Consider the following 72,089-nt stretch of genomic DNA (forward strand, 5'->3'; position numbering starts at 1 on the left):
CTTGAGGAGGCCCATTGTTGGAATATACAAGCCAAGTTCTATAATGAAAAATTCCCACTAGTATATGAAAGTGACAAAACAAGAGACTCTCTATCATGAAGATTATGGTGTTACTTTGAAGCACAAGTGTGGTAAAAGAATAGTAACATTGTCCCTTCTCTCTTTTTCTCTCATTTTTTTGGGCCTTCTCTTTTTTTATGGCCTTTCTCTCTCTCTTTTTTTATTCCTCACTTGGGACAATGCTCTAGAAAAATGATGATCATCACACTTCTATTTATTTACAACTCAATGATTACAACTCGATACTAGAACAAAGTATGACTCTATATGAATGCCTCCGGCGGTGTACCGGGATATGCAATGAACCAAGAGTGACATGTATGAAAGAATTATGAACGGTGGCTTTGCCACAAATACTATGTCAACTACATGATCATGCAAAGCAATATGACAATGATGAATGTGTCATGATAAACGGAATGGTGGAAAGTTGCATGGCAATATATCTCGGAATGGCTATGGAAATGACATAATAGGTAGGTATGGTGGCTGTTTTGAGGAAGATATAAGGAGGTTTATGTGTGAAAGAGCGTATCATATCACGGGGTTTGGATGCACTGGCGAAGTTTGCACCAACTCTCAATGTGAGTGCACGGTACCGAAGAGGCTAGCAATGATGGAAAGGTGAGGGTGCGTATAATCCATGGACTCAACATTAGTCATAAAGAACTCACATACTTATTGCAAAAATCTACAAGTCATCAAAAACCAAGCACTACGCGCATGCTCCTAGGGGGATAGATTGGTAGGAAAAGACCATCGCTCGTCCCCGACCGCCACTCATAAGGAGGACAATCAAAGAACACCTCATGTTTCAAATTTGTTACATAACGTTTACCATACGTGCATGCTACGGGACTTGCAAACTTCAACACAAGTATTTCTCAAATTCACAACTACTCAACTAGCACAACTTTGATATCACTACCTCCATATCTCAAAACAATCATCAAGCATCAAACTTCTCTTAGTATTCAACACACTCATAAGAAAGTTTTTACTATTCTTGAATACCTAGCATATTAGGATTTTTTAAGCAAATTACCATGCTATTTAAGACTCTCAAAATAATCTAAGTGAAGCATGAGAGATCAATAGTTTCTATAAAACAAATCCACCACCGTGCTCTAAAAGATATAAGTGAACTACTAGAGCAAAAACTATATAACTCAAAAGATATAAGTGAAGCACATAGAGTATTCTAATAATTTCCAAATCATGTGTGTATCTCTCAAAAGGTGTGTACAGCAAAGATGATTGTGGTAAACTAAAAAGCAAATACTCAAGTCATACAAGACGCTCCAAGCAAAACACATATCATGTGGTGAATAAAAATATAGCTCCAAGTAAAGTTACCGATGGAAGTAGACGAAAGAGGGGATGCCTTCCGGGGCATCCCCAAGCTTTGGCTTTTTGGTGCCCTTAGATTATCTTGGGGGTGCCATGGGCATCCCCAAGCTTAGGCTCTTGCCATTCCTTGTTCCATAATCCATCAAATCTTTCACCCAAAACTTGAAAACTTCACAACACAAAACTTAGCAGAAAATCTCGTGAGCTCCGTTAGCGAAAGAAAACAAAAGACCACTTCAAGGTACTGTAATGAACTCATTCTTTATTTATATTGGTGTTAAACCTAATGTATTCCAACTTCTCTATGGTTTATAAACTCTTTTACTAGCCATAGATTCATCAAAATAAGCAAACAACACACGAAAAACAGAATCTGTCAAAAACAGAACAGTCTGTAGTAATCTGTAACTAACGCAAACTTCTGGAACTCCAAAAAATCAGCCAAAATAGGAAGACCTAGAAAATTTGTTTATTGATCAGCAGCAATTGGAATCAGTATTTTATAACGTTCTGGTGATTTTTAACAATTATTTTCGTGAACAGAAAGTTTCTGGAATTTTCTGCAAGATCAAATAACTATCATCCAAGAAGATCATATAGGTTTAACTTGGCACAAACACTAATTAAAACATAAAAACACATCTAACCAGAGGCTAGATCAACGATTTATTCCTAAACAGAAGCAAAAAGCAAAAAACTAAAAATAAAATTGGGTTGCCTCCCAACAAGCGCTATCGTTTAACGCCCCTAGCTAGGCATAGATAATTTTAATGATGCTTGCATGAAAGACAAGAATTGAAGCGCAAAGAGAGCATCATAAAGCACGTGACAAACACATCTAAGTCTAACATACTTCCTATGCATAGGCATCTTATAGGCAAACAAATTATCAAGGCAAGCAAAAACTAGCATATGCAAGGAAGCGGAAAGAAACAATAGCAATCTCAACATAACGAGAGGTAATTTAGTAACATGCAAATTTCTACAACCATATTTTCCTATATCATAATAATTACATGTAGGATCATAAGAAAATTCAACAAAATAGCTATCACATAACATATTCTCAACACGATCCACATGCATGCGAAGTTGACACTCTTCCAAAACAGTGGAATTAACATTAGCTAAAAGTCATGACCTCTCCAAACCCACTTTTATCAAAAATTTCATAAGATTGAACATTCTCCAAATATGTGGGATCTAAAGTTGACACTCCACTTTGAATATTATTGCAAACACTATTATTAATCTCATATTCATCATGGGGCTTAAATAAATTTTCAAGATCATACGAAGAATCACCCCAATCATGATCATTGCAACAAGTAGTAGACATAGCAAAACTAGCATCCCCAAGCTTAGGGTTTTGCCTATTATTAGCACAATTGACATCAATAGAATTTATAGTAAAATCATTGCAATCATGCTTTTTATTCAAAAATCTATCGTGAATCACTTTATAAAGCACTTCATCACAATTTTCAGATTCACGAATTTCAAGCAAAACCTCATAAAGATAATCTAGTGCACTCAACTCACTAGCAATAGGTTCATCATAATTGGATCTCTTAAAGAGATTAGCAAGTGGATGAGGATCCATAAACTTTTAGCAAGTGAAGTTGCAAGCAAAAATAAGACACATGGCAACACAATCAAACGAACGGAAGAGGGCGAATAAAAAGGCAAGGGTGAAGTGGGGGAGAGGAAAACGAGAGGCAAATGGCAAATAATGTAATGCGGGAGATAAGGGTTTGTGATGGGTACTTGGTATGTTGACTTTTGCATAGACCTCCCCGGCAACGGCGCCAGAAATGGCTCGTTGTCGGGAGTCCAAATCTTGACTTGACCTTGCGTAAGCCTCCCCGGCAACGGCGCCAGAAATCCTTCTTGCTACCTCTTGAGCACTGCGTTGGTTTTCCCTTGAAGAGGAAAGGGTGATGCAGCAAAGTAGCATAAGTATTTCCCTCAGTTTTTGAGAACCAAGGTATCAATCCAGTAGGAGGCTACACGCAAGTCCCTCGCACCTACACAAACAAATAAATCCTCGCAACCAACGCGATAAGGGGTTGTCAATCCCTACACGGTCACTTACGAGAGTGAGATCTGATAGATATGATAAGATAATATTTTTGGTATTTTTGTGATAAAGATGCAAAGTAAAATAAAAGCAACAGAAATAACTAAGTGTTGGAAGATTAATATGATGAAAAATAGACCCGGGGGCCATAGGTTTCACTAGTGGCTTCTCTCATGAGCATAAGTATTTTACGGTGGGTGAACAAATTACTGTTGAGCAATTGACAGAATTGAGCATAGTTATGAGAATATCTAGGTATGATCATGTATATAGGCATCACGTCCGAGACAAGTAGACCGACTCCTGCCTGCATCTACTACTATTACTCCACACATCGATCGCTATCCAGCATGCATCTAGAGTATTAAGTTCATAAGAACAGAGTAACGCTTTAAGCAAGATGACATGATGTAGAGCGATAAATTCATGCAATATGATAAAAACCCCATCGTGTTATCATCGATGGCAACAATACAATACGTGCCTTGCTGCCCCTACTGTCACTGGGAAAGGACACCGCAAGATTGAACCCAAAGCTAAGCACTTCTCCCATTGCAAGAAAGATCAATCTAGTAGGCCAAACCAAACTGATAATTCGAAGAGACTTGCAAAGATAACCAATCATACATAAAAGAATTCAGAAGATTCAAATATTGTTCATAGATAAACTTGATCATAAACCCACAATTCATCGGTCTCAACAAACACACCGCAAAAGAAGATTACATCGAATAGATCTCCACAAGAGAGGGGGAGAACATTGTATTGAGATCCAGAAAGAGAGAGGAAGCCATCTAGCTAATAACTATGGACCCGAAGGTCTGAGGTAAACTACTCACACTTCATCGGAGAGGCTATGGTGTTGATGTAAAAGCCATCCGTGATCGATGCCCCCTCCGGCGGAGCTCCGGAACAGGCCCCAAGATGGGATCTCGTGGGTACAGAAGGTTGCGGCGGTGGAATTAGGTTTTTGGCTCCGTATCTGATCGTTTGGGGGTACGTAGGTATATATAGGAGGAAGGAGTACGTCGGTGGAGCAACAGGGGGCCCACGAGGGTGGAGGGCGCGCCCAGGGGGTAGGCGCGCCCCCTACCTCGTGGCTTCCTGTTTGATTTCTTGACGTAGGGTCCAAGTCCTCTGGATCATGTTCGTTCCGAAAATCACGTTCGCGAAGGTTTCATTCCGTTTGGACTCCGTTTGATATTCTTTTTCTACGGAACTCTGAAATAGGCAAAAACAGCAATTCTGGGCTGGGCCTCCGGTTAATAGGTTAGTCCCAAAAATAATATAAAAGTGAATAATAAAGCCCAATAATGTCCAAAACAGAAGATAATATAGCATGGAGCAATCAAAAATTATAGATACGTTGGAGACGTATCACCCCCCACCCTCGTGGGCCCCTCGCAGCTCCACCAACCTACTTCCTTCGCCTATATATACTCTTATACCCTGAAAACATCCAGTGGAGCCACGAAACACTTTTTCCACCGCCGCAACCTTCTGTACCCGTGAGATCCCATCTTGGGGCCTTTTCCGGCGCTCCGTCGGAGGGGGAATCGATCACGGAGGGCTTCTACATCAACACCATAGCCCCTCCGATGATGTGGGAGTAGTTTACCACAGACCTTCGGGTCCATAGTTATTAGCTAGATGGCTTCTTCTGTCTCTCTGGATCTCAATACAAAGTTCTCCTTGATTCTCTTGGAGATCTATTCGATGTAATACTTTTTGCGGTGTGTTTGTCGAGATCCGATGACTTGTTGGTTTATGATCAAGATTATCTATGAACAATATTTGATTCTTCTCTGAATTCTTATATGCATGATTTGATATCTTTGCAAGTCTCTTCGAATTATCAGTTTGGTTTGGCCTACTAGATTGATCTTTCTTGCAATGGCAGAAGTGCTTAGCTTTGGGTTCAACCTTGCGGTGCTCGATCCCAGTGACAGAAAGGGAAACGACATGTATTGTATTGTTGCCATCGAGGATAAAAATATGGGGTTTATATCATATTGCTTGAGTTTATCCCTCTACATCATGTCATCTTGCCTAATGCGTTACTCTGTTCTTATGAACTTAATACTCTAGATGCATGCTGGATAGCGGTCAATGTGTGCAGTATAGTAGTAGATGCAGAATCGTTTCGGTCTACTTGTCACGGACGTGATGCCTATATACATGATCATGCCTAGATATTCTCATAACTATGCACTTTTCTATCAATTGCTCGACAGTAATTTGTTCACCCATCGTAGAATATGCTATCTTGAGAGAAGCCACTAGTGAAACCTATGCCCCCCTGGTCTATTTTCCATCATATAAGTTTCCGATCTACTTTATTTTGCAATCTTGACTTTTCAATCTATACAACAAAAATACCAAAAATATTTATCTTATTATCTTTATCAGATCTCACTTTTGCAAGCGGCTGTGAAGGGATTGACTACCCCTTTATCGCGTTGGTTGAAAGGCTCTTAATTGTTTGTGCAGGTACTAGGGATTTGCGTGTAGTCTCCTACTGGATTGATACCTTGGTTCTCAAAAACTGAGGGAAATACTTATGCTACTTTTCTGCATCACCCTTTCCTCTTCAAGGGAAAACCAACGCATGCTCAAGAGGTAGCAGTGACTAATGAGTTAGTTGTAGGATGATGTATTACAGAACGAGTAAAGAGACTTGCCGGTAACGAGATTGAACTAGGTATGATGATACCGACGATCGAATCTCGGGCAAGTAACATACCGATGGACAAAGGGAATAACGTATGTTGTCATAACGGTTCGACCGATAAAGATCTTCGTAGAATATGTAGGAGCCAATATGAGCATCCAGGTTCCGCTATTGGTTATTGACCGGATAGGTGTCTCGGTCATGTCTACATAGTTCTCGAACCCGTAGGGTCTGCACGCTTAACATTCGATGATGATATTGTATTATATGAGTTATGTGATTTGGTGACCGAATGTTGTTCGGAGTCCCGAATGAGATCACGGATATGATGAGGAGTCTCAAAATGGTCGAGAGGTAAAGATTGATATATAGGATGATAGTATTCGGACACCGGAAGTGTTCCGGAGTGTATCGGGTATTTGTCGGAGTACCGGAGGGGTTACCGGAACCCCCGGGGGTGATATATGGGCCATATGGGCCATGAGAGAGGGGAGCACACCAGCCCACAAGGGGTGGGGCCCCCTGTGGCAGGTGGCCGAATAGGAGAAGGAGAAGAGGGGCTTCGGGCCCCCTTCCTTCTCTTCTTCCCCCTTCCTTTCTTCTCAAGTGAAAAAAAAGGAAAGGGGCGCCACTTGGGGAAACCCCAATTAGGATTCGGATCCTACTTGGGGCGCCCCCTGGCTGCCTCTCCTCCCCTCCCACCTATATATATGTGGGGAGGGGGCGCCTAGAACACACAAAATCAATTGTTAGCCGTGTGCGCCCCCCCCCCCCCCTTCCACAGTTTACACCCCCGGTCATATTCTCGCGGGGCTTAGGCGAATCCCTGCGTGGATCACTTCACCATCACCGTCACCACGCCGTCATGCTGACGGAACTCATCTACTACCTCGACACCTTGCTGGATCAAGAAGGCGAGGGACGTCACCAAGTTGAACGTGTGCAGAACTCGGAGGTGTCGTACGTTCGGTACTCGATCGGTGGAGCGCGAAGAAAGTTCGACTACATCAAACGCATTGTGAAACGCTTCCGCTTACGGTCTACAAGGGTACATAGACACACTCTCCCCCTCATTGCTATGTATCTCCATGGATAGATCATTGCGTGTGACTAGAAATTTTTTGTTTTCCATGCAACATTTCCCAACAGTGGTATCAGAGCCAGGTCTATGCGTAGATGATATGCACGAGTAGAACACAAAGAGTTGTGGGCGGTGATAGTCATACTGCTTACCACCAACGTTTTATTTTGATTCGGCGGTATTGTGGGATGAAGCGGCCCGGACCAACCTTACATGTCCACGTACATGAGACTGGTTCCACCGACAGACATGCAACTAGTTTTGCATAAAGGTGGCTGGCGGGTGTCTGTTTCTCCTACTTTAGTTGAATCGAATTTGACTGCGGCCGTTCCTTGAAGAAGGTTAAAACAACAAACTTGACGAAACACCGTTGTGGTTTTGATGGGTAGGTAAGAATGGTTCTTGCTAGAAGCCCGTAGCAGCCACGTAAAACTTGCAACAACAAAGTAGAGGACGTCTAACTTGTTTTTGCAGGGCATGTTGTGATTTGATATGGTCAAGACATGATGTGATATACGTTATTGTATGAGATGATCATGTTTTGTAAAAGTTATCGGAAACCGACAGGAGCCTTATGGTTGTCTCTTTATTGTATGAAATGCAAACGCCATGTAATTGTTTTACTTTATCACTATGTGTTAGTGATAGTTGTAGAAGCAATAGTTGGCGAGACGACCACGACGCAACAATGGAGATCAAGGTGTCGAGCCGGTGACGATGGAGATCATGACGATGCTTTGGAGATGGAGATCAAAAGCACAATATGATAATGGCCATATCATGTCACACATTTTGATTGCGTGTGATGTTTATCTTTTATGCATCTTATTTTGCTTAGTACGCCGGTAGCTTTATAAGATGATCCCTTAACTAAAATTTCAAGGTATAAGTGTTCTCCCTGAGTATGCACCATTGCGACAGTTCGTCGTGTTGAGACACCACGTGATGATCGGGTGTGATAGACTCTACGTTCACATACAATGGGTGCAAGACAGTTTTGCACATGTGGAATACTCGGGTTAAACTTGACGAGCCTAGCATGTACAGACATGGCCTCGGAACACTGGAGACCGAAAGGTCGAACGTGAATCATATAGTAGATATCATCAACATAGTGATGTACACCATTGATGACTACTCCATCTCACGTGATTATTGGACATGGTTTAGTTGATGATGTCTATCTAAGTGGGAGTTCTTAAGTAATTTGATTAATTAAACTTAATTTATCATGAACTTAGTCCTGATAGTATTTGCATATCTATGTTGTAGATCAATGGCCCGTGCTACCGTTCCCCTGAATTTTAATGCGTTCCTAGAGAAAGCGAAGTTGAAAGATGATGGTAGCAACTACACGGACTGGGTCCGTAACTTGAGGATTATCCTCATTGCTGCACAGAAGAATTATGTCCTTGATGCACCGCTAGGTGAAAGGCCTGCTGGAGGAGCAGATGTTGATGTTGAAAGATTGTGGATGTCGCCTAGAGGGGGGTGAATAGGCGCTTTAAAATAATTACGGTTTAGGCTTGAACAAATGGGGAATAAACCTAGCGGTTAATTTGACAAGCACAAAACCTACAACAACTAGGATCACCTATGTGCACCAACAACTTATGCTAAGCAAGATAAACAACTAAGTGATAGCAAGATATATGACAAGAAACAATATGGCTATCACAAAGTAAAGTGCATAAGTAAAGGGCTCGGGTAAGAGATAACCGAGGCATGCGGAGACGACGATGTATCCCGAAGTTCACACCCTTGCGGATGCTAATCTCTGTTTGGAGCGGTGTGGAGGCACAATGCTCCCCAAGAAGCCACTAGGGCCACCGTAATCTCCTCACGCCCTTGCACAATGCAAGATGCCGTGATTCCACTAAGGGACCCTTGAGGGCGGTCACCGAACCCGTACAAATGGCAACCCTTGGGGGCGGTCACCGAACCCGTACACTTTGGCAACCCTTGGGCGTGGTCACCGGTACCCGTCAAATTGCTCGGGGCGATCTCCACAACCTAATTGGAGACCCCGACGCTTGCCCGGAGCTTTACACCACAATGGTTGAGCTCCGAACACCACCAACCGTCTAGGGCGCCCAAGCACCCAAGAGGAACAAGCTCAAGGGTACCAAGCACCCAAGAGGAACAAGCTCAAGGGTACCAAGCACCCAAGAGTAATAAGCTTCTCAACTTGTAACTTCCACGTATCACGTGGAGAACTCAAACCGATGCACTAAATGCAATGGCAAGGGCACACGAAGTGCCCAAGTCCTTCTCTCTCAAATCCCACCGAAGCAACTAATGCTAGGGAGGAAAATGAGAGGAAGAACAAGAAGGAGAACACCAAGAACTCCAAGATCTAGATCCAAGGGGTTCCCCTCACAAAGAGGAGAAAGTGATTGGTGGAAATGTGGATCTAGATCTCCCCCCTCTTTTCCCTCAAAAACTAGCAAGAATCCATGGAGGGATTGAGAGTTAGCAAGCTCGAAGAAGGTCAACAATGGGGGAAGAACACGAGCTCAAAGGATAAGGTTCAATGGGGAAGAAGACCCCCTTATATAGTGGGGGGAACAATCCAACCGTTACCCCCAAAACAGCCCCGCAGAGGGCGGTACTACCGCTGATAACAGCGATACTACCGCTTCCCCTGGCGGTACTACCATGGAGTTAGGAGGGCAGGAGAGATACGGACTCGAGCGGTACTGCCACGGTGGTAGGGCGGTACTACCGCTGATGAGCGGCACTGCCGCTCTACTGCCGCTGCGAAGTACCGCACAATCCGACACGAAAAATGACCCCTCGAGTCGACGCGGTAGGGGCCTGGTACCGCAGCGGTACTACTGCTGAGGACCCACCGGCGGTACTACCGCTGCGGAGCGGTACTGCTGCCTGTGACTCCTAAGCGGTACTACCGCTGGGTACCGCGGTACTACCGCTGGCGCCATCCTAAAGCCACTTCCACGAAAACAAGTATACTCCACGGGAAACCAAAACTGCCATAACTTCTGCATATGAGCTCCGAATTGAGCAAACTCAAGCTTGTTGGAAACAAGATGATGAGTAGCATCAAATGGAGGAGTGAAACCTCCAACAGAGAAGAACGGACATAACCTCCAACATCGAAAACATCATAGAAGATGCAAGTGAACTCCGTTTTTGATGAACTCGAGCTTGTCAACAAGATGACCAAAAGCTCCAAAACTCACAAAGAGAAGCAAACAAGAACCAATAAAGATGATGCAAGGATGCAATGGTTTGAGATCTCTATGAATGATATGTCAAGCTACTCATCGAGAGCCCCCCTTCATAGTACGGCAATCGATCCTATAACCCGGTCTCCCAACTACCATCACGAGACCGGTAAAATAGAAAACCTATCAAGAGCAAACCTTTGCCTTGCACATGGTCCACTTGAGCTAGATGATGACGATCTTGACTCCCTCAAGATGGACCACCTTTCTTGATTGCGTTGGCTCGATGAAGACTAGTTGATTGCTCCCCATACTCCACTATGGGTGAGCCACCCTTCCGCACATCTTCACAAGTCCATTGTCACCACAATGGCTTCAAGCATTTGATCTCTTCGTGATGCTTTACTTGAACTTGCCCGCTTCACTTGAACTTGCACACCGCAACCTAACCCCACAAAGAACTCTCACGAAGGCCATGGGTTAGTACACAAAGCGTAATTGACAATGCTTACCATACCATGGGATCGCTTGATCCCTCGGTACATCTTGTGCGCTTTGTGTGTTGATCAACTTGATTCACTCTTGACTTAGTCTTGATCAACCTTGACTCTTTCCAACTCTCTTCATTTGGATGATGTCTTGAAGGTAAACATGAATGATCACACAATCTTCTTCTTCAAGACATGCTTGCAATAAGCTCAACTCTCACATGACCAATCTTTGGATAATTCCTTAATAACACCTTGGTCACCACATAAACTCCTTGAAACCAACACATGGACTTCAATAAATGCCTATGGACAAATCCTTCAAATATACCTCAAGGCAACCATTAGTCCATAGAGATTGTCATCAATTACCAAAACCAAACATGGGGGCACCGCATGTTCTTTCAGATGTTTTGATCGTCTGGCAAGCTCGATCTGATGACTACTCGATAGTCAGTGTGACATGCTTTACGGCTTAGAATCGGGACTTCAAAGACGTTTGGAATGTCATGGAGCATATGAGATGTTCCAAGAGTTGAAGTTAATATTCAAGCAAATGCCCGAGTTGAGAGATATGAAGTCTCCAACAAGTTCTATAGCTGCAAGATGGAGGAGAACGGTTCTGTCGGTGAACACATACTCAAAATGTCTGGGTATCATAGTCACTTGACTCAGCTGGCAATTAATCTTCCAGATGATACTGTTATTGACAGAGTTCTCCAATCACTGCCACCAAGCTACAAAGGCTTCGTGATGAACTATAATATGCAAGGCATGGAGAAGACAATTTACGAGCTCTTCGCAATGCTCAAAGTCGTGGAGGTAGTAATCAAGAAGGAGCATCAAGTGTTGATGGTTAACAAGACCACTAGTTTCAAGAAAAAAGGCAAGGGAAAGAAAGGGAACTTCAAGAAGAATGGCAAGCAAGTTGCCACTCCCGGGAAGAAGCCCAAAACTGGACCCAAGCCTGAAATTGAGTGCTTCTACTACAAAGGGGCTGGTCACTGGAAGCGGAACTGCCCCAAGTATTTGGTGGATAAGAAGGATGGCAAAGTGAACAAAGGTATATTTGATATACATGTTATTGATGTGTACCTTACTAATGCTCGTACTAGCGCCTGGGTATTTGATACTCGTTCGGTTGCTCATATTTGTAACTCGAAACAGGGACTACGGATTAAACGAAGATTGGCTAAGGACGAGGTGACGATGCGCGTCGGGAATGGTTCCAAGGTCGATGTGATCGCCGTCGGCACGCTACCTCTACATCTACCTTCGGGATTAGTTTTAGAGCGTAATAATTGTTATTTGGTGCCAGCGTTGAGCATCAACATTATATCTGGATCTTGTTTAGTGTGAGACGGTTATTCATTTAAATCAGAGAATAATGGTTGTTCTATTTATATGAGAAATATCTTTTATGGTCATGCACCCTTGAAGAGTGGTCTATTTCTGTTGAATCTCGATTGTGGTGATACACATATTCATAATATTGATGCCAAAAGATGCAAAGTTGATAATGATATTGCAACATATTTGTGGCACTGTCGTTTAGGTCATATTGGTGTAAAGCGCATGAAGAAACTCCATGCAGATGGACTTTTGGAATCACTTGATTATGAATCATTTGATACTTGCGAACCATGCCTCATGGGCGAGATGACTAAAACTCCGTTCTCCGAAACAATGGAGCGAGCCAATGACTTATTGGAAATAATACATACCGATGTATGCAGTCCGATGAGTATTGAGGCACGCGGCGGGTATCGTTATTTTCTGACCTTCACAAACGATTTGAGCAGATATGGGTATATCTACTTAATGAAACACAAGTCTGAAACATTTGAAAAGTTCAAAGAATTTCAGAGTGAAGTGGAGAATCATCGTAACAAGAAAATAAAGTTTCTACGATCTGATCATGGAGGTGAATATCTGATACGAGTTTGGCCTTCATTTAAAACAATGTGGAATAGTTTCACAACTCACGCCACCTGGAACACCACAGCGTAATGGTGTGTCAGAACATCGTAACCGTACTTTATTAGATATGGTGCGATCTATGATGTCTCTTACCGATTTACCACTATCGTTTTGGGGTTATGCATTAGAGAGCTGCATTCACGTTAAATAGGGCACCGTCTAAATCCGTTGAGACGACACCGTATGAACTGTGGTTTGGCAAGAAACCTAAGCTATCATTTCTTAAAGTTTGGGGTTGCGACACTTATGTTAAGCCTGGTAAGCTCGAACCCAAATCAGAGAAGTGGGGCTTCATAGGATACCCTAAGGAAACAACTGGGTACACCTTCTACCACAGATCCGAAGGCGAAATCTTTGTTGCAAAGAATGGAACCTTTCTAGAGAAGGAGTTTTCTCGAAAGAAGTGAGTGGGAGGAAAGTGGAACTTGATGAGGTAATTGTACCTTCTCTCGAATTGGAAAGTAGCTCAAAACAGAAAACCATTCCCGTGATGCCTGCACCAACTAGAGAGGAAGCTAATGATGATGATCATGAAACTTCAGATCAAGTTACTACCGAACCTCGTAGGTCAAACAGAGCACGATCCGCACCAGAGTGATACGGTAATCCTGTTCTGGAAGTCATGTTACTAGACCATGGCGAACCTACGAACTATGAAGAAGCGATGATGAGCCCAGATTCCGATAAATGGCTTGAGGCCATGAAACCTGAGATAGGATCCATGTATGAGAACAAAGTGTGGACTTTGGTGGACTTGCCCGATGATTGGCCAGCCATAGAGAATGAATGGATCTTCAAGAAGAAGACTGACGCTGATGGTAATGTTACTGTCTATAAAGCTCGACTTTTCGCAAAGGGTTTTCGACAAGTTCAAGGAGTTGACTATGATGAGACTTTCTCACCCTTAGCGATGCTTAAGTCTGTCCGAATCATGTTAGCAATTGCCGCATTTTATGATTATGAAATCTGGCAAATGGATGTCAAAATTGCATTCCTTAATGGATTTCTTAAAGAAGAGTTGTATATGATGCAACCAGAAGGTTTTGTCGATCCTATAGGTGCTAACAGAGTGTGCAAGCTCCAGCGATCCATCTATGGACTGGTGCAAGCATCTCGGAGTTGGAATATACGCTTTGATGAGGTGATCAAAGCATATGGTTTTATACAGACTTATGGTGAAGCATGTATTTACAAGAAAGTGAGTGGGAGCTCTATAGCATTTCTAATATTATATGTGGATGACATATTGTTGATTGGAAATGATGTAGAATTTCTGGATAGCATAAAAGGATACTTGAATAAGAGTTTTTCAATGAAAGACCTTGGTGAAGCTGCTTATATATTGGGCATCAAGATCTATAGAGATAGATCAAGACGCTTAATTGGACTTTCACAAAGCACATACCTTGATAAAGTTTTGAAGAAGTTCAAAATGGATCAGTCAAAGAAAGGGTTCTTGCCTGTGTTACAAGGTGTGAAGTTGATTCGGACTCAATGCCCGACCACTGCAGAAGATAGAGAAAAAATGAAAGTCACTCCCTATGCCTCAGCCATAGGTTCTATCATGTATGATATGCTGTGTACCAGACCTGATGTGTGCCTTGCCATAAGTCTGGCAGGGAGGTACCAAAGTAATCCAGGTGTGGATCACTGGACATCGGTCAAGAACATCCTGATGTACCTGAAAAGGACCAAGGATATGTTTCTCGTTTATGGAGGTGACAAAGAGCTCGTCGTTATGGTTACGTCGATGCTAGCTTTGACACTGATCTGGATTACTCAAAGTCACAAACCGGATACGTATTTATATTAAATGGTGGAGCTGTCAGTTGGTGCAGTTCCAATCAGAGCGTCATGGCGGGATCTACGTGTGAAGCGGAGTAGCTGCTTCGGAAGCAACAAATGAAGGAGTCTGGATGAAGGAGTTCATATCCGATCTAGGTGTAATACCTAGTGCATCGGGTCCAATGAAAATCTTTTGTAACAATACTGGAGCAATTGCCTTAGCGAAGGAATCCAAATTTCACAAAAGAACCAAACACATCAAGAGACACTTCAACTCCATCCGTGATCAAGTCAAGGAGGGAGACATAGATATTTCCAAAATACCCTAAACGTATCGATCGTTCAGTTTTATTGCTATCGCTTTCTTCACGTCAAATACATATTCCTTCGACTATGAGATTATGCAACTCCCGGATACCTGTGCTATCAAACGTCACAACGTAACTGGGTGATTATAAAGATGCTCGACGGGTATCTCTGAAGGTGTTTGTTGAGTTGGCATAGATCAAGATTAGGTTTTGTCACTCCTAGTTTCGGAGAGGTATCTCTGGGCCCTCTCGGTAATACACATCATAAGAAGCCTTGCAAGCAAAGTGACTAATCAGTTAGTTGTAGGATGATGTATTACGGAACGAGTAAAGAGACTTACTGGTAACGAGATTGAACTAGGTATGATGATACCGACGATCGAATCTCGGGCAAGTAACATACCGATGGACAAAGGGAATAACGTATGTTGTCATAACGGTTCGACCGATAAGGATCTTCGTACAATATGTAGGAGCCAATATGAGCATCCAGGTTCCGCTATTGGTTATTGACCGGAGAGGTGTCTCGGTCATGTCTACATAGTTCTCGAACCCGTAGGGTCTGCACGCTTAACGTCCGATGACGATATTGTATTATATGAGTTATGTGATTTGGTGACTGAATGTTGTCCGGAGTCCTGGATGAGATCACGGAGATGACGAGGAGTCTCGAAATGGTCGAGAGGTAAAGATTTATATATAGGATGATAGTATTCGGACACCGGAAGTGTTCCGGAGTGTATCGGGTATTTATCAGAGGGGTTACCGGAACCCCCGGGGGGAATATATGGGCCATATGGGCCATGAGAGGGGAGCACACCAGCCCACAAGGGGTGGCGCCCCCCCCCCTATGGCAGGTGGCCGAATAGGAGAAGGAGAAGAGGGGGTTCGGCCCCCCTTCCTTCTCTTCTTCCCCCTTCCTTTCTTCTCCAGTGAAAAAAAAGGAAAGGGGGCTCCACTTGGGGAAACCCAAAGTAGGATTCGGATCCTACTTGGAGTGCCTCCTGGCTGCCTCTCCTCCCCTCCCACCTATATATATGTCGGGAGGGGCGCCTAGGACACACAACATCAAATGTTAGCCATGTGCGGTGCCCCCCTCCACAGTTTACACCCCCGGTCATATTCTCGCGGGGCTTAGGCGAATCCCTGCGTGGATCACTTCACCATCATCGTCACCACACCGTCGTGCTGACGGAACTCATCTACTACCTCGACACCTTGCTGGATCAAGAAGCCGAGGGACGTCGCCGAGCTGAACGTGTGCAGAACTCGGAGGTGTCGTACGTTCGGTACTCGATCGGTGGAGCGCGAAGAAAGTTCGACTACATCAACCGCGTTGTGAAACGCTTCCGCTTACAGTCTACGAGGGTACGTAGACACACTCTCCCCCTCGTTGCTATGTATCTCCATGGATAGATCATTGCGTGTGCGTAGAAATTTTTTGTTTTCCATGCAACGGTTCCCAACACCAACGGCAACCCTCGCTGCAATTCTGAAATATGTTACCTCTGGGCCGAGGGGGCAGGTGCCTCCGCTTCGGCAGGGGCTTTCCGCTTTGATATCCCATCAAGGGCCAGAGCTGGCGCGGTTCGCGCTCCTCCCGAGACAGTCCTACGCGTAGTACGGCAACCCTTGGGAGCAGAAGTCTGCATGTAGGAGGCAGCGCGAGACGAGTGCCCTGTTCGGGAGAGGGTCTTCTTTTCACTTACTGTGGAAGCGGGAAGAACCCCGGGGTGATCGGCTATTACCGCCACCTTGACACCGTCAAGGCCCTCCTGATAGAACACCCCGTATTCAAATTCGATCGAAGTCTCTGGGTCCTCATGATACCCCGGATCTTCATCACGAGAGTGATCCTCTGGTTAAGGAGGAGGACAACTAATGGACGCAACCTGACGCCTCCATCCCTGTTCAGTTATGGACAGTAAGAATTCAGGTGTAATCTGTGGGCTCAAAATAATGGATTATGGCTTACCCAGTCCGCCGGATTGTATCCGGAGCATCCTTCTCGAATATTTATGCGAGCGAACTCTGCTTCTTCTCCTTTGAAGAGTTTGGCCAGTATTTTAGCCAGGGCCGCCTTGTTGTCTGGCCCTTGTCGTTGGTAACAGGTCATGTCATTGGTCCCGTTATAGCACCATAAAGGGTGACCCCGTTGTTGGACGGTTTGCACGCATCGGGTAATGGCAATGGCCATTACTTCGACTATGGTCAGCTTGCTGCTAGCTAGCAGCCTGATCTTAGCCGACAGCGCACGCACCTCTTCGTTGTCCTATTGGGAAGGGCCTCTCGGTCGCTAGTTGTACCGCTTTATAGGCGGGTCATTTGAGTATTCGGGTAACCCCCGCCGAATTGGATCGGTGAGGGAAACGTCTTCAATATAAAACCACTCTGAAGTCCATCCTTCGGGATCTTTTTGTGGGGTCCCGACTGGGTACCCTGTCCTAGCTATTCTCCATACTTTGGCGCCACCTACCTCAAATATGGATCCCTCCCGGAGGTGAGGGACAAGACAGAAATACTTCCTCCACAAGTCAAAGTGGGGCTCGCAACTCAGAAATATCTCGCACAAGGCTACGAAGCCAGAAATGTGCAATATGGACCCTAGGGTGAGGTTATGGAGCTGGATCCCGTAGAACTCCAACAGACCCCGAAGAAAGGGCTGAATAGGAAAACTCAAACCTCTTAAGAGGAAGGGCACGAGACATACCCTCTTCTCCTTGCTTGGGGTGGCGGAGTTCTCGGCAAGGGCGCAGCCATCAACGGAGATGAGACTGGTGCGGACTGGGACCAAATCAGCCGGAGGGATAAAGCACTGCGTCTGCAAGCGACTCAATTGGAGGTGAGAAACTGAACAGCTCGACCAATCACCTGGGAGCGGGCCGTGAGGGCGCGAGGATGAACCTGGGAGGTCGGCCATGGCGTCGGAGAATTTTTTTTCAGTGTCGTTCTTGGTGAAGGGGGAGAGGCAACTATTCTCAACATCTTTGGATCTATAAATAGTCTTATCATGAAACCGAAAGGACGGGGGCGTGAAAGGACGGCATTGAGCCGCACGCTCTCTGCAAAGGTGTGCGAAGCCCTCGCCCCGAAGAACGTCATTAAACTCTGATGGTCCCACCTCAATCTCGAGATGTCTTCGGATCCCAGAATCTTGAAACTATCCGGACCCGAGTATATTGGAGCGGGTTCTGAATAGTGTTCGGTGAAATTGACACAACTTCAAACGGAATGAAGGAATAAAAGAACTCGTCTCGCAAGCCGATGATGTGAAGATTCCAGGAGACGATCCCCGGCGTTGGAGGCAAGTTCGGGGGCTACTGAGGGAGTCATGGACTAAGGGGTCCTCGGGGCGACGGCCCAATGTACATGGGCCGGACTAGTGGAGTCGTATAGTGATGGGAGGTCTATGAAGCCGTGGTGTGCCCTCCAAGTCAAGAAGGCGCAAGATCTCTGTAAACCCTTATTGTAATCTATCTTCAGTAACCCTAACCCTACCGGTGTCTATATAAACCGTGGGTTGTTAGTCTTTGGGCTAGAGCTACATTCATCACCTCATCGCGTTACGGTTTAGCTCATATGGATCTCGAGGAAGATCAAACCATATCATACATCCAATACAATCAAGCAGGACATAGGGTATTACCTCTTCGAGAGGGCCCGAAGCTGGGTAAACACTATGTTCGTCGTCCCTTGTTCCCCATCGATCCTTGATCCACAGCTCGGGACCCCCTACCCCGAGGTCTGCCGGCTTTGACACCGACAGGTACAATTATGAACCCATTAATATTTTAATCTTGCATAATACCTACTGTATTCTAACTTCTCCATGACTTGTACCCCCCGATATAATCCATAGCATCATCAAAACAAGTGAACCATGCAATAGAAAACAGAATCTGTCTAAAACAGAACAACCTGTAATGATCTGAACAAAACCCATACTTCTGGAACTCTAAAAATTCTGAAAATCAGGAAAACATGGGCAATTTGTATATAAATTCAGTGTAAAAAATTCAGATCAAAATCACATTCCAGTGATTTTGAAAAACTCCCATAATGAGAGCAAAAGTTTCTGTTTTTTGACAGAATCAAGTCAACTATTATCGAAATCATCCCAAAGGCATTACTTGGAACAAACACTAATTAAAACATAAAAACAAAATCATAATAGTAGCAATAATTTGTCAACGAACCAAAAATATATAAATGATAACTATTGGGTTGTCTCCCAACAAGCTCTTCCTTTATAGCCATTAAGACAGGCTTTGAGATTTCAATGATGCTCACATCAAAGACAAGAATTGAAGCACAAAGAGAGCATAAAAAAATGTGACAAGCACATTTAAGTCTAACATACTTCCTATGCATAGGCATTTTATAAGCAAACAAATTATCAAAATAAGAAATATCTAGCATATGCAAGAGAGAAGAATAAAACATTGACAATCTCAACATAACAGGAGGTAATTTAGTAACATGAAAATTTCTACAACCATATTTTCCTCTCTCGAAATAATTACATGTAGGATCATAATCAAATTCAACAATATAGATTTCATATAATATTTTCTCTTCATGATCCACATGCATAAAAGTTTTATAATCTTCCAAGAAAGTGGGATTAACATCAACTAAAGTCATGACCTCTCCAAACCCACTTTTATAAAAAAAAATGACAAGATTGATAATTCTTCAAAGTAGCGGGATCATTATTACCTAAAGTTGACGCTCTTCCAAACCCACTTTTAATAGTATTGCAATTTTTATCATCAATAAGTTCATTATGAGGCTCATAATTCACAAGATCACAAGAAACATCATAATTATCACCCCAATCATGATCATTAGCACAATTGTCATTCATAGAATTTTCACTAACGCAATTGCAATCATGCTTTTCATTCAATAAATGTATCCCAATAGCATTTTTTATCACTTCTTCATTTTTAGCTACCGGTTTACAACATGCAGCAAGTTTTGAAAGATTGGCAAGTGGATGAGGATCCATATGTCTTTACTTTTCCTTTCTGTTTTGGTGTGATGAAAATAAGGATAACATAACTAGACAAATAAAAAGTAGAACAAGTAAATGATAGTTTGTGTGAAGGTACTTGATAGAATTTGATGACGTCTCCCGGTTAACGGCGCCAGAAATTCTTCCTGCTACTTGTGAGTTGCGTTGGGATTTTCCCCAAAGAGGAGAGAAGATGCAGTACGGTAGAGATAAGTACTTCCCCCGGTGAAAATCAAGGTTTATTGAACCAATAGGAGAATCACGCAAATTCCCGTCCTCAGCACCTGCACACAAAAGAGAAAATACTTGCACCCAACATGGGCAAGAGGGTTGTCAATCCCATTGAGCTCGTTACTTGCAAGGATTAAATTTGATAGTGATAATAGATAAAAACAAAAGTAAAATAAAAAGTATAAATTACAACAAGGTATTTTTAGTTTGTATAATATGATAAAGGTAGAACCGGTGGCCATAGTTTTCACTAGGCTTCTCTCTCGAACACATAGCATACAATGGGTAAACAAACTACTGTTGGTCAATTGATAGAAAACGCATAGTTATGATATATTCATGGAAATGATTATGTATATAGGCATCACGTCTGTGACAAGTAAATCGACTCATGCCTGCATCTACTACTATTACTCCACCAATCGACCGCTGTCCAGCATGCATCTATGGTATTAAGTTCATAACAAATAGAGTAACGGTTTAAACAAGATGACATGATGTAGACAAAGTAAACCCAATCAATATGAATAAACCCCGTAGTTTTATCCTGAATGGTGCCTCGCTACACCTTCTGTCACGAGGTGAGGACACCGCAAGATTGAACCCATCACATAGCACCTCTCCCACTGAAGATAAATTAATCTAGTTGGCCAAACCAAACGGATAGTTCAGAGAGAAATACAAAGATGTAACAATCATGCATAATAAAGTTTAGAAAAGACTCAATTACTTTCAATGAGTATTCAGATCATAAACCCACAATTCATCGGATTCCAATAAATAAACACACCGCAAAAGAAGATTACATCGAATAGAACTTCAAGAAGATCGAGGAGAACATTGTATTGAAGATCAAAGAGAGAGAAGAAGCCATCTAGGTACTAGCTATGGACCCGTAGGTCTATGGTAAACTACTCACGCATCATCGGAAGGCAACAAGGATGATGTAGAAGCCCTCTGTGATCATTTCCCCCTCCGGCAGAGTACCGGAAAAAGCCTCCAGATGGGATCACGGAAGAACAGAAGCTTGCGGCGGCGGAAAAAGTGTTTCGGGTGGCTCTCTGGGGTTTTACCAGTATTTGAGAACTTATAGAAGTGGAATTAGGTCAGACGAAGCCACGTGGGGCCCACAAGGTAACCGGGCGCCGCCCCCTAGGGCACGCCCTGTTGCCTTGCCGTCTCCTTGTCCGTCGTCTGGTCTCCTCCCGAAGCTTCTAGGGTCTCTTATGTCTAGAAAATAATCGTCAAAAAGTTTCGTAGCGTTTGGACTCCGTTTGGTACTAATTATCTGGAAATCCAAAAACAAACAGAAAACAGCAACTGGCACTAGGCACTGGGTTAATAGGTTAGTTCCTAAAAATGATATAAAATAGCATAGAAACGCATATAAAATATTCAATATTGATAATATAATAGAATGAAACAATAAAAAGTTATAAATACGTTGGATACGTATCATTGTATCGCCCCACCGGCGCCGAAGCCAATGGCGGTAGAAAAAGGGCCAGTTCCTGATTTTTTTACAAACCAGGGTCAGATCTGGCTGAACTTTTCAAAAGGGTCAAAACAGTGAATTTGGCCCCCCTAGGCACTCCATCCACAAACTCTCAAAATATTGTTGGGTGATTTGAGCATCAAGGCCACTAGTTACCTGTGTTGCTCAGGAGCTTAAGAGAAACTGGGTCACTAACTCTGACTAATGCAGAAGGCCCGACTTCGCGTGCCCCCGCAAGCTATGTATCAATTTTAGTCATGATCTGCATTTCTATTTTTGCATCCCTTATATTAAGGGTCTGCTCCACAATAAACACTCTGAAGAAATACAACATGGTCCATTTTCTCAAGGATAAATCCTATTATGGTCTCAATATAATTAGTATCTTCTGAACCAACACGTGTGTTCTTCAGAAAAAAAGAATGAGTTCCTGTTATGGTTTGAAGAGCAATTTTGGACACTTCCCAACATATATTTTTATTGTTGGTTCTCACTTCCAGCCCGGCACTGACAAGGGGAAGAGGCTTTTGTAATAGGTGGTTACTAATTAGGTGGCCTCGAGACAGAAGATCTTGCTAATTGCAACAAAACACAGGTATATAAGATCCACCAGGACAGAAATGTAAGGTGGCATATCTTGTTTAAACCTTTAGGACACACTTCCAACTCATTGGTTATCTTGCTGAAGAAATATTCGATGCAAATAAACATCATGTCTCTTTACGTATTAATTTTGATACTAAAATGGGCAGAAGTGGAGCGCAGGGCCTGAGAAAACCAAGTTAGCACGATTGGAAGCACCATAGCCCATAAGATGGTTTTGAAGATGTCATCACGATTGGAAGCATGTTTGCACTATGATAATTTATTTATTTATAACCGTTTTGCTAAAGCACATCTAGATGTGCCATAAGTATTGCATATTTAAGTCATATGCCATTGATCTTACATTGAGATTCGTGTGAATATTTTCTTTCTCTTTTTTCTTTTTTCTCTTTATGCTTGATTCACTCACTTAGATGTGCTAACTAGAGCACATCTAGATATGCCCTAGACACACCCTATTTGTAAATATGTAACACGAGAGCAGCAAGATGCAAATTTTTAGTTTTATATGCTATGCAAGGCAGTAAATCCCAAAATTTAAATTTTATAGATTGACAGGGGCCGCGCGAACGCGTACCCCTCTACCACAAATTACGACGTCCACTCTCCCACTTGGGAAGATGGTAGGCCAACGCGCTCACCAGGTGCAATGTGAGCCATTGATCTAGGCCACGACCCTTTTTGATCAGCCGTCGACCCCGTCCAGGTAAGTATGTTGTAACGTTGCCCTGGTGCTAATTATATACTCCTTCTTTCCCAACCTCCCTTGATCGGCTGGCGAGGTGGTACTAATCCAAACCAAAGCGCTGTGGTTCATTAGCCCTTTTTTAGGGACTGAGCTTCATTAGCCAGTTGTTGGGTGCAAGCTCGCAGGCCTGATTATTTGTGTTCGACAGGCCCGTGATTCTGCTTGGGGCCTGATTCCCCCCGTGGGGGCACTTGTGTTCGGCAGGTCTAATTATGTTTGGGGCCTGATTCCCCTAGGGGTTCTTGTGTGCTATTCGTTTGAACTAATTTGCCTCCAAAAAAAATCGATTGAACTATTTTTTTTCTCTCTTGGAGTTGGAGCACTCTTGTGATGGAGTGTATATATACAGAATGGAGAAGAAGAAGAAGAAGAAAAATCCTTTGGCATACCAGAAGGCAAGGGAGTGTATATATACAGAATGACAGTGTTGCAAGTACAGGCGGTGGGGCTGAATACAGCAAGGTCTGAGCTCACGATTGACATGGTGTTTCTCAGCAGGATCCTTCACTATTCACTCTGCTGAGCTGCTGCTTGTGACTGCAGAATCATGCAGTGAAACGTACGCAAGGTGGACAACTGGAATAATCGCTGTTTGTCTTCCTCACTGCCCTGCTGCTACGGCCGAGACCCTCCCATTTACCTGCCTTGCTCAGGAGCTCAAGACAGACTGGGTCATTAACTTTGCACAGAAGAAAAGACTTCTTGTGAGATTATAGTGGGATGCAGAGCAGATGAAGACTACAATGGACCATAAATAGTTACAACCAGTGTTGGTTTCTCCAATGGTGAACAAAAGCTGGATAAAACTTCCATGAACTAAGCAAGTAAATAAATAGCATCACATTAGCAGATACAGTATCAGTTCTGTGATTCAACGCCTAGAGTTTGCAAAACAGTTCATTAAAAGGAGACCACATCACAGCCACTTCCAAATCTGTTCACCGGCCTCCGCCTATCGCAGTGCAGAGAGAAAGCAAAAAAGGAGTACAAAACTGAAGTTCCAAACATTCCAGCACCCTACAATATCTAAACAGAAACTACAGGTTTTAAGCTTCAGGGGAGAAGGTGTCCATAGCCCCAGATCACTCCATGCACTCAATCAAATGAGCGAGACATCTTGGCTTGCTGACAGAGACAAAGTGGATGCAACTAGAAAAAACTAGTTTGTACAACTAGCAGTTTTCTCTAGAGATGATGAGCTTGCAGCTGAACATGCAGATAGCACCTGAAAAAAAGGAGCATCGTCCATTTTCAGATGCACATGCAAGACGAAAGGCCAACAAAAATGATCTGGTTGGATACAAATAAATTTTATGCTCAAGAGAATTTCAACTGTACTGGTTAAGATTTGTGTACCAGAAACATGGGTCTTACTCCTAAAATTATTAGCGAGTCTTGATTACCAAAAAAAATGTCCTTACTGCCATTGGTTCTCTTCATCCAGCAAAGCTGGTATGCTACAGAAGTTTTTGAAAGAATCATCTAAACAAATCAAATGTATAACTATGATTAGAGTTCACACATACCACGGATTTAATTTAGGTACATGGGATGGGACATATACTTGAGAACTATTGCTCAAATATCTTTGGCCTCAGACTGAGTCATGACAGGTTTCTACTTTGATTTCTGTTACTGGCATAGGAAACACACAAGAATCAATATGGGAAGGCTCCCATATACTAGATATAACATCTATTCCACCTTAATCAGGAAGAGCATGGATATTCTAAACCTTTTCTTTCACTGCCCCTACAGAGTAAAATCAATGACTCACGATGTGAATAAAGAAGTACCTCTGGTCTACAGAGTAACATCTATTTTTTGCAGGAAGTAATAATATGCTATAACCATTAAAGAAACACAACAATATACTATCACAGCAGAAAGAACAAAAATTCTTTGGATTATGAACTTCTAGTGAGACAACAAATCTACATGTAGACCAGAAGGTAATGGAGTGTATCTATACAGGATTGACAGTGCTACAAGAACAGGGGGTGGTTAACCCAGAAAACAGGGGCACACGAGGTGGGGGTGAATACAGCAAATGTGTGAGCAGGATCCTTCACTATTCACTCTGCTGACTTGCAGCTTGTGATTGCAGAATCATGCGGTGAAACACATGCGAGGTCAAGAACTGGAATGTTAGCTGTTTGTCTTTGCGTGATGCCAGGCTGAGACTGCTCACAGCCCTGCTGTGCTGTGGCCGTCTGGCCAAGACCCTGGACGTCAAACCCACATCACCCCATGGTTGCAACCATCTTCCAACCCTGACTTTTCGTGCCTGACCCGAGCTTTCGGAGGCAAACATTTGATGACTAACACTGTCAGCAAGCTCCTCCCTGGCTTTCTCAGCACATTCTCTTGTAGTGTAGGTCAAAAAACAATGGAGGCCCGATCCGTCAAATACTACTCAGTTATTCAAGCATCAAGGCAACCAATCAGTCACCTGCCTTGCTCAGGAGCTTAAGAGAAACTGGGTGATTAACTCTGCAGACAAAAAAAAATGCTTCTTGTGAGATTATAGTCAAGTGCAGAGCAGATGAAGACCACCAAATGGACCAGAAATAGTTGCATCTAGTGTTGGTTTCTCCATTGGAAAAAAAAGCTTGCTAAAACTTAATCGAACAAAACACACAAATAAATATCATCAGATTAGCAGATACAATGTCAATTAAGTGATTTAACGCCTAGAGTTTGTAAACCAGTTAGACTAACAATGTGAAAGTATCTATTGTTTCTTTAACTAATGATTTGGCTCGCCCAGTCGTATCACTCGGAAAGGCTACAAAAATAAACCAAAGACCAAACCAGAAATCTTGAAAAAAAAAATACTCACACTTGAAGATCCACACAGGTTCGCATGTGGTATCAAATTCACCAAGTGTCGAACAGCGTGAGAAATATCAAAATCAAACAAATTCTCCAAAACATGTAAAATAAAAAGAGTTCTCCAAACAATAAGCGAGAAAATAAACGAATTGAACTCCTCAGATGTCCCTTCTGTTCCACAAAATGTGCAGCATCCATGGACGTGCTTTCAGGAATTGGAACGATATACAAGGCAAAATAAGTCATCACTGGAGTATGCCACAGCTTAAGGAAGCAGACACGTTGCACCATGTCAAACCAGAAATCTTAAAAGGAACCATTTGAAGTTATACACATGTTCTCCTATGACATCAAATTCAACCAACCATCGGCAGTGTGATAGTTTGGAAATCGAACAACTCAATGAACAGTGAAACAAAAAGAGTTGGCCAAACATTAAGAGAGAAAAGAAACAAATTGAACTCCTCAGATGTCCCTTCTGCTCCACAAAATGTGCAGCATCCCATGGATGTGCTTTCAGGAATTGGAACGATATACAACGCGAGATAAGTCATCACTGGAGTATCCCACACCTAAGGAAGCAGATTTGGTACATTGCACCATTTCAAACCATAAATCAAGGAACCATTTGAAGTTATATACATGTTCACTTATAGCATCAAATTCAACAATTATGAAAACATGAAAATATTTCGGAAACCGAACAAACTCGATGAAGAACACGGAAATAAAAAGAGTTGTTCAAACATTTAGCAAGAGAAAAACAAACTAAACTCCTCAGATGTCCCTTCTGCTCCACAAAATGTGCAGCATCCCGTGGATGTGCTTTCAGGAATTGGAACGATATACAAGGCGAAACAAGTCATCACTGGAGTGTTTGACACCTTGACCAAGCAGAGTCGATATATTGCATCATTTGAAAGCAGAAATCTTGAAAAAAGAACCGTTTGAAGTTATACATGTTTACTTACGGTATGAAAGCCAGCAAAAACAAATAGCATCACATTAGCAGATACAATGTCAGTTCTGTGATTCAACACCTAGAGTTTGTAAACCAGTCAGACTAACAATCTCAAAATATATATTGTTTCTGTAACTCAAAATTTGGTTTGCCAAGTCGTATTGCTCGTGAATGTTTTGATGTTCCACACAAAGTTGCAACAACACCCAAAAGGAAACGGAAGGCCAAACCAGAAATCTCGACAAAAAATACTCATATGTGATGCTCCACACATGTTTGCATGTGGTGTCAGTTTCAACCAAGTGCCAAACAGCATGAAAAAATTAATGAAAACAAATTATCCAACAACACTAAAAATAGAAAGATTTGTCCAAACATTAAACAATAGAAGAAGCAAATTGAACTCCTCAGGTGTCCCTTCTGCTCCACATAATGTGCAGCATCCGGTGGATGTGCTTTCAGGAATTGGAACGATATATGAGGTGAAGTAAGTCATCACTGGAGTATCCCCACACATAAAGGAAGCAGATTTGATACATTGCACCATTTTATACCAGAAACTTAAAAGGAGTCATTTGAAGTTATACACATGGTCACTTATGGTATCAAATTCAACCAACGCTCAGCAGAATGAAAATAGTTTGGCAATCAAACAACTCAATGAAGAACACCGAAATAAAAAAAAGTTCTTTGAGCATTTAACTCCTCAGATGTCCCTTCTGCTCCACATAATGTGCAACATCTCGTGGATGCGCTTTCAGGAATTGGAACGATATATGAGGCGAAACAAGTCATCACAGGAGCATCCTACGCCTTAAGGAAGCAAATTTGTTACAACCTCCGTCCGTGGATACACTCATTCAGCGACAGTTAATTCCGGACGGAGGGAGTTACATTGCAACATTTGAAACCAGAAATCTAGAAAAAGAATCATTTCAAGTTGTAGACATCTTCACTTATGGTATAGGAGTATCATATAAGACCAACCGTCAGCAGCATGAAAATAGTATGACAACCGGACAACTCAACAAAGAACACTGAAATAAGAAGAGTTGTCGACACATTGAGCGGGAACAAAAATGAATTAAACTCCTGAGATGTCCCTTCTGCTCCACATAATGTGCAGCATCCCATGGATGTGCTTTCAGGGATTGGAACGATATACCACGTGAAACAAGGCATCACTGGTGTATCCCACACAACAAGGAAGCAAATTCAAGACACTGCACTATTTCGACTCTAGCTAAGAACATTGACAAAAGTTGAAGAATCAATAATAAAAGGTCGGAAAAATCAAACAAAGATCTCAGAGAACGCCACTGAAGTAAGAAGAGCGCACCGACCATTGACCAACAAAACAAAACAAAGGAACTGGACTCCTCAGATGTCTCTCGAGCTCCACACGGCGTGCAGCATCCCATTCCCATGGGAACGGGATGCGGCGCGCTTTCAGGAGTTGGAACAGACTTAGGACGAAATCGGTCATCACTGGAGTATATATATATCAGCTTAACTAGGAAGCAGATTCGGTGCAGCGCGCTATGCATCTCGCTGTTGCGACTAACATTGGGGATCTAGATGTTAGACGAGGGTTACTAGAGCTTATGCGAGTGAAGCGGGAGCGACGGTGCGGTACCTGCTTCCGTCCGGGGCGTAGAGGTTCTGCCGCCCGGGGCGCAGAAGCTGGGGGACGGCCCTGCGCGTCGCCGTCGCGCCGTGTCGCCGCCCCGCCCCGCCCGCCGCCGGCACGGACGGGAGCCGCGGCTTCCGAGACGGAGCGGCCCAGCAAAGCTGTCGGGTTAAGTAGGCCGGTCCCGGCGTGGCGGTCTGGCTGGGCCGGGCCTGCGAGACGTCGGACTCGGACAGGAATACGTAAACCGAGTAAATACGTAAACTCGGCTCATGCTCTCCTCTGGGTCAATACGTAAACGCCGACAGGAAGCGTAAACCCAGTGCCTCGCTGTTGTCCTCGATTCCGGAGCGCGCTGATCTTCTGTGAGCCAAACAGGATTCTGAAAATTCCCCGCATCTCCAAGTTTCTGATCCGATGATGCTGTCCCCTCCCCAGGCTCGATTCCGACGGACGGACTCATTGTGACCGTCGCGGACCGGTTTCTGCTCCAGATTGTTCGTGAGGAACCCTAGCTTCGCGCTCGGCTCGGCTGGGTAAGCATGGCAATCTCTCCTTCAAATCTCTTTCTGCAGCTTGTAGGAGTAAGCTATAGGAGTAAAATAATGCAGTAAGCTAGGGCTAGTTGTTCCATACTGCGACACACACTCTGGAACAGCAGGGACAGAGGGTCCGAAACTGAAGTTTATTCAGCCTTACTTACATCTTTGCAGCAGCAACAGCGGCAACAGAGTCTTGTTGGTACACAAAGAAAACGGAAATAAATGGATACACCTTTTTTTTTACTGCAAAAAATGTGCACTGCCTGATTACACCTGCTTCTCATTCTTTCACTTCTCCTGACTGCCCACTTGTTTTATACTGTACTAGGTACCATAATAATGTTGGACTGAACATGAATGGCTTTCTCCTTGTTCATTGCAGCGTCGGAATGGGGAACATTCTGAATCTCGTGCTTGGAATGATTACTACACTGGAACGCCACGTCGGGAAGCGACACCGCCAAGGCAGAATAGCAGATGAAGCATTCGAACCGTGCCGCGTTATGGTTCTCAGGGCTATATCATACCAGGCTGGATGTAAGGCAGTCCATCAAAAGAGGATTGCAGACGGCCGATTCGAACTATTGAGCATTCTGATTTGCAGAGCAATGTCACTGCACATTCGTCTCGGATCGGTCTGTGACAAGGGGATGCAAAATGATCAACTTAGACTGTGCTGCAGTGTTCTGGCTTGTGGAGTTATATCTGACTACATCATCTGTCACGAGTTATTAAACTCTGAAAAGGGGATATCAAGTGATCCGTTCGAGAGCCTTCCAGAGGTATATGTTGAAAGCTTGAAATTTTCTATCCAGCCTTCTCATGATTGCCAATTAGTACTCTGATGTATCTTTGCTGCAGGACGTGCTATGCACGATTTATCAAAGTTGCCTCTGGATGAGGCTGTAAGGACCAGTGCGGTATCAAGGAAGTGGAGATTCTTGTGGACAGTTTGTCCAAACCTGAGTTTTGAAGGAATTACAATGTGCGGCAAGAACCGTGCTTCTGGGGAAAAGCTATATGTTCAGAAGTTCATCGATAATGTTAATGCTGTCTTGGCACAGTGCCGTGGCCGGGTTGTTGACGAGCTTGCGATCGAATTTGATTTTGACACCATGCTGGTTGACCATCTCAATAACTGGGCTCGCTTTGTGGTATCCTCATCACAGATAAAGTTCCTAACTTTTGATTTGGCACCAGAACGTTTTGGAGGCCTTTATGATCGGTACTTGTTTCCGTTCCAACTTTTGGACAGTGGAAGTATATCCCGTCTACAGAAAATCCATCTTAGCTTTGGGTATCTCCGGCCACCAACCGGGTTCAGTGGTTTCCCTAACCTACGGAAGCTTGATCTGAACTTAGTGAATGTCGGCGGAAAAGATCTTCAAGACATGTTGTCAAATTGCTCTAACCTGGAGTGGTTAAGTATTGTTAGATGTCATCTCTATGATGAACTAGAGGTTAATGGTCCGCTGCCTCGCCTGCTACACTTGCATTTTTCATTCTGCGAGATAACGAAGATTGCATTGCATGCTGTGAAACTCAGAAATTTTGTATACAAGGGGAAGCCGGTATGTATCGACCTTGGTAAATCTTAAAGACTCGAAAGTGCAGATATTAGTTTTTATGGAGTGACTCTTGAGGATGCTACCACCCAACTTGCTAATGTGTTTACACATGTTCAAAATCTGATTTTTGATACTTGCTACGAACCACCACAGGTTTGTTAGTTGACCATCTCTAATAACTTATGATTCATTGTTATATCTTCTAAACCATTTAGTCATACTGACATTTGATTGTCTGTCTTCCAGATGCCCTGCCTGATGCATAACCCATGCAAGTTTTCCCAGCTGAGGCATTTAAAAGTGATGCTGCTATTTGAAAACGATGTTGACACTCCGCATTTGGTCTCCTTTCTGACATCCTCTCCTTTCCTCGAAACACTAGAGATGGATGTAAGTATTCTTATGGTTTTCTCTCTGGTAATTTGTACACTTGTCCATGGTATTGCATCGATACTCTTCCAAGTCAGTACAAGATCAAGCATTTCTATTTCATCATAACTTGGATATAGCAAACCAGCTAGTTGAATTTGTGCCATCTCTCCCCCTGTATGCTCATATCTGTATGAGCTTAACTTCTCTAGTTTGTTACATTACATTCAGGACTCCTGCCACTTTCGAAAAGTGTACCTTAGTTTTCTTATTCCAATTTGCAGTTTATTGTTTCTCCTTCCCTATACACGGGACACGTGCCTATGAAGGGACTTATGGAGGGTCCATATAAATATCTGAAGAATGTGTGCATGACAGCATTCCGAGGATCCAAAGGCCAGCTTGAATTTCTTTTGCACATAGTGGGAAATGCCCCTGCTTTGGGAATTTTAAATATTGACCATTCGTATAAACAGGTGAAGCGTGTGTGGAAAGATCCCGCAAAGGAAGCGAAATTCGTGGATTCAGCACATCGAACCGCTAGAATATATCTCGAAGGAAAAATCTCTCCCAAGTGCTCTGTAAGATTGCTTTAAGCAGGGTTTAAGTGGGATATACAGCGATTGATCTTGCAAATGTAGTGTTATGGTAGTGTACATAATCTATGATAGTTGCTTCTACTAATTGTTATGGCCGGTGATTGTTTAGGCCCCCTCCCACTGAAAATGCACCGCCTTTTAGATTTAAGTTAGGACAATTCTATTGTCAACAAGTACACTATTAGTATGTGACTTATGTGATACAAAACCACAGCCACAAATAAGTTCTTTCAAATATGATCTAATTAATGACACCATTTTTATATCACATAAAAGCTATACTAATAGAGTAATTGTTGGTCAGAAACCCAATATGCGACGTATTTCAAAACTCATGGAATGTATGAAAGTAACATATAACATCATCTTCTATTATAGAAAACATCCATTGTTCTTGTTCAGGTGTCTGTTAATTATAGCTGGTGTGGTCCTCATGCACCATCCATTTCATTGTTTCCGGCTCACCCACTCAAATCATAGAGTGTGATTAAACAACTAGCATGAAAGCAGTTGCGCATTAGCGCATCCGTTTTCTTGCTCTATCTTCCACTGATGTGGCTCATTATACTGTCAGTTATATACCGCAAAGAGAACATATATAAGTAATGGTACGAAATAATTGTCTGGTAAGCAAAATCTGCCATTTTAGGTGACATCAGCCCCGGAGCAGGAAGAGTGGCACAGATGATCATGAAACAATCGAGAAAAAACTTTTGGTGAGAATGAGATAGCATGATCTTATCGTACAAAAAAGAGGCAGCATGGTACTACCACCTAGGATTTCCTAAAACTAAGCCGTTTAACGTGGAACATGCACTCTGGTGAACAATAGTTAAGAAAAACAATAAAATTTCAGATCCTGAACTTTCTTGACAAACGTTGCTGAGTATTTCACCTGTGTGCAATGTTTCGTGAAGAAAAAACTTTTGTACTGCTCTCGGGAAATAATCTGTTTTTCTTTTCTAGACTATCACGGATGTCATTCCATATAAAAAATGTACTGAAGTTCCATTTTTTGTTTTCCAAATTAATCGCTTAAATTTGGGACTTATATTTTGATGTGGAACAACAAGCATGGATATATAACAAGTTATCCGAAACTTGGGGTCACCGAATTCTAACCGCAAAGGATTTCGGCTACAAACAACGCTTTGATTAAATACAACTAATTTTGAAGCTGCATGTAGTCCGCGTTGAAATCTCTAGAAAGACTTATATTTAGGAACGGAGGGAGTAACATGGTTTGTGCATGCCTGAGGCTGTTACATGATTTGTTTCTTTCCTTCTATACAATTATGATTTGTTTCTTTCCTTCTATACAATTACATGATTTGTTTCTTTCCTTCTATACACAAATTCTTTCCATCTAAACTCATGACAGAAAATGGCAAGTAATGATGTGCGAAGATATAAATAGCCTTGAGTAGGTCAGTCTTACCTCTTACCCTCAACAGGTAATAGATCACCCTAGTCATTAGCCCATTTCATCTATAGCGTTTCTACTCCTCCAATCCCCTCTCTGGTCCCCATTCTTTCATTCCTTTAGATGGGTAGGAATTAACCATAGATCGGATCGGCCGGCGCCGTCTTTGCGGCCGGTTTGGACTTTGGACCCATCGCGAAGAAGCAGATGGAGGCCAAGAGTGGGTGTCTCGACAACATCGTGAAGGAGGCCAGGCGCAGGCGCAGGGAGAAGGCCAGGCGAAGGGAAGAAGAGGCAGACAGGAAGCATTTTACTTATCGCATCGAACAGATGGAGGAGGATGAGGAGTACGACCGCACAGTTACAAAGCAGATGCCGCGGCCAAGTATCGTCAAGTACCATGATTTCTTGGGGAAATTATATATGGGGATGGGATAGACTGATACCAAAAGCGCTTTACATCTCTTGGCCTGACTATAGCGCCTACCTTGAAGAGTATCACCGCCGCAACATTGCCGTGGTCAGAGACATGGCTGATCTCGCTGAGGCTTGTCTCGTCAAGGAGGAGCAGCTCGTGTCCGAGTGGAAGAAGAACCGGATGACATCTGGAGAGGAGATGGTCTTGCCGATGAGGAAATCGATCGTTCTGAGCTGCCTGATCCACCAGCGTGCACGTTCAGTCATCGTCTGCGCATATCTCGGTGCAGTGTTGGATGGTGCTTCAAGGTTCAGAAAATCCACTCTCCGGGATGATGTTTCCGGTGCCGCCTTGTTGTGTATTGCCAAGGAGGATGACCTGACTTGTGAGTTGCTGAGGCGTGGCGCTGATCCTACTGATGATTACTTGGTCGACCAGGGCATAGAGATACGCATGTGTGCCTTGTGCCTTATGAACCGCGGTACCTCGGACAATTTTGTTGCTGCCACCGCTGCCATGCTGGGTATGGCAAGGGAGGCCGAAATGATGTGCGCGTGGATGAGCAAAAATAACAAGCCTGTTGATTACTATGATGATCTCATACCTGATGAGATAATGGACAGCCGCAGGATCCGGTACTATACCTTGAATCTTATGATTGAGATACTAGAAGAATCTTCTGTTGCAGCTGCTGTTGGGCACAAGATTGATAAGGAAGAACCTGCCAATAGAAATGGTCCTGGTAGTGATGGGGATGGCATTCCTGCTGATGGAGCAGCAAACAGCACAGGGGGTGGCATTAATTCAGATGCATTGAATTCTCAGTCTAAGAAAAATATTGAAGGTGGTGAAAAGAGTAAGAGGAAAGAAGAAAGTCTTTTGGAGAAGCTATGGGGGTGGGAAAGGCTGCTGCCACTGCACGGTTCCGTTAAGTGGTCCGACTATCGCAGCTATCTTGAAGAGTATCATGATGATTCACAAATTTCCACTTGTGCTGAGATGTGTGCTGCTGTTGTCAGATTTTGTGTCGAAATGGAGGAGGAGCTCCAGTCCAAGTGGAAGATTCGGGTGCGACTTAGCACGGCCGACACCTTGCCAGTCAGCACTATCATTCAGAGCAGCCTTATCAAGGAGTTTGCACTTTCGATCTGCGGCAGAGGGGGTGAATTGTGTGTTCCTTCTGCCATTGCTTTTGTGTGTATCACCAAGGAGGCTGACCTGATGTGTGAGCTGCTGAAGCATGGCGCTAAGCCTTCTGATGACATCGTCCAGCAGAGCAGCGTGATCCGCGTGTGCGCCTTGGGCATTGTGAACCACCTCAGACGACACCAACCTGTTGCTCTCGTTGCTGCAATGGTGGGTATGGCAAATGGGGCCACAAAGATGTGTGATTGGATGAAGAGAGAGAACAAGCTTGTCACCTTCAGCTTGTCCGAGCCTAATGAGCTTGAGGACTGCCGCTTGATCCGGATCAAAGCCTTGGATGTGATGACCAGCATACTGCATGAGCATTCATTTCCTTCTTCCAAGATGCGGAATGATGCAGTGGCATATGAATAAGCCATACATTTTGAAGTTTCTTTCACCTGGAACACTATATAGTTCTTGTTTAAGTAAGTAAATTTTGTATGCTTCAGAAATCTGCCTTCGGCCTACTACTGCTTGGGTTATGCGTGTCAATCAAATTATACATCTACAGCAAAAAAGAAAATCAGTACCAAAGCATCTACAGCCAACCAGAACGCTCAAATTACGCATCTTACGTGTTGTATGCTCACATTTGTAGCAGTTAACTTCGGTTTTGTAGGACAACACCTTTGTTTTGATGTTCTGTTTCATTTTCTTTCTGTTATTTCTCTAGTTTCTTCCTTTGTTTAATGCAAGCTTGCGTTGCGGCTACTGCACATAATGTAAGTTCTGTAACCATGGCATTTCAAGAATTGTGTTGATGTATCTAAAGGTTGTTTTGTGGTAAGGTACTATCATGGTACAACATGCTAGATAATCTAGAGTTTGGTCTTTAATAACTTAATGCAATGATCAACGCTTTTCTTATAAAAATAATCTTAAACTTACAACTATAGAATAGACTGGTTGTACCAGAACTTGAATTCCCAATGTGGGATGCAATTTAATAACATAATAGTTAGGAAAGATGTAGGTGAAGCAAAATATGCATTAGCGGAACTCATGCTCAACTTTCAAAAATTGTATCTTAGGTTTCATATCCGAGCTTGCAGTTTATCCTTCCCTATACGCATGATGCAAGACAATCTTAGACTTTAGAACGCCCATGTAAATATCTGGAGAATGTGTTCATGACCACAATCCATAGATCCGGAGGCCAACTTGAATTTTCTTTACACATAGTGGAAAAAATGCCCGGCTGTTGCATCATCGACCCACTAGAAGACTCATCTCTTCCAAGTGCTCTAAGATAACTTTAACGGAGTATAAGCAAGATATATTTAACGGCGAGGCTCAGTTTGAAGTTGCTAAATGGTGTTGATGTGTTGTACTGACTTATTTTACAATATATTAAAGAAAATAGGCACAAAAAAGAAAGAAAGAAAAGGTGGTTAAGAAAATTGTAAGCTAGATTAAAAAAGTTGTAAGAAAAGCAATGTTGAATCCAACTTTATGCATGTCACACATGTATCTACTAAATTGTTATTTTGATAGATTAACTACAACAACAAAAATTATAACTGTTTGAAATAAATAGCAAAACATATAAAAGGAACCAATAATTATCATTTTTAAAACTTTTAGCACTAGAGTACCTTTAATGGTAGATGTTTCAATTATATATATATATATATATATATATATATATATATATATATATATATATATATATATATATATATATATTGGACTTATCAAGGTTGTGGTGTCATGAACTACAATAAGAGAGACCCATTTAAGATAATTTGATACATAAAATATGATTAAAAATAAGAATTACAATTTAGAGACAAAAATGAGTCATAGAAGATAAAAATGTCTGGTATAAAATAGAGATTTTTATTTCCGTGCCCCTGGTTGTTGTGCCATTGTCAGATGTGGACCCATGATCCATTTGTTAGAGCTTGGTTTAATTTACAAATTTATAATGTCGCGTGTGAGACTCGAACTCAAACCCTGCCACTCAATCTGCATCGTACAGAACATATGATCTATTATGCATGTGAGTGATGAGAGAGAGAGCTGCCCCCTATTGATCTGATGAATGCGAATGACAGGTCCACAAGTCAGTGACTCGGGAAACGGTGGAGTGCCGACAGTGTCCAATAAAGCGGCGGAATCTCGCCGGAGGATGATTTTGATGGCCTTAGATGAGGCGGCTATGACGTATGAGATCTCCGCTCTGAGCCACAGACCCACTCGTGCAAGTGGTACAACGGGAGACTTATGGAATCGACACTGGTGTAGAAGTTCCACTGCCATGCTCTCGAGTGTGTGCACATGCGTTGTGATAGAGCTCAAGAGCAAACTCGATTTGGCACTAGGAGTGTTCTACGTGTGCATGTGAGTCGAGCAGTGGAACATATGTGATCGGATCATCGCCGACGGCGTAACGTTGCGCGGCGACATATAGATTGCACAGCTGTGGCAAACTGAAAGGATAAATTGCATAACATACTGATATCTTACATTCAGAGAGAGGATAGACTAGTACATTCAAAGATTTGCAATGAAACTTACATTTGATGAGAGATTCAGAGATAGATTGGATAGACCAGCTTACATTTGATCGATAACATAGTGCTCTAACAAACTCACATAGCACTACCAACCTTTTTTTGACGAAAAGCAGGGCACTGCTTTCATTGCGATTAGAAGGAGAAAAGTTTACAAATTAAGAGAATGGGGTGAGAGAAAAGATCATAGACTAAGTTACATCACTACCAAACTAACATAGTGATAACTTACAGGGATAACTGAAGATAGTTGGCACAGGCAGGGATAACCAAAGATAGGCTACTGCTCGTTATCGTTAGAAGAAATGACGATGGTGCCATCGTAGTATTTGTCATCCTCGGAGGAAAGGATGATCATGTTGTCCTGTTTCACCTTACGCCTCAGTGGCGGCAAAGGCCTGCTCGTTGCCCGCCCTCCACTCGTCAGTGGCGAGGGCCTCTACTTCAGCCGCTTGGTGCCTGATGGCCTCTACCTACGCGGTGGAGATAGAAGATGCGAGCACCGCCTGGTCGAGCTACTGCTATGCGTGTTGTTGTTTTATTTTACCATCAAGGGGGCTACCCTATATGGCTCTGGCCTTACCCTGGTGAATTGCACGTATATCATTGTGGAGCGGCGGGCGGTTATTCCCAGATTTGGGTGCTAGCCGATCTATCTCTAACGTAGCCCACACACTGTTGAGTTTGACTCGGAGCTACGTAGCCAGACTCTCGATTCGGGTTAAACTCAATCAGGACGCTTCCTGAACTTGGATGTAGCGTAGGGGAAGTTGTCGTAGTCGATCAGAATCCCACCGTTACATGGCATATAGTGTATTTAGATGGCCTTTCAAGGACGATCCAATATGTGGGTCCATTGGTGCACCCCTGCGGGGATAAATCTATTCAAATAGACTTGTTCGTTGTTATGGACGACTTGGAGCTGTTGATAACCTGATCATAGAACAACTTCAACCATAACTACTAAAACTTGTCCACCCTTAATTTTGTTAGTTAATAGATCTTAACAACTTTAACCTTAATAAATAAAAGTTAACGACCGTGTGAGTGACTTGGGGGTTCTTCTTCGTGGAAGATGCGAAGGGGAATGCAAAGTAGTGTTATGTTTGACGACATGATTAGATGGTTTCGATGTGGTCTATTTTCTTATGCGCTCTCTTTCCTTATTTTTGCTAGTCCCCAGTTTGTCCTTATAGAATGATTAGTGCTTGCTGCGACTTAACCCATATACTCCCTTCTTGAGAATGATGCACAAGTAGATAAATCTGATTTAAGTCTTGTGAGTACTGTTGTGTACCCACCTTACTTAATTTACTCTTTTTCCATGGAATTGCTACAAATCAGACAGTAGCATTTCAGGACCAGGTTTGTTGAAGAACGACGTTGGTTGGTTATCCCATAGACAGTGCTCTGGCCAGGGATATGGACGTCATTTACTTTTCTTTAAAGCCTTCTTAAGGCATTAGGTAAACTTTACCTGTCCAAGGTATACTTGCTTCCATTGTGTGAGTTGTATCTTGATCGAAAAACCATTGTTGTAATGATTCTTTAAATTTGACTCTCGGGAGTTATTGTATATGTATTTGTTGTTGTTGCGGATTATTTCATGATCTATGTTGTGATACCGACCGTTTCACCCACATGGAATGCACGTTTTAACCTGTACGTAGATCTGCATAGTATCGACCCCATGGCACTACAATATGCTTATGATGTGTGATGTACATATATGTTGTCTAATTGTCTTGGACTCTAGTACTACTCTATTTGTTTTCTCTAACTACACGAGTAATAGTTTCTTTCCTTATATATAGGAATGCCTCATGGGGCTTTATTGAAGTAGATAGTACGGTTACATAGCAGAAGGCATAATGAAACTCAGCGGGTCAGTATCCCAAACCGAGTAATAGTTTCTTGGTTGGTATAGATTTCAACTTTCTAATGTAAAGAAAATAAGGATATGTTCAGTTTTTCAAACAACTCATTTGCTTGAGTTGTGGTGGCATGGGGAGAAAGCGTTATCATCTCGTTAAGTGGGCTTGTGTGTGTCGGTCGAAAAATAAGGGAGGGCCTAGGGTTAAAGACCTCCATAGACAAAACATTTCTCTCCTAGCTAAATGGTGGTGGAAATTAGATACGGGTGAGGGCCTGTGGTAGGAGGCGGTTAGAGCTAAATACTTCAAAAACAGCTCAGTTGCTGATGTTAAACCCAGGTTTAATGACTCTCCCATGTGGAAAGCTTTGCTCAAAGTTAAGGATGTGTACATGGCTGGGAGGAAAGTGGTGATCAACGATGGTGATGTTGCTAGAATCTGCCATGATCCTATTGGCACACACACACCCCCGTTGTGTGATACCTATCCCGGTCTGTTTAGTATAACAAACTACCCAGATGACACTATTGCTCAATTTCGCGATAGGAGAGATGGGGGAGTCTTCAGGCGAAGACCGAATCCTGATCTAGCTTGTCAGTTTGAGGGGATTGGAGAAATTATCGATGATCTTGCCCCCTCTGCTGAACCGGATAAAATCAAATGGATCTTAGGCCCCAAAGATAGATACATGACCAAAGCTATGTATTCGTTTCTTGAGAAAGATCTTGCTGGGTGTGATTACCGATGGATTTGGAAAGCCAAATTACCGATAAAAATTCAGATCTTCCTATGGCAACTATTCCAAGATGCCGTATTAATCAGAGATGTTATGAAGCGTAAAAATTGGGTGGGTGACCTCCGTTGTTCGTTTTGTGATTGCAGAGAGACTTATACTCATCTGTTTTTTCTCTGCCCTGTGGCCAGGATTGCCTGGCACACAGTTGGGGCGGTCCTTGGTACGGATTTATGTCCTAATAACATATGTCAATTCTATTCTTGGTGTTATGCTTTCCTACCCAGTGGGGAACGCTACTTCACTATGGGATTAGCGGCTATATATTGGGCTGTCTGGAATTGTAGAAATCGGGCCACTTCTGAACATAAGAAGATGGCATCTCCTTTTGAGATTGTTTTCACAGCTTGTGTGCATCTCAATTACTGGGCAGGTCTCCTGAAGAGCGCGGACCGAGCGGAGCTGGAGCACGGGGCGCTGATGCTGAAGATACTGCTAAGAAGATGATGAAGCTGTGTGCGACTACACGCACTAAAGACGATCTAAGGATGAGCTGAAGAGAGTGATTGGCTTATGCTTGTTTTGCACCCTTGATGGTGGGCTGATACTGTGATTCGTACTGTGTTTTGGGTGCCTCTGCGTAGGCCTGGTAGGTTCTGTATTATCATTGGAGACTCGTAGTTCGCGTGCTGATGGTGTTTCAGGGTTTTTTGCCTCATAGTGGACGTTTCGATTGCGAGCGTCTACAACGGGTCTCCCTGAAATGCTTGAACTCGCCTTTTTCCCTTTCCCTTTTCGATTTGGCTTGGACTCATTTGCATTTCCATTATCTCTATAATGGAAAGGGGATTAGCCCGGTTCAAAAAAAAAACTCATTTGCTTGAGTTACCACATCATGGTGTACTTATTATGAACTATGAAAAATCCCCGACAACTATGATTGTCACAAGTATTTCCATCGATTGTTTAATAACTCAAAAGGGGCCGGCAGAATAATTTGATTATCCTTGAATGTAAAATACACATGCGTGAAAATACATTATGATGATTCCAAATATTTTACACTGCTGTAACTACTATACACTATATATTGAGACAATGATGGGCAAGCCGGACTGTCTGTTTAAGTGCCCTCAAATGGGGAACAGGAGCCGAAAAAGTATAACAAGAGATAAGAATCTCCCCTCTGCCCCGAACACATGAAATGAACATAGCTATCACAACAAAACATAGGTTACACACAAATGGCACTATACTCCAGGTGGAAAATTGCTGACTTGGCCTTGTTCCAACCTGTCCTCGCCGTTCACTTTGTAAGACATCCGGATACGCATTGCAAGCGGTTTCTGCATCAAAATCGTAACAGAGGTGACGAAGATAAATCAGCCATCGCAGCAGGGCAGAAACGATAACATCAAAGAGAAACCAAATAAACTCATTCCGTAATCATGGCATTTCAAGAACCGTGTTCATGTATCAAAAGGTTATTTATGCAGGTGCTACCATAGTACGACGAGGCAATCTAGACTCTAGTCTCTGATAACTGATGGAATAATCGACTCTCTTCTTATAATAGCACTATCGAACTCTACAGACAATTCACTTCTCAGCCTGCTATGTACATGCTGTCATGCTGTTAACTGGCACATAAATGGAAATGATGCACTATGCATTATAGGATAGTCTCAGCTGTAAACGGAGCGTAAATTCCCAATGTAGAATGCAATTCAATCTAGTTAGGAAGATGAACCCAAAGTGAAGGATGCAAATCAAACCTGCCCATGCTGATTATTCGTGACACTGAAACCTTGTGTGACTGAACCCTTTCCATTGGCTGGAACAATGTTACCGCTAGCTGGATCCAGTCGCAATTGAATGAACTGCAGTATTGTTTTGGAAAGCATAAGAAACATTCCATCAGTATCAGAAAATATTTTAGCCTTTAGTCAATAAAACAAAGAAACAAGAATCCACCACAATTTTAGGCTATATTTCCTTGACCCAAGGGAACATGATGTTACCTTTGGAACAGCTGCCTGAAAAATGAAATCTGTATAATTGCTAGATGTCAAATTTGTAAAAGTGGCATGGATGGTAGTCTCTTGCGGCTTTCCAGGCTGTTTTCTGATATCAAAGGTGATCTTCAAAGTTGCACTCTGGAAAGCCGTTATTGACGGGCGAGTATCTTCAAGTCCTGCTCAAATAGAATATTTTAGAAAACATTGGCATATCATGGTCAGTTCTTCCTTGCAAAACTATAAAACTAAACTTACCAGAAACGGATGTACTTGGTGACAAACCGTCGAGCAGATCCACAGCTTGAGGTGCAGCAATAGTGGATTTAGTTCCTGAGGCATAAGTGTTACAATTTGGCACTGGCGATAAACAGATACAGATGAAGCAACTGGTACTGTTAGCATCAACCAAACTAACCAGAAACAGATGCACTTGATGACAAACTGCCGAGTAGATCCATAGGTTCAGGTACAAGAGAACCAACTTGAGGTGCAGCAGAAACAGGTTTTTTCTCTGTTATACAGAAGTGTTAGAAAGATCAGTAATGGCTACAAAAACAGAAAATAAGGTCATTGTTACGATTCGAGTTACTTTTACCTAGGGCAGGAGAACTCAAGCCTGGAGATGGCAGACCATTCTGTGATGGAGACGATCCCATGGATAGAAGATCCATTAGAATATCTGTGCTTGCAGATGAAGGTGCTCCTGAACAAAATGGAAGGAACTTAGTATGTCTATGGTGAGGACATGAAGTACCATCTAGCTCCATTTACGTCAAGTGAGAAGCAAAGTAACAAGGCACGTCCATGAGAACAATAATGGAAATGCAAAACAAAATACCTGCAGTTGATAGATTTGTCCCACCAATACCCAAAAGGTCTTGTAGAAAATCACTAGGTGCTGTAGTAGCAGAAGCAGCGGAAGTGACTGGTGCATCGTCAGAACTTAAATCAAGCAAATCAACTAATGGAGCTGCAGCAGGTTTTGCTACACCATTAGGAAGCTTAAGGCCTCCAGGAGTGACTGCTGCAGGCTTATATGCTGGAATAGTTGCTTGTGTAGCACTAGCCCTCTTCACAAGATAAGCAGCTTCATCCAGTACAGGCATACGTTCAAGCAAAGATGACCTGCACATTCCACATTTCTCTAAGGTTAATACCATTCATAAGTACCAGGATAAAAGAGAAAGTTTATGCAGTAATATTTAGAAGTTCTGTAACCCACCTGATAGACTGATGTCTTTGTATAATGGAACCGAATTCAATTGATCTTTGCTGTAGTTCAAGCACCATATTCTCTTTATTCTGGGAAACTATTTGTTTTATCCTCCTGTTAAAAAGTTAAATCATACGATTTAACATAACAGTAATATAATGTAAGAAGCAGTTGGTAGTAGTTAACGTTATTTACATTAACATGCTAAAGCATTTCCAGATTACAACCTGGTACCACGGCAAGCATCTAAAAGATGTGAATTTGTACAGAAGGCAAGTTTGCAGAAAATACACAATGGCAGTAGTATGTACAAAAAGATGAGAAAATCATACACAGATACACCATATGACTACCATAGTGTAGACATCAATACAGCATTACATAGTTTTGCAGTATTCAGAAATTACTGGAAATATTATGGATACAGGAGAACCAAAAGAAGAAATTCAAATGGTTCCTTCTTAAAAAACATTGCAGCTTTGAGCTAGTATTTTTTTAGAAGTTATGCAACTACAGTACTAGGTCAAGTTGAAAGATATCTTACTCCGACATAGATGGAAACCGTGAGGAGAGCTTCAAAAGAGCAACTAGACACATAGACCTAGTTGTCACATCTGGAGAATAACGGTTAAGACCTAGCTCAACAGCATCCACAGCATCAGATTCTGTTACCTGCACAGGTTGATGTGCTTGGCATGATGTCTGACAACAATACCATAGAAAAATAATACTACCAAATGGAATATTAGACTTGCAAAAGTTCATGGGACTGAGAGCCCACGACCAGAACACTTCACCGTTGGATGCTGACTAAGCATTAATAGCACAAATGGCCTTTGAGCCCACTAATCAAGCTTTGTGACCGAAACAAACCATTGTAAAGTTGCGTACATAGTTGCATCCACCTCACAAGCTGTTTTTACCCACAATGCAATTTACTCATCCTAATAAGATTCTCTTGAACTAAACACCAAATAATTAAATGAATGTCTTGCCGAGAAATACTACCAGCAATTATTGAAAGATAGTTTATGAAAGCAGAAAGGAGAATGAAAACAATAATGGGGAATGAAAATATTGTGACATATATGTGCCAGCTATTGGAGTGGGTCAAACTTAAAATTGAGCTGGAAGCTGTCTAGGTAGTTCAGAACATCAAGAATAGCATGGCCTACAAGAATGTGCACTCACCGTGATTGGTCCCTCAGCTTCAAGCATGCCAACATTGTTCACTAGCATTTCACCATATTCACCAATGCACCAAACAGCTACTCTCAGTAAACTTCCCTGTAGTGTAAATATGTAATGTCAACAAGGTTACACGTCAGATAGACTGAGATATTAAGATGGATGGAATGGAATGGCATACATTATAAAGAATAAAAACTAAATCCATACCTGTTCACTGTATGCTTGTAAAGCCGTGTATAATGATCTCACTGAGTATCCTTGAAGTTCAGACGCATTGCTTATTACAACAATAAGGGCATGCCACACATCATCTTTCACATGATTTCCAGCCTGTTAATCAATAGAAGTGTAACATGAATTCGAATTTGTTTTTATCTATTGGTCATTGAGGAACATTTAACCTGCAGAACTGGAGGTATGTGTTGTTCCATTTGTAGGTGCAAGCATTCATATGCATTCAATAGTATCAACGTGAATACACACATTTCCAATAGCAATTATTAGACATTTTATTTCCCAGATGGCTAGACTTTTCTTGGATTTCTAATGATCGTGAACAAGAACAACACATGATTGATGATTCTAGTAAAATCTTTGTCGGCCAACTATTTCAAACTACTTAACCAACAGTTCCGCAATCTAGCCCGCAAAACCAAAATCAAACCACTTAACTATCAGGTACCACCAATAGCCTGCAAAATCAAATTCTCTCTGCGACCTTGATATTCTCATGCAATATTGTCAATGGTGGTCAATGATAGTGATAGTCTGTCATACCCTCACTTGCTAGTCCCAGTGTGTACTATGTGCACAGACTTCCGCATAAAACAGATCGAGAAAGCAACAATGATAGCTAAGTCTTCCTACTAGCTCCAACAACATCATAACAAAGAAGCTGAATTGCTAATACCAATATGTCCTGGACTGCAAACCTTTCAGAAATAAGATAGATACACTTTTATTTTGGTACTTACCAGGGATAAAACCTTGAACATCTGATCAAGATACCATAACTTTTCTTGAGAAAACCTATTAGAGATGCAACCTTGTTAAAAGTGCCATACATCATAAGGAAACCCCCCCCCCCCCCACCCCACCAAAAAAAGAGAGAGAAATACCAACTTTTCAGCTATGGAGCATATCTTGGCTGTGAGATCTTCTTTGAAGTCTGGATCAGCTACTTGTAAGTAGTCGACGAGCTCTTTGGTCAGAGGCTTTACATTTGTATCATTGACCAACAAATAAACAAGATCCAGGGCCCTTTTGCGAATGGAGGCATCGGCGTCCTGAAATGTGCACAGGTGATTGAAAATGTTACAAGCCAAAATAGCAGAACTAAGGTTCCAGAATTAATAAATGGAAATGTTAATTACAGCCTGAAAGATTGCGACACACTACTAGGAAAACGCTTATAGATAGAAGTTTACCAGTAGCGTTTGTTTATGACCCCACGCTACTAGTAGTTAGTAGTAGCGCTGGCTAGAAAGAGCGCTACTGGTATCAGTTAGCAGCAGCGCTTTTTATCTAAACCAACGCTACTGCTAAGTGTAACACACCACAATATCTGATCAATAAATATTAGCAGCGCTTGTCGCCCAACCAGCGCTACAGCTAGTGGGCTTAGCAGTAGCGCTGGCCCATTGCCCGCGCTGCTGTTAAGCCCACTACCTCCCCCCGCGCGCCCCCCGGCCCGGCCTCATCACTCTCACTCACACTCCACACTCCTCCCTCGATCCCCCGCGCGCCGCCGTCGACCCCCACACACTGCCGTCCCCCGCGCCGGCCCTCCTCCCTGCGTCGGCCGCCCTCGCCCGCGCCGGACCTCCTCCCCGCCAGCCGCCCAGCTCCCCCGCGTCGGCCTCCTCCTCCGCCCGCCGCGCCGGCCCTCCTCCACCGAGAGGTACTCCTCCCTCCTTCCTCCTCCTCCCTCCCTCCCTAGTTATAGTTATTAGAGTAGTTATTTTGAATCCTATGTAGTTGAAAAAATGTAGGTTATTAGAATAATGTAGGTTATGATCGAACCCTTGCTAGGACAGATTAGGTATGAACCCTAGTTAATTCGTATGAACCCTAGGTTTTTAAATTTAGCTAGGTTTTAAAGTTAGGACAGAAATTTAGCTAGGTTTTTAATTAGGTGTAGTTAATAGAATTTAGGTGTTTTAAGTGTATTTAAAAGAGTTTTAGTTGTTTTAGGTGTAGTCAACAGAATTTTAGGTGTTTTAGTTGTTTTAGGTGTAGTTAACAGAATTCTAGGTATTTTTTTATTTAAAGCAATTGTTGTTATTTTTTTTTAGTTAAAGCAATTTTTCCTGTTATATGCAAATTTGCAGTGGACATGTCATATTTTGAACATGTCACATTTTGGACATGTCATATTTTTCCGAGTGGCCTATGTTTTGCCAGAAATGTCGATTCGTTTACGTTCTGGCAAATTTCAGGCGCTCGATATGTCCTGTTTTTAGCAAAGGTCATGCCAAATTTTGCTAAGTGTTTATTAATTTTGTTTTCATAATTAAGCATTTTGTTCTCGACGTCGACGATGCCTATCCCGCATCCTCATCGTCGACTCGGCGGAGGACTCCTGGTTGAGCCGAGGGGCCATGTCCGGGACTGGGCTCCGCCGGGCTGGTACTGGGTTGTGCTACCTTCTGGTGAGCGCAGCTTAGTGAGGAGCCAGCCCGTCGTCGACCCGGAGCTTCTTTGGTGGCGGTCACGTGGGCCTGCATCGGTGGAGAGGCTTGAGTCCCCCGCGCAGGTGGTACAGCACCGTGTCACGGAGGAGAACGCGCACGTCCAGCGCTACTTGGTTGCGTTGGCGAACGGCTGGTTCTCCAATACCTGGCAGATTCTTTGGGGATCTCACCGGAGCTATGATCCGGTGATGGTTCCTTCTCTTTGGGTGTCCACCGCGGCCCACTGAACCTAGAGGAGCTATTATTCGAGATGTATTAGTGATATTATATGATGATCTTTGCTACAAACTACTATATATGTATTCGATGATGGATTATTAATTACCTATTAGTTATTTGCTTATTGAATGCAAAAGATGAGCGCGGTTTGTGCTACAAACTACTATATATGTATTCATGATGGATTATATGATGATCTTTGCTACAAACTACTACAAACTACAAATTTTAGGTGTTTTAGTTGTTATATGATGATGTTTTCTACAAACTACTATATATGTATTCAATGATGGATTATTAATTACCTATTAGGAAATGTCTGACGACGAAAGGGAATTCGCTATGTGCGAGTACTGCGAAGATGAGCGCGGTCTGTGCGACAGGCCTCACCTGGTAGAAGGTCGGCGCTTCAGCATCAAGCTCCAAGAGACCTTCGATATTGAAACGGTACGCAACGACGACAAGTGTTTTTTGTTATTTTTTGCACGACTTCTCTGCTTCTTCAACGTGTAATTTCCGTCTTTTACAATTCGACTAGCTTATCCCATGCCATGCAAGACGCTATGTCTTGGAGAAGATGGGTTTTGAAGATCATGAAAGAATGGAGACAAAGATAATTCAACTAAGGACCCATCATGGTTATGATTTTGCTGTAAATCTATACAATTCTGTGAACTCATCCAATTTTGGTTGCCTGAATTGGGAAGCCCTTTGCAAGGCGTATGATTTTCATGAGGGTATGCTTCTCACCTTCGATCTTGGTGATCCTGACATCGACGAAAATGATATGACCATTTGGGTCCTTGTTGACACGCTTCCAGTTCTACCGCTGTGTGAGTTTCTTAAACATATTTACTAAGTAATTTATATTGTTTATTTCAAAATATTTGACAGCTTATTTCCATTGACAGCTTATTTTCATTCTTCAAAAAATGTACGGAAAATGGTAGACAGAACCTACTACTACAATGATGAAGCACAATTAACTTATAAGGAGCAAGATGGTCTTATCGCATTTTTTACTAATCTTGAGAATTACAATAGCTATTATCAAACTCCTCCACATTATGGTCAATACATGCCACTAGTGCACGTGTTGAACTACGGTAACATCAATGGAGATATCATGGTAAGATTTTCTACTATTACGACATCCGTGCATCTTTTGCATAAATTCTTCTAAAACTAAACTATATTGCTAACTACAAAGTTATTACTATGTTTTTGAACAGAAAATCCCGATGGATTGTGTGCCTCATCTGATGTTGCCGAGAGGTCGCGTTAATGTTATGAGCTTACGGCCACCACGGCCAGGTCAGCCGCAGTATCCACATCACTCCTGTCCATACCGGATTTCTATAAGCGAGGAAGCCATGATAATAAATGATTTCAAAAAATGTTTGAACCATCGTAGAGAGCTACTTGGAAGCAACACTGTGCGTAGGCCAAGACTTGGAGACAGGATGATCTCCGTTCTTTATTATGGAGAGTCAATTTTCCTTAATGGAGAGTCAATGCCTATCTTGTTTTATGATATTTTACCTAAGAGAGGGTAGAGTAGGTCCTATGAGAGGAGTAGGTCGTAGCTAGAATGTGTTATTATGTGCTACAATGTGTTAGAGTTGATGATGATGAGGAGGAGTTATGATTATGACTAGTGACCAACTTGTTATATGATGTCTCATTGACGAACATTGTTTGGTGGTGATGACAAGTGGTAATGAATATGCTATTTAAACAGACTAGTTCATGATGAGTTGTTATTGTATAAAAGATATATCTGTTTAAACATGTACAGCGCCAAAATGCTAAAAAAAACATAAATGTTAGCAGTAGCGCTGGCCTAAAAACGCGCTACTAGTACTTGAACTTACCAGTAGCGCTGGCCTAAAAACGCACTACTAGTACTTGAACTTACCAGTAGCGCTGGCCTAAAAACGCGCTACTGCTACAAAATAGCTGTAGCGCCGTAGCAGTAGCGCTGGTGCCCGCGCTACTGGTAGCACAAAAACCAGCGCTACTGGTAAGCTTTTCTCTAGTAGTGTGAATTACTGTACAGAAAGGTTTGAGTTACTTATATATCAGTGTAGTGTAAAACCGTGAGTTAAATATTGCTCTGAAAGAGCAGCAATATCCAAACATGACTATGCCCCCAAAGGCCCAGACAAAATGAATCAAGCTTTAGCAAGTAGGAAGCTATCTATTCCAAGGGAGCAGGGAAATATGAGATTCATGATAAGAAGTTAGACTAAATATGCAAAGCATTGGGGAAAGGTATTTACAACACAAGCAGACTAGTAGTAAAGGAATAACCTAGCATTTCTGGCTATTCTTGTATAGGGACATGTTTTGATTCACAAAATTCAGGAGAGAGAGAGAGAGAGAGAGAGAGATGATGATGATGATGATGAGAGAAATACAAACATCATAGAAGATAAAGAAAAGTTAAGACAGATTTTTCTCTTTCTCTTTTTCTGGGAGGACTGTACTAACACATTGAAATTTTCACAAGTGTGGGCCTTCGGAGGCTGAGAAATTAACGAGAGCGCCCTTATTCTGATACTGAACATACATTGGTCCCCAAACCCCAGTAGAAGACAAATACTCAGCATATCAGACAGGGTTATACGTACTGTTACCTTTACACACTCCAATATTGTCACCCTGTGCCTCTGTACGGCTTGTGCATCTACTGTAATGGCCCTCATAAGTATGTTCAGAGCAACATATCTGAAAGAAAAAATAGATGAACAGTGAAAAATTTACCCCAGAACGGAACAGATGATAAACATTTTTGTTGATATAATTGTTTGGAGAAAAAATAGAGACACAATTGTTTGATGTATCATCACCAGAAAACAATTATAGCTGAAGCTACAGTTATAAACTAAAGCTGCAAGTTCAATGTACTTCCCTATTACAACTAGCAGGTAAAAGAGAGAATAGAGTCTTCACAGACACCTTATTTTACAGAAAAAAATAAGCAATCAAGATCAAAATAAATACAAAATTAACCTTATATTGTTATCGCGGTTTGACAAGAATCTACCCAGAATATTAATAGCCAGGACACGTAGACCGCTAGTAGCTTCAATACCCATTATAGTCTCAACACATTCATATAAGATGGCATTTCCAGCATTCTTGTTTGACTCAGTTTTTGTTGCGACCTGGAAAAAAATACCACGGTTATTTTTCCAATGTAAAATGCAAACAAGTGCCGATTACCAAAAGAAATGCACATTGTGGTAAATTTTCAGTAAATAGGGAAGAAAAATTAATCTTTCATGGGTCTTCTAATTCAACACACATGCAGCACTACCCCAAGCTGGAACCAAAGAAGAACAGTATAGAGCAAGTCAGTAATTAACACAACGTGAACTACATGAGTAATGGGTTAAGTATGCAAAAAATGTTCTTCAGACCAAAAAAAAGAGCAAAACTGAGCTCACGGTGTTGCATAACATTACAATATTATAAGCCTATCCCCTGACTGGAAGAAGGTCAACAAGAGATATGTCAGAATTCACTGCAGATTTGTTGTAGGATTATTAGCTTGGTTCTTTACGTGCTCCCATTGTGTTTCGAGTTGCTGGGTTCAATTACTTGTGTGATGTAACAATAAAGTTCAGCAAGGTTTTTCTTTCATCTCACGCTGCTAAGTTGCTCGAGTCTAGAAGTTCATGACTGCGTTCTAAGCTTGTCAGTGTGTTTTAATTTAGAACAATTTGGTTTGGCGTGTGCAGTTTCTTTCCTCATCTAGGCGACACTTGAGCGTCGTAGGCGCAGCCTAGGCGACCGTACATTTTTTACTACCAGGGATGTATTTTGGGTATTATATGTGTATGCCACTAATTATAACATGTAAATGAGTAAACTACCAGCTGCTACCATTGGAATATGGCTCATTTGTCCTGCAAGTGCAATATGGATGATTTCTTGCTGGAATGGACAATTTCTTGCTTGCCCTACCTAGACTACTGCTTATGCCCTAGGCAAGGCGTTTGGCCGTTGCCTAGCACCTAAGCGTGAGTAAGCGCCACCTAGGCATCGCCTTTTCCAACGGAGCCTCAATCTGCTTCTCTTTACTCTCTCAAGACTTTGCCAATTGTCATGATTTATTATTGCACTTTCAAGCAGATATTGTTATCTGGCGCTTTCCACTATTGTGATTTGAACAGTTAAAATATATGTTTCCCCACATTGTAGCTCGGTTGCCTAAGATCACTTAACTTACTGATGTTGCATATCATCTTAAAAAGAATACATAGTTAACCATTGCCAATACAGATTAAGGAACCAGATAAAACTAGAACTAAAAAATAACTCAAGCAATAGGAATTGATCAAATCATCATGCTTTGCACGGACAACAATAAATGACAGTATTGTGCATGTGTATGCGAAACCAAAGACGACAGGTATTAAGCAATCACCTGAGCGAGAATATCATTCATATAGTCACTGCAATCTGCGTCACCTTGACCCAACATACGCATAAGTTTAAGAACCCGGATATGCAAGAAAGGATCCGAAATGCCAGCAACATCATACTCAGGAGCATATGAACTATTGGAGACATCTCTAAGTATTCGGACCAGACCTTCGATGCAGTTCTGCAATGAAATATTGAGTTAGAGGGTAGGTCGTGTGTCAGGTAATGTCATTTAAAACTTGTAAAGTACTCAGTTAAATGCTACTAGAAAACAAAAGATGATTTATTGATGATCTTGGGAGATAATATATGGACGCAATTGGAGTAATTTGAAACATAAGATGTAGACTGCAGGTCAAAGAATATTTTCTATTATGAAACATTGCAGCTTGAATTCTTGACCGCTATGGCGCTACAAGGTGTAAAACTTTCTACCAATAAACTTCACTATCATAAATAGTTGAGATGTTACATTAACACATGATGGGCTACAACTATAAATATAATTATCGATCATTGTCGTAATCCAGTTATTGTCAAAACAGACCTTGGGACCTCAGGTGTAACATACAAAAAAATGCCATTACCTTTCTCAGGTACTCCAGTGCATCTTTGCTGGCTTTACACAATTCAGTGCAGAGCTGAACTGCAGATATCAAAACCCCATGGTGTTTTTCCTTCAGTAATGATGCAGCGAGACCCATGAAGTTTTCCGCCAAATCTGGGACTTTTCTTACAATCCTTACAGAGCACAGAGCAGCCTAATAAACAGAGACAAGAATATCATGAATAATACCTCCATACAACTCATGATTTAAAAAAGAACCCAAGAAAGTATTGTGTCGATGGTGTAGAAGTGTGAAGCAAAAATGAATAACTGCCGAGTAAAAAAATTAAAATATTATCAAAAATAGCGATTGGCCAAGATGCCCTCATTTTGTTGCAGAACAAAGCACCCAGATTTATATTTACTATTTGTGTACTTGACAATCCAAAGTGAATGGCTTCGATAGCAATGTGCAGCTTCTTAATCAACCTAGGTTTCACCCCAAATCTTAACATACAAACAATTCATCGGGAAGATTCCTCTAGGTTTCACCCCAAATTAAAAATATTATCAAAAACAATGATGGGCCAAGATGCACTCATTTTGTTGCAGAACAAAGCACCTGGATCTATTTGTGTATATGACAATCCATAGTGAATGACTTCCATGGTAATGTGCAGTTTCTTAAGCAACCTAGGTCGCACATTTATCCCAAACCTTGACATACCGACAATTCCTCGGGAAGATGCTTATTTTGGACATGCTCTAGCTCTACTGGATGAGTGGATTCACTGACTACAAACTGAATTGCAGTACAAAAATAAGCACCTTCTTCTTTGTATTAGCATCCCTGCTTCGCATCAGCCTCTCCACTTCAGGCGCCAGATCCCGGGCCATCTCAGCAGAGCAGATGTTCCCAAGCGCGCACAGCGCGAGCCCCACGATGAACTGGTTCGAGTGGTTGAGATCCCTGCCCCCAAATCAAGCACTAGCATTACTCAAAACTCAGCACGGCGTCAACAGAAGCAAACACTGTGCAGCAGCAGCAGGGAGGAGACAGGGGTGGGGTGGGGGTGAGCCCTACTGCTTGAGCGAGTTGGTGACGAGCATGAGGACCTCCTGGCGCTCGTCGAGGAGCAGCATGAGGCCGAGGTAGCCGATCCGCTTCTCGGGGTATCCGGCGGCGGCGATGAGTTTGAGGCACTCCATCTGGCCGAAGTGGGTCGGGTAGCCGAGCATGTGGATGAACATGAGCTTGGCCATGTTGCGGTGCCGCAGGTCCTGCCCGTCCCCGCTGATCGCCGCCCGTATCGCCGCGCACTCCCGCCGCACCACCGCCCGCTCCTCCGCCGCCGTCTTGCACGCGCGTATCGCCCGTATCATGTCCCTGCGGGGAGGAAAGAAGCTCGGCCGGTCAGAGCAAGCAAGCAAGCAGGCGCGATTCGCGGCATTGCCGCGGCGGATCGGGGGGGAATTCCGGGGTCCGGGGCTCACCGGAGGCGGGTGCCGGAGGAGAAGGGGTTGAGGGCCATGTCCGAGGCGAAGTCCTCGACGATCTTCTCGACGGTATCCAGCTTGGGATCCCGGGGAGCGCGCGCGAGCGCGCGCCGGGGGCGTGGGGGTGGGGGTGGGAGCTCGCGGGATCTGGCGGCCGGGGTGGTTGGGGCGGGAAGGAAGCACGCAGGCAGCGGGGAGGAGGAGGACGGAGGGTGGATCTGGAGGAGTGGAAATGGTGGCGACGGTGGTGGGGAGAACTGCGAATTGCCCCCTGAGTTGTTCCGTATTTCGAAACTTTGGTCCCGTTTGGATAAAATATGCCAAATTGGAAGCTCAAACATAAAATTCGGTGAAATCCGTATGAGAACGTTTGTTTATTTATGTGATGAATTTCGAGAGCAGGTAAAAAATGAATCTCCTTATGAAAATTAACTAGGTATACACATGTTTATTTCCCGCAAAAAAGGTATAAATAAGGATAAGTTTCATGTATTAATTGTGAATGATTATTTTAGGCGCTTCTTCTTTTTTGCTTTCCCAAGGAAAAAATACCCGCCCCGAGCATGAAACCGAATTTTAAGATAAAATGAATTCATCCTTTTTAAATATTTTATTGAATTCATTTGGTTATATTATATCTACTATTTAAAAAAACAATAGCGTTATTTTTCCCCGCAGAGTGCTTCGTCCAACCTTACCTATGGTTCCACTCTTACTCTTCATGTTTTGATTTTCTTCCCCTCCTATTTTTGGTTTTTTCACCGGTTTTCCTTGAAATTCGTCTTAATTGTCCCATCTTTTTATTGATTTATGAAATAAAATTATGTTTTCTTCCGTAAGCAATGAGTTCTTACCAAATTGGTAGTTCTTATTTAGGTGGGTAGATCATGTATAGTATTTTATTCTTCCTTATTTTTTGTTCTTCTTCTTTCTTTGTTGGGCTTACCTCAAGCCTACTAGGTTCTTTTAGACCTTGGTACCCTGGCTCTTTATTTTTTTAATAAAAATTGCAGTGGGGTTTTACCCTACTGGTTATAGTCTAAAAATGTATAGTATTTTACTAATATTTATTTATACAATCATATTAATATGGACAAGTAAATCATACCCCCAATGTATTGGAATATTTATACCTCATTGCAACGCACGGGCAATCATCTAGTAATGATATAATATAGGGTAGGTATCTCATGCTTTCAGGGTGTACATTAAGGTTGAAAGTGGATGACGAGCCTAACTCAACCATTGAGTTTTCGAGCCGGGACAATAGGCACGGCCGACCACGATTATGTCTAGGTTTGTCTCGTTTATTACCTAAACTTTAGCTTGCCTTACTTAGAGAAAAAAATCTAATAATTTGTCCCTAGTAATTTTGAGGAGATAAGGGAGCTGTAATATTAAGGAAAGATCGAACCAAACAAATGGGTTTTTTCTTAAGTATCGACCTTGAGAAAAAAAATAGGGAGAGAGAGTTGTATTAATGTTCAAGTTTTTGGAACCATGTGGATCTTTTGCGACTTATATGACAAATTTGATGTGTATTTATACGTACATAAAAATGAATCAACGGCTTTCTCTTTTGGCTTTTTGCGTATACTAAAACCTGGAAACCGTCGTCTTATTTCACTTATTCAACCGCTTTGATTTGCTATGTGAGTATGAATGTGGATGGTATTCAAGTTATTATCGTTGATTCAGGGGCGGGGAAGTGGGAGGAGGAGGGCGCGCAAGGGAAAGTTTACACAAGGCAACTCAATGTTACAGCACATGGATGTTAGAGGGTGGTCGTAGCCAACACTGTTGAATGCGTACAGCTCCGTCCCTGTTTCGTATCTCAATACCCAGCACCTATTTTTTCAGAAATCCGAATGAAGTCTATTTTAAACCATGATTTCATAGCACCGGGTGGAATCAAATCCTAACATCTCAATCCCTGAAATTGATACCTTGTACTTATCGATCCCGATCAATCCCAACCATGGATCCGCTTAGATCAATTTGGCACGTCAGGAAATTGACAATCCTGGTAGGGATCACCCTCTACGCTCTGGCTACACAGGTCCACTTGTCATATATATATTTTTCTCCTTCAATCTCCCCCAAGAACTACGACATCACTTGTACGGGTTGGGTCCAGTCGTGGACGTACGACTGCCTGTGCCATGAACCCCCCGGTGACGGTGTCTCGGACAATGGGTATCTTGCCACGTAGTCTCCCAGGCAGATGTGACGGGCCGAGGATCCCCATGTTGTTTCAATAGTGGGCCACGTCAAGGCGACCCATGGCCTGTGAAAGGAAGGCTCCTGGAGACTTGTCGTGTACTCCAAGATGTTAGAGGTCATCTACAACCCGTTCTCTTTGTGCGTAACCGACTAGGATGTAACCCTATACACTCCCAGTACCTATATAAACTGAGGGGTAGGGCACGTAGAGGACACACAATAATCTCGCGGTTCACATGTACTCTATATTCCATGCAAAAGTAATAAAACACAGGCATGACATAGGGTATTATCTTAGAGGAGAGCCCGAACCTAGGTAAAACTACTAGCTCGGGACCCCCGACCAAGATCTACCGGATTTTACTCCGTCATTGGTGGCCCATACAGGTCCTACTATGTAGTCCGCGATGATTCGATGTGGATCCAGCTCGGCCAGTAGATCGGCGCTAGCATAACTTTCATGCCGAGCCAGGTCTTTGTCTTCGGTAGCATTGCCTTCTCCGCAGATTCGGTCGACCATCTAGGTCACGTCGAAACCTATGCCCCAGGCCGAATCGTCAGATTTAGTGGCCTGGAATATACCACGGACTCCCGTGGGAGACTGGCCTTCACGAGCTGGGTGTCAGACTAGACAAAGAACCATCATGAGGCACTCGTCTCGACTTTGATGTCAGACTGAACATAGGACAAATACGAAAATAACTCATCGGGCCTGTTGGGAATCGTAGCATAATTTTAAAATTTTCCTACGCTCACCAAGATGCATCTATGGAGTATACTAACAACGAGGGGAAAGGAGTGCATCTACATACCCTTGTAGATCGCGAGCGGAAGCGTTCCAATGAACGTGGATGACGGAGTCGTACTCGCCGTGATCCAAATCACCGATGACCGAGTGCCGAACGGACGGCACCTCCGCGTTCAACACACGTACGGTGCAGCGACGTCTCTTCCTTCTTGATCCAGCAAGGGGGAAGGAGAGGCTGATGGAGATCCAGCAGGATGACGGCGTGGTGGTGGATGTAGCGGGATGCCGGTAGGGCTTCGCCGAGCTTCTACGAGAGAGAGAGAGATGTAGCAGGGGAGGCGGGAGGCGCCCAAGGCTGAGATCTTGCTGCCCTCCCTCCCCCCCTTTATATAGGCCCCCTTGGGAGGGGGGTGCCGGCCAAACCCATCTAGGGTGGGGGGCGGCGGCCAAGGGGGGTGCCTTGCCCCCCAAGGCAAGTGGGAAGCCCCCCACCCTAGGGTTTGCAACCCTAGGCGCATGGGAGGAGGCCCATGGGGGGGCGCCCAGCCCACTAGGGGCTGGTTCCCTTCCCACTTCAGCCCACGGGGCCCTCCGGGATAGGTGGCCCCACCCGGTGGACCCCCGGGACCCTTCCGGTGGTCCCGGTACAATACCGGTAACCCCCGAAACTTTCCCGGTGGCCGAAACTTGACTTCCTATATATAATTCTTCACCTCCGGACCATTCCGGAACCTCTCGTGACGTCCGGGATCTCATCCGGGACTCCGAACAACTTTCGGGTTTCCGCATACACATATCTCTACAACCCTAGCGTCACCGAACCTTAAGTGTGTAGACCCTACGGGTTCGGGAGACATGCAGACATGACCGAGACGCCTCTCCGGTCAATAACCAACAGCAGGATCTGGATACCCATGTTGGCTCCCACATGTTCCACGATGATCTCATCGAATGAACCACGGTGTCGAGGATTCAATCAATCCCGTATGCAATTCCCTTTGTCAATCGGTATGTTACTTGCCCGAGATTCGATCGTCGGTATCCCAATACCTTGTTCGATCTCGTTGCCGGCAAGTCTCTTTACTCGTACCGCAATGCATGATCCCGTGACTAACGCCTTAGTCACATAGAGCTCATTATGATGATGCATTACCGAGTGGGCCCAGAGATACCTCTCCGTCACACGGAGTGACAAATCCCAGTCTCGATCCGTGCCAACCCAACAGACACTTTCGGAGACTGTAGTGCACCTTTATAGTCACCCAGTTACGTTGTGACGTTTGGCACACCCAAAGCACTCCTACGGTATCCGGGAGTTGCACGATATCATGGTCTAAGGAAAAGATACTTGACATTGGAAAAGCTCTAGCAAACGAAACTACACGATCTTTTATGCTATGCTTAGGATTGGGTCTTGTCCATCACATCATTCTCCTAATGATGTGATCCCGTTATCAATGACATCCAATGTCCATAGTCAGGAAACCATGACTATCTGTTGATCAACGAGCTAGTCAACTAGAGGCTTACTAGGGACACGTTGTGGTCTATGTATTCACACATGTATTACGATTTCCGGACAATACAATTATAGCATGAATAATAGACAATTACCATGAACAAAGAAATATAATAATAACCATTTATTATTGCCTCTAGGGCATATTTCCAACAGTATCCCACTTGCACTAGAGTCAATAATCTAGTTACATTGTGATGAATCGAACACCCATTGCGTCCTGGTGTTGATCATGTTTTGCTCTAGGGAGAGGTTTAGTCAACGGATCTGCTACATTCAGGTCCGTATGTACTTTACAAATATCTATGTCTCCATTTTGAACACTTTCACGAATGAAGTTGAAGCGACGCTTGATATGCCTGGTCTTCCTGTGAAACCTGGGCTCCTTCGCAAGGGCAATGGCTCCAGTGTTGTCACAGAAGAGAGTCATCGGGCCCGACGCATTGGGAATCACCCCTAGGTCGGTAATGAACTCCTTCATCCAGACTGCTTCCTGTGCTACCTCCGAGGCTGCCATGTACTCCGCTTCACATGTAGATCCCGCCACGACGCTTTGCTTGCAACTGCACCAGCTTACTGCTCCTCCATTCAAAATATACACGTATCCGGTTTGTGACTTCGGGTCATCCAGATCTGTGTCGAAGCTAGCATCGACGTAACCCTTTACGACGAGCTCTTCGTCACCTCCATAAACGAGAAACATATCCTTAGTCCTCTTCAGGTACTTCAGGATATTCTTGACCGCTGTCCAGTGTTCCATGCCGGGATTACTTTGGTACCTTCCTACCAAACTTACGGCAAGGTTTACATCAGGTCTGCTCCGTACGTGTGTTGAACGCGGAGGTGCCGTCCGTTCGGCACTCGGTCATCTGTGATTTGGATCACGGCGAGTACGACTCCGTCATCCACGTTCATTGGAACGCTTCCGCTCGCGATCTACAAGGGTATGTAGATGCACTCCTTTCCCCTCGTTGCTAGTAGACTCCATAGATGCATCTTGGTGAGCGTAGGAAAATTTTAAACTATGCTACGATTCCCAACAGTCGTCTCAACGGATTTCGACGGAGCCCTATTTAAAGTGAATGCGGCAGTCTCTAAAGCATAGCCCCAAAATGAGAGCGGTAAATCAGTAGTAGACATCATAGATCGCACCATATCCAATAGAGTGCGATTACGACGTTCGGACACACCATTTCTCTGAGGTGTTCCAAGCGGCGTTAGTTGTGAAACTATTCCACATTTCCTTAAGTGTGTACCAAATTCGTGACTTAAATATTCTCCACCACGATCTGATCGTAAGAATTTTATTTTTCTGTCACGTTGATTCTCAACTTCACTCTGAAATTCCTTGAACTTTTCAAAGGTTTCAGACTTGTGTTTCATTAGGTAGACATACCCATATCTACTTAAATCATCAGTGAGAGTGAGAACATAACGATATCCTCCGCGAGCCTCAACACTCATTGGACCGCACACATCGGTATGTATGATTTCCAATAAGTTGGTTGCTCGCTCCATTGTTCCGGAGAACGGAGTCTTGGTCATCTTACCCATGAGGCATGGTTCGCACGTGTCAAATGATTCGTAATCAAGAGACTCCAAAAGTCCATCTGCATGGAGCTTCTTCATGCGCTTGACACCAATGTGACCAAGGCGGCAGTGCCACAGATATGTGGGACTATCGTTACCAACTTTACATCTTTTGGTATTCACACTATGAACATGTGTAACATCACGTTCGAGATTCATCAAGAATAAACCATTGACCAGCGGGGCATGACCATAAAACATATCTCTCAAATAAATAGAACAACCATTATTCTCGGATTTAAATGAGTAGCCATCTCGAATTAAACGAGATCCAGATACAATGTTCATGCTCAAAGCTGGCACTAAATAACAATTATTGAGGTTTAAAACTAATCCCGTGGGTAGACGCAGAGGTAGCGTGCCGACGGCGATCACATCGACCTTGGAACCATTCCCGACGCGCATCGTCACCTCGTCCTTCGCCAGTCTCCGTTTATTCCGTAGTTCCTGTTTTGAGTTACAAATATGAGCAACCGCGCCGGTATCAAATACCCAGGAGCTACTACGAGTACTGGTAAGGTACACATCAATTACATGTATATCACATATACCTTTGGTGTTGCCGGCCTTCTTTTCCGCTAAGTATTTGGGGCAGTTCCGCTTCCAGTGACCACTTCCCTTGCAATAAAAGCACTCAGTTTCAGGCTTGGGTCCATTCTTTGACTTCTTCCCAGTAACTGGTTTACCGGGCGCGGCAACTCCCTTGTCGTCCTTCTTGAAGTTCTTCTTACCCTTGCCCTTCTTAAACTTAGTGGTTTTATTCACCATCAACACTTGATGTTCTTTTCTAATTTCCACCTCCGCTGATTTCAGCATTGAATATACCCCAGGAATGGTCTTTTCCATCCCCTGCATATTGTAGTTCATCACAAAGCTCTTGAAGCTTGGTGGAAGCGACTGAAGGATTCTGTCAATGACCGCGTCATCCGGGAGATTAACTCCCAGCTGAGTCAAGCGGTTGTGCAACCCAGACATTCTGAGTATGTGCTCACTTACAGAACTGTTTTCCTCCATTTTACAGCTGAAGAACTTGTCGGTGACATCATATCTCTCGACCCGGGCATGAGCTTGGAAAACCAATTTCAGCTCCTCGAACATCTCATATGCTCCATGTTTCTCAAAACGCTTTTGGAGACCCGGTTCTAGGCTGTAAAGCATGCCGCACTGAACGAGGGAGTAATCATCAGCACGCTGCTGCCAAGCGTTCATAACGTCTTGGTTTTCTGGGATTGGTGCTTCACCTAGCGGTGCTTCTAGGACATAATCTTTCTTGGCTACTATGAGGATGAGCCTCAGGTTCCGGACCCAGTCCGTATAGTTGCTGCCATCATCTTTCAGCTTGGTTTTCTCTAGGAACGCGTTGAAATTGAGGACAACGTTGGCCATTTGATCTACAAGACATAGTGTAAAGATTTTAGACTAAGTTCATGATAATTAAGTTCATCTAATCAAATTATTTAATGAACTCCCACTCAGATAGACATCCCTCTAGTCATCTAAGTGATACATGATCCGAATTTAACTAGGCCGTGTCCGATCATCACGTGAGACGGACTAGTCAAGATCGGTGAACATCTCCATGTTGATCGTATCTTCTATACGACTCATGCTCGACCTTTCGGTCCTCCGTGTTCCGAGGCCATGTCTGTACATGCTAGGCTCGTCAAGTCAACCTAAGTGTATTGCGTGTGTTCCGAGGCCATGTCTGTACATGCTAGGCTCGTCAACACCCGTTGTATTCGAACGTTAGAATCTATCACACCCGATCATCACGTGGTGCTTCGAAACAACGAACCTTCGCAACGGTGCACAGTTAGGGTGAACACTTTCTTGAAATTATTATAAGGGATCATCTTACTTACTACCGTCGTTCTAAGCAAATAAGATGCAAAAACATGATAAACATCACATGCAATCAAATAGTGACATGATATGGCCAATATCATTATGCTCCTTTGATCTCCATCTTCGGGGCACCATGATCATCTTCGTCACCGGCATGACACCATGATCTCCATCATCATGATCTCCATCATTGTGTCTTCATGAAGTCGTCACGCCAACGATTACTTCTACTTCTATGGCTAACGCGTTTAGCAACAAAGTAAAGTAATTTACATGGCGTTATTCAATGACACGCAGGTCATGCAAAATAATAAAGACAACTCCTATGGCTCCTGCCGGTTGTCATACTCATCGACATGCAAGTCGTGATTCCTATTACAAGAATATGATCAATCTCATACATCACATATATCATTCATCACATCTTCTGGCCATATCACATCACATAACACATGCTGCAAAAACAAGTTAGACGTCCTCTAATTGTTGTTGCAAGTTTTTACGTGGTTTGTAGGTTTCTAGCAAGAACGTTTTCTTACCTACGTATGACCACAACGTGATTTGCCAATTTCTATTTACCCTTCATAAGGACCCTTTTCATAGAATCCGTTCCGACTAAAGTAGGAGAGACAGACACCCGCTAGCCACCTTATGCAACTAGTGCATGTCAATCGGTGGAACATGTCTCACGTAAGCGTACGTGTAAGGTCGGTCCGGGCCGCTTCATCCTACAATACCGCCGAAACAAGAAAAGACTAGTAGCGGCAAGAAGAATTGGCAAACTCAACGCCCACAACTGCTTTGTGTTCTACTCGTGCATAGTAACTACGCATAGGCCTGGCTCATGATGCCACTGTTGGGAATCGTAGGATAATTTTAAAATTTTCCTACGCTCACCATGATGCATCTATGGAGTATACTAGCAACGAGGGGAAAGGAGTGCATCTACATACCCTTGTAGATCGCGAGCGGAAGCGTTCCAATGAACGTGGATGACGGAGTCGTACTCGCCGTGATCCAAATCACCGATGACCGAGTGCCGAACGGACGGCACCTCCGCGTTCAACACACGTACGGTGCAGCGACGTCTCTTCCTTCGTGATCCAGCAAGGGGGAAGGAGAGGTTGATGGAGATCCAGCAGCACGACGGCGTGGTGGTGGATGTAGCGGGATGCCGGCAGGGCTTCGCCGAGCTTCTACGAGAGAGAGATGTAGCAGGGGAGGAGGGAGGCGCCGGCCAAACCCATCTAGGGTGGGGGGCGGCGGCCAAGGGGGGTGCCTTGCCCCCCAAGGCAAGTGGGAAGCCCCCCACCCTAGGGTTTGCAAATTATTGAGTTCAGTTTAGTTTGCCAATTCTTCTTGCCGCTACTAGTCTTTTCTTGTTTCGGCGGTATTGTAGGATGAAGCGGCCCGGACCGACCTTACACGTACGCTTACGTGAGACAGGTTCCACCGACTGACATGCACTAGTTGCATAAGGTGGCTAGCGGGTGTCTGTCTCTCCTACTTTAGTCGGAACGGATTCGATGAAAAGGGTCCTTATGAAGGGTAAATAGAAATTGGAAAATCACGTTGTGGTCATACGTAGGTAAGAAACGTTCTTGCTAGAAACCTACAAACCACGTAAAAACTTGCAACAACAATTAGAGGACGTCTAACTTGTTTTTGCAGCAAGTGATATATGTGATGTGATATGGCCAGAAGATGTGATGAATGATATATGTGATGTATGAGATTGATCATATTCTTGTAATAGGAATCACGACTTGCATGTCGATGAGTATGACAACCGGCAGGAGCCATAGGAGTTGTCTTTATTATTTTGCATGACCTGCGTGTCATTGAATAACGCCATGTAAATTACTTTACTTTGTTGCTAAACGCGTTAGCCATAGAAGTAGAAGTAATCGTTGGCGTGACGACTTCATGAAGACACAATGATGGAGATCATGATGATGGAGATCGTGGTGTCATGCCGGTGACGAAGATGATCATGGTGCCCCGAAGATGGAGATCAAAGGAGCATAATGATATTGGCCATATCATGTCACTATTTGATTGCATGTGATGTTTATCATGTTTTTGCATCTTATTTGCTTAGAACGACGGTAGTAAGTAAGATGATCCCTTATAATAATTTCAAGAAAGTGTTCACCCTAACTGTGCACCGTTGCGAAGGTTCGTTGTTTCGAAGCACCACGTGATGATCGGGTGTGATAGATTCTAACGTTCGAATACAACGGGTGTTGACGAGCCTAGCATGTACAGACATGGCCTCAGAACACACGCAATACACTTAGGTTGACTTGACGAGCCTAGCATGTACAGACATGGCCTCGGAACACGGAGGACCGAAAGGTCGAGCATGAGTCGTATAGAAGATACGATCAACATGAAGATGTTCACCGATCTTGACTAGTCTGTCTCACGTGATGATCGGACACGGCCTAGTTAAACTCGGATCATGTTTCACTTAGATGACTAGAGGGATGTCTATCTGAGTGGGAGTTCATTAAATAATTTGATTAGATGAACTCAATTATCATGAACTTAGTCTAAAATCTTTACACTATGTATTGTAGATCAAATGGCCAACGTTGTCCTCAATTTCAACGCGTTCCTAGAGAAAACCAAGCTGAAAGATGATGGCAGCAACTATACGGACTGGGTCCGGAACCTGAGGCTCATCCTCATAGTAGCCAAGAAAGATTATGTCTTAGAAGCACCGCTAGGTGATGCACCAATCCCACAGAACCAAGACGTTATGAACGCTTGGCAATCACGTGCTGATGATTACTCCCTCGTTCAGTGCGGCATGCTTTACAGCTTAGAACCGGGTCTCCAAAAGCGTTTTGAGAAACATGGAGCATATGAGATGTTCGAGGAGCTGAAACTGGTTTTTCAAGCTCATGCCCGGGTCGAGAGATATGATGTCTCCGACAAGTTCTTCAGCTGTAAAATGGAGGAGACCAGTTCTGTTAGTGAGCACATACTCAGAATGTCTGGTTTGCACAACCGCTTGTCTCAGCTGGGAGTTAATCTCCCGGATGACGCGGTCATTGACAGAATCCTCCAGTCGCTTCCACCAAGCTACAAGAGCTTTGTGATGAACTACAATATGCAGGGGATGGAAAAGACCATTCCCGAGGTATATTCAATGCTGAAATCAGCGGAAGGGGAGATCAGAAAATAACATCAAGTGTTGATGGTGAATAAAACCACTAAGTTCAAGAAGGGCAATGGTAAGAAGAACTTCAAGAAGGACGACAAGGGAGTTGCCGCGCCCGGTAAACTAGTTACTGGGAAGAAGTCGAAGCATGGACCCAAGCCCGAGACTGAGTGCTTTTATTGCAAGGGAAATGGTCACTGGAAGCGGAACTGCCCCAAATATCTAGCGGACAAGAAGAAGGCCGGCAACACCCAAGGTATATGTGATATACAAGTAATTGATGTGTACCTTACCAGTACTCGTAGTAGCTCCTGTGTATTTGATACCGGTGCGGTTGCTCATATTTGTAACTCAAAGCAGGAACTACGGAATAAACGAAGACTGGCAAAGGACGAGGTGACGATGCGCGTCAGGAATGGTTCCAAGGTCGATGTGATCGCCGTCGGCACGCTACCTCTGCATCTACCCACGGGATTAGTTTTAAACCTCAATAATTGTTATTTAGTGCCAGCTTTGAGCATGAACATTGTGTCTGGATCTCGTTTAATTCGAGATGGCTACTCATTTAAATCCGAGAATAATGGTTGTTCTATTTATTTGAGAGATGTGTTTTATGGTCATGCCCCGCTGGTCAATGGTTTATTCTTGATGAATCTCGAACGTGATGTTACACATGTTCATAGTGTGAATACCAAAAGATGTAAAGTTGATAACGATAGTCCCACATACTTGTGGCACTGCCGCCTTGGTCACATTGGTGTCAAGCGCATGAAGAAGCTCCATGCAGATGGACTTTTGGAGTCTCTTGATTACGAATCATTTGACACGTGCGAACCATGCCTCATGGGTAAGATGACCAAGACTCCGTTCTCCGGAACAATGGAGCGAGCAACCAACTTATTGGAAATCATACATACCGATGTGTGTCGTCCAATGAGTGTTGAGGCTCGCGGAGGATATCGTTATGTTCTCACTCTCACTGATGATTTAAGTAGATATGGATATGTCTACCTGATGAAACACAAGTCTGAAACCTTAGAAAAGTTCAAAGAATTTCAGAGTGAGGTTGAGAATCAACGTGACAGGAGAATAAAATTCCTATGATCAAATCGTGGTGGAGAATATTTAAGTCACGAGTTTGGTGCACACTTAAGGAAATGTGGAATAGTTTCACAACTCACGCCGCCTGGAACACCTCAGAGAAATGGTGTGTCCGAACGTCGTAATCGCACTCTATTGGATATGGTGCGATCTATGATGTCTCTTACCGATTTACCGCTCTCATTTTGGGGCTATGCTTTAGAGACTGCCGCATTCACTTTAAATAGGGCTCCGTCGAAATCCGTTGAGACGACACCGTATGAATTATGGTTTGGGAAGAAACCTAAGCTGTCGTTTCTAAAAGTTTGGGGATGCGATGCTTATGTCAAGAAACTTCAACCTGAAAAGCTCGAACCCAAGTCGGAAAAATGCGTCTTCATAGGATACCCTAAGGAAACTATTGGGTATACCTTCTACCTCAGATCCGAAGGCAAGATCTTCGTTGCCAAGAACGGGTCCTTTCTGGAGAAGGAGTTTCTCTCGAAAGAATTGAGTGGGAGGAAAGTGGAACTTGATGAGGTGATAGTCACCCCTTCCGAACCGGAAAGTAGCGCAGCGCGGGAAAATGTTCGTGTGGTGCCTACACCGACGGGGGAGGAAGTTAATGATGATGATCATGAAGCTTCAGATCAAGTTACTGAACTTCGTAGGTCCACAAGGACATGTTCCGCACCAGAGTGGTACGGCAACCCTGTGCTGGAAATCATGTTGTTGGACAACGGTGAACCTTCGAACTATGAAGAAGCGATGGCGGGCCCGGATTCCGACAAATGGCTAGCAGCCATGAAATCCGAGATAGAATCCATGTATGAAAACAAAGTATGGACTTTGACTGACTTGCCCGATGAGCGGCGAGCCATAGAAAACAAATGGATCTTTAAGAAGAAGACGGACGCGGATGGTAATGTGACCATCTACAAAGCTCGACTTGTCGCTAAGGGTTATCGACAAGTTCAAGGGGTTGACTACGATGAGACTTTCTCACCCGTAGCAAAGCTGAAGTCCGTCCGAATCATGTTAGCAATTGCCGCATACTATGATTATGAGATATGGCAGATGGACGTCAAAACGGCATTCCTTAACGGCTTCCTTAAGGAAGAGTTGTATATGATGCAGCCGGAAGGTTTTGTCGATCCTAAGAATGCTAACAAAGTGTGCAAGCTCCAGCGCTCAATCTATGGGCTGGTGCAAGCATCTCGGAGTTGGAACATTCGCTTTGATGAGATGATCAAAGCGTTTGGGTTTACACAGACTTATGGAGAAGCCTGTGTTTACAAGAAAGTGAGTGGGAGCTCTGTAGCATTTCTCATATTATATGTGGATGACATACTATTGATGGGAAATGATATAGAATTCTTGGAAAGTATAAAGGCCTATTTGAATAAGTGTTTTTCAATGAAGGACCTTGGAGAAGCTGCTTATATATTAGGCATCAAAATCTATAGAGATAGATCAAGACGCCTCATTGGTCTTTCACAGAGTACATACCTTGACAAGATATTGAAGAAGTTCAGTACGGATCAGTCCAAGAAGGGGTTCTTGCCTGTATTGCAAGGTGTGCAATTGAGCACGGCTCAATGCCCGACCACGGCAGAAGATATAGAAGAGATGAGTGTCATCCCCTATGCCTCGGCCATAGGGTCTATTATGTATGCCATGTTGTGTACCAGACCTGATGTAAACCTTGCCGTAAGTTTGGTAGGAAGGTACCAAAGTAATCCCGGCAAGGAACACTGGACAGCGGTCAAGAATATCCTGAAGTACCTGAAGAGGACTAAGGATATGTTTCTCGTTTATGGAGGTGACGAAGAGCTCGTCGTAAAGGGTTACGTCGACGCTAGCTTCGACACAGATCTGGATGACTCGAAGTCACAGACTGGATACGTGTATATTTTGAATGGAGGAGCAGTAAGCTGGTGCAGTTGCAAGCAAAGCGTCGTGGCGGGATCTACATGTGAAGCGGAGTACATGGCAGCCTCGGAGGCAGCACAGGAAGCAGTCTGGATGAAGGAGTTCATTACCGACCTAGGGGTGATTCCCAATGCGTCGGGCCCAATGACTCTCTTCTGTGACAACACTGGAGCTATTGCCCTTGCGAAGGAGCCCAGGTTTCACAGGAAGACCAGGAATATCAAGCGTCGCTTCAACTCCATTCGTGAAAGTGTTCAAAATGGAGACATAGATATTTGTAAAGTACACACGGACCTGAATGTAGCAGATCCGTTGACTAAACCTCTCCCTAGGGCAAAACATGATCAACACCAGGACGCAATGGGTGTTCGATTCATCACAATGTAACTAGATTATTGACTCTAGTGCAAGTGGGAGACTGTTGGAAATATGCCCTAGAGGCAATAATAAATGGTTATTATTATATTTCTTTGTTCATGGTAATTGTCTATTATTCATGCTATAATTGTATTGTCCGGAAATCGTAATACATGTGTGAATACATAGACCACAACCTGTCCCTAGTAAGCCTCTAGTTGACTAGCTCGTTGATCAACAGATAGTCATGGTTTCCTGACTATGGACATTGGATGTCATTGATAACGGGATCACATCATTAGGAGAATGATGTGATGGACAAGACCCAATCCTAAGCATAGCATAAAAGATCGTGTAGTTTCGTTTGCTAGAGCTTTTCCAATGTCAAGTATCTTTTCCTTAGACCATGAGATCGTGCAACTCCCGGATACCGTAGGAGTGCTTTGGGTGTGCCAAACGTCACAACGTAACTGGGTGACTATAAAGGTGCACTACAGTCTCCGAAAGTGTCTGTTGGGTTGGCACGGATCGAGACTGGGATTTGTCACTCCGTGTGACGGAGAGGTATCTCTGGGCCCACTCGGTAATGCATCATCATAATGAGCTCTATGTGACTAAGGCGTTAGTCACGGGATCATGCATTGCGGTACGAGTAAAGAGACTTGCCGGTAACGAGATTGAACAAGGTATTGGGATACCGACGATCGAATCTCGGGCAAGTAACATACCGATTGACAAAGGGAATTGCATACGGATTGATTGAATCCTCGACACCGTGGTTCATCCGATGAGATCATCGTGGAACATGTGGGAGCCAACATGGGTATCCAGATCCCACTGTTGGTTATTGACCGGAGAGGCGTCTCGGTCATGTCTGCATGTCTCCCGAACCCGTAGGGTCTACACAATTAAGGTCCGGTGACGCTAGGGTTGTAGAGATATATGTATGCGGAAACCCGAAAGTTGTTCGGAGTCCCGGATGATATCTCGGACGTCACGAGAGGTTCCGGAATGGTCCGGAGGTGAAGAATTATATATAGGAAGTCAAGTTTCGGCCACCGGGAAAGTTTCGGGGGTTACCGGTATTGTACCGGGACCACCGGAAGGGTCCCGGGGGTCCACCGGGTGGGGCCACCTGTCCCGGAAGGCCCCGTGGGCTGAAAGTGGAAGGGAACCAGCCCTTAGTGGGCTGGGGCGCCCCCCTTGGGCCTCCCCCCATGCGCCTAGGGTTGGGAACCCTAGGGTGGGGGGCTTCCCACTTGCCTTGGGGGCAAGGCACCCCTTTCCACCCCTTGGCCGCCGCCCCCCCAACCGTAGATGGGTTTTGGCCGCCCCCCCCTCCCAAGGGGGCCTATATAAAAGGGGGGGAGGGAGGGCAGCAACCTACAGCCTTGGGCGCCTCCCTCCTCCCCTGCAACACCTCTCTCTCTCTCTCGCAGAAGCTTGGCAAAGCCCTGCCGAGACCCGCTACATCCACCACCACGCCGTCGTGCTGCTGGATCTCCATCAACCTCTCCTTCCCCCTTGCTGGATCAAGAAGGAGGAGACGTCGCTGCACCGTACGTGTGTTGAACGTGGAGGTGCCGTCCGTTTGGCACTCGGTCATCGGTGATTTGGATCACGGCGAGTACGACTCCGTCATCCACGTTCATTGGAACGCTTCCGCTCGCGATCTACAAGGGTATGTAGATGCACTCCTTTCCCCTCGTTGCTAGTAGACTCCATAGATGCATCTTGGTGAGCGTAGGAAAATTTTAAAATTATGCTACGATTCCCAACAGTATTAGGATTTCCGGATAACACAGTTATAGCATGAACAATAGACAATTATCATGAACAAAGAAATATAATAATAACCATTTATTATTGCCTCTAGGGCATATTTCCAATAGGGCCTGACCATATGAGTCAGGATGTGATGGCACCCCTCGAGGCCCGGACGTTGGATCTGGCAAAAAGTCAAGAACCCATATCCATGATAGATTGGATCTTGAGGTTTCCTCTCGCCCTGACGTCATGTCGGGCCCAAGAGGAGCGCGAGAGAGCTCTTCTGGGTTGATGTTCGATCAAGTCCAGGAACTAGCGAACTTCGGTGACCTGATGCCAGATTGGATCTGGGAGTTGCCGGCTGAGGTCAGAATTTTTAGCCAACCCGTCACCCATCTAACAGACTGCATAAACATCTCTAACAGACCGGAACCAAGATTACAACATAACCAAACTGCAATTCAACATCTCTAACACTCCAGCTCCACTGCTTCTCGCTTAAGCTTTGCCATACTGACCATGGCTAGTGCCATCTATCTTGGCGCACCAAGTGGTGAAAGTGTGCTCGCGGCTAAGGTCTACGCCTTCGTCGGGGAGAAATTCATCAACCAAGTCTTGGGCCACGGTCGATGACCTCTTTCGGATGCATAGTCATAGGAAAAAACCAATGGTGACACACTCTTTTGGAGAGTTTGGAGGCGGCAGTGAATGGGCATTCTCATCGTAGGAGATTGGCTTCCATGGCTGCAAAGGAGGTGCCGGAACAAAGACAGTGAGCACCTTTGGCACACCCCTAGGGCCGCGTAGCCGCGCGGTGATAGACAGCACCCATCTGTCAATAGCCGGGAGCATGTCGATGAGCTTGCCGTCAACACCGGCGAGTACTAGGTTGACGATGTCCGGGTCGCAAGCCTCTTCTGGGAGCCCCTCCAAACTGAGTGTCATCTTGTACTCTAGTTTCCCCAGCGTACCATGCGAGAACCTTGACCAACATTGAAAACCAATTCTACTGCCACCGCAATGCAGCTGCTTCGACACGTGCACCACACGAGTGCAATCCTCCTTTGAGTCGAAGCACACGAAAAAGTGAAATGGTGGGCAAACCACCTCCACCTTCGTGGCCACCCCTCGGACAACACAATAAGACTCCATCGCTGCCGCCAGTACCTCCGGCGTCACCACGCTCTGCAGGTGTCCAAGGATGGCGGCATACAAGGCACGCCCGCAGAAACCCTGCTCGAGCGCCGCCATGCCAACTGTGTGAGCGATGACAACGCGGTCGCGCTCGGGCCGCATCTTTGGCTCGCCGCTCTGCCACACCTCTTGAGGGAAGACATGCGAGTCCGGGATGCAAGACCATCCCACTGCGGATGCCGAGGACCTCCCTCGAACGACAGCGCCTACACTACCTACCTCGAGTGACGTCGGCGCGGCTACCCAGTGCCACACTCTCCTTGCTCTGCTCCCACTCACGTCTGCCACACTCCTTTTTTTTTAAGGAACACAGGAATGCATTCCATTACATACCAATATTAGGCAAATCGCCCATTACATAATTCAGTACAAAGTCTGGGAGTTGACCCAACCAGGTTTCACACATTTCAGCTCCCAAGTTAACTCCATACGCAGCTAAAACATGTGCCACTCTGTTACAAGCCCGAGGGCAAGACACAACCCTAGCAGAGGAAAACTCCACACTCAGTTGAAACGTAATACTCCTAATAATAGCTCCTAAGTTCGCCAAATCATACTCATTAGAATTCACTGCCCTCCAAAGCTGTGTGGAATCAGTTTCAAACAACACCTTGTCGCAGCCCATATGAGCAGCCATTTTTATGGCATACAACAAGGCCAAAGCTTCAGCATGCAGAGCATCTGAGATGTGTACCAAATTGCCCGCCCCTGCAGCCATCGCCCTACCTTGCTCATCTCTAATGACGAATCCCCAGCCGCCGGAATTGGTGTCCCTGTGGAAAGCTGCATCAGTATTAATCTTGAGAAAGCCACTTGGCGGCCGAGACCAATTATGGTTCAATTGCAGTTTTTGCTCCCTAATAGTCATTTTGCTTTTCATTACACTTGACAAATGATAATTAATAGAAGAACAAACATCATCAGTCGAGATAAGGGCTTCGCCCGTGTTTGCCTTATTGCGAACATGCCACCAACACCAAAGAAGCAAGCAAGTTTTTATTTTCTCCTCCTCCACTAGACTAAGGATTTGCTCTAGGATGCTTACAGGATTTGTAACTTCAGTCAAAAGCACCCTGATGTGCTCCAGGTTTAATCTCCGCCACACCTCC

At 43.7% G+C, this 72,089-nt stretch overlaps 2 protein-coding genes, 1 long non-coding RNA gene and 1 other non-coding gene across 4 annotated transcripts; 1 reads left to right on the forward strand and 3 right to left on the reverse strand.

The window, feature by feature from the left end:
* Positions 1-22,895: 22,895 nt before the first annotated feature.
* On the reverse strand, positions 22,896-23,054 carry LOC120967698 (U1 spliceosomal RNA). Its single transcript, XR_005761423.2, has one exon. It is a non-coding gene; the product is annotated as a U1 spliceosomal RNA (small nuclear RNA).
* A 1,690-nt stretch (positions 23,055-24,744) lies between these two features.
* LOC109750621 (uncharacterized) lies at positions 24,745-28,687 on the reverse strand. The gene is made up of 2 exons (XR_012188216.1): positions 28,521-28,687; positions 24,745-25,581 (listed from the first exon to the last, which is right to left on the reverse strand). It is a non-coding gene; the product is annotated as an uncharacterized lncRNA (long non-coding RNA).
* Positions 28,688-28,834: 147 nt separating this feature from the next.
* On the forward strand, positions 28,835-35,386 carry LOC109750787 (uncharacterized). The gene is made up of 5 exons (XM_045230137.2): positions 28,835-29,050; positions 29,439-29,838; positions 29,918-30,777; positions 30,871-31,014; positions 31,278-35,386. The coding sequence occupies exon 5, from the start codon at positions 33,356-33,358 to the stop codon at positions 34,991-34,993; it is 1,638 nt and encodes a 545-aa protein (XP_045086072.1). The 5' UTR covers positions 28,835-29,050; positions 29,439-29,838; positions 29,918-30,777; positions 30,871-31,014; positions 31,278-33,355; the 3' UTR covers positions 34,994-35,386.
* Positions 35,387-40,737: 5,351 nt separating this feature from the next.
* Positions 40,738-53,837, reverse strand: LOC109750747 (AP-1 complex subunit gamma-2). Its single transcript, XM_020309703.4, has 20 exons — positions 53,554-53,837; positions 53,144-53,446; positions 52,888-53,029; positions 52,100-52,273; positions 51,514-51,693; positions 50,094-50,248; positions 49,718-49,808; positions 45,289-45,452; positions 45,141-45,195; positions 44,374-44,496; positions 44,167-44,262; positions 43,520-43,647; positions 42,985-43,089; positions 42,601-42,887; positions 42,358-42,465; positions 42,178-42,273; positions 42,018-42,092; positions 41,766-41,938; positions 41,520-41,624; positions 40,738-41,090 (listed from the first exon to the last, which is right to left on the reverse strand). Exons 1-20 carry the CDS (start codon positions 53,589-53,591, stop codon positions 40,995-40,997), a joined length of 2,694 nt encoding a protein of 897 aa, XP_020165292.1. The 5' UTR covers positions 53,592-53,837; the 3' UTR covers positions 40,738-40,994.
* Positions 53,838-72,089: the final 18,252 nt, after the last annotated feature.

This window comes from Aegilops tauschii, chromosome 6 (genome assembly GCF_002575655.3).
Source record: "Aegilops tauschii subsp. strangulata cultivar AL8/78 chromosome 6, Aet v6.0, whole genome shotgun sequence".
Lineage (NCBI taxonomy): Eukaryota > Viridiplantae > Streptophyta > Magnoliopsida > Poales > Poaceae > Aegilops > Aegilops tauschii.

What these genes read in the sequence shown, in the direction of transcription:
- LOC109750747 (XM_020309703.4), bottom strand. Translation starts at nt 53,591, where the DNA reads ATGGCCCTCAACCCCTTCTCCTCCGGCACCCGCCTCCG. An exon ending in ATGCTAATACAAAGAAGAAG is followed by an intron (nt 52,274 to 52,887) that starts GTGCTTATTTTT and finishes TCTGTTTATTAG; the next exon opens with GCTGCTCTGTGCTCTGTAAG. An exon ending in CAATATTGGAGTGTGTAAAG is followed by an intron (nt 45,453 to 49,717) that starts GTAACAGTACGT and finishes TGCACATTTCAG; the next exon opens with GACGCCGATGCCTCCATTCG.
- LOC109750787 (XM_045230137.2), top strand. Translation starts at nt 33,356, where the DNA reads ATGAGGAGTACGACCGCACAGTTACAAAGCAGATGCCGCGGCCAAGTA.